This window comes from Amaranthus tricolor, chromosome 3 (assembly GCF_026212465.1).
Source record: "Amaranthus tricolor cultivar Red isolate AtriRed21 chromosome 3, ASM2621246v1, whole genome shotgun sequence".
NCBI classification, from domain to species: Eukaryota; Viridiplantae; Streptophyta; class Magnoliopsida; order Caryophyllales; family Amaranthaceae; genus Amaranthus; species Amaranthus tricolor.
In genome coordinates, this window is record NC_080049.1 from 2,410,311 (window position 1) to 2,463,980 (window position 53,670).

Consider the following 53,670-nt stretch of genomic DNA (forward strand, 5'->3'; position numbering starts at 1 on the left):
TTAACTAATTTCCAAAAAATAGCACTACTATAATTTTATTTGAATTTCAAACGACAGTTCAAAATCTTACTCAATATTTCTAAACAAGTCTAAATTTGTTGAAAACTTAAATTGCATAAATAATTATATGGATTTGTCTACAAATAAATATATAAGGTCTTCAAGATTTAGATGAGAACAAGACATATAGCTACCAAAAGCTTTCAAGTACTATTCAATTGTTTGGAAGCTCTTCTTTTAAATATCTTATTACTTTATCAAAATTTTATATTTTAAGTTAGAGATCGAGTTTTCTAATAAACCCTCAAGGGCAATGCTTATTAAAATGTTGTTTTTAAATATAGTGTTGATGTTTTATTTTTTATCAAAAGGATATTGTTAGATTGTTCTTTAGAAGAAGACCAGACGTGTATAGAAGATAAAGTGATCTTCTAGTAGTGATCTAAGAATTCAAGAATTAATAAAAGGGGTTTGAATTTGACAAATCAAGAGAACCATATGAGCTCCTAGCATTCCAAGAAAAACGTCATGAACAGGATTCACTGCTCACTGACTATGCCCCTCGTTCAAGCCACACTTCTGCTCGTTTGAGCACCTAAAAAACTGAGCTATTATTTTGCTTGTTCAAGCACCAACTATACTCGTTCAAGCACTTCTCTTTTGAGCGTTGTGTCGGCTTCTAATGTCATCAATCGTTCAAGAAAAGATGCTTCTTTGTATGCCTTGTAAGAGCACATTGTTTAGTGCTCGTAAGAGCATATTTGTTTAATACCAAATCATTGTTTATAATATATTTGCGCCATTAAGTGAGCAAAAGCTTGAAGTCTGGTTGAGGAAAGATGGTAGTTAATATGTGTTAGAAGGCTTCTTGAAGCCATTAGGATTTCTTGAAATTATTGGAGTCAGTTGAAATCTTTGGTGAGAGAAAATAGTGGAATATCACTCGACGAAAATTTAAAAAGTTCAAATTGTTATATTCTGTATATATATTATCTTATTGAATAAAAAGTTAATGAAGTAAAAAATGCAGATTATAAGCCATAAAAATATATAAAATAATAAAGTTAATGGAAAACTTATAGGGACTAGAAACATTAAAAATGTTATATATATTTAGTGGGAAACATGTGCAAACCACATATAGAGATTATAAAAATGTTAAAATAAATTTAGTTGCTAAAAGATAAATAAGGACCATAAGCACAATAAAATATTAACATTAAGGTAGTAATTAAAATTAATTATTTACAAAATTATAATATAATTTTTGAAAAAACATTAATAAATAAGACTGAGAATATCAAATAAGTACCAAATTGATATCACGCAGGTAAACACCTATTGTCTCATTAACATGCCAAATTCTGTATAGACAAGACAAAAGTAACAAATGGGGAGTACCAAATCCACATGTTATTGATCATTATCTAAACATACAAACATTTTTTAGGATTTTTTTTAATTCCACGTGGTAGTATTAAACTTTCATAAAATGCTAGCGGTAGCACTTTTATAAGATTTTTTCACATTGTGGCATTCAATTTATGTCTTATTTAACTATCGAAGTATTTTCTGTTAAATTCTTGTTAATTTCCGTTTAATACACCATGTTGATATTTCTACTCTTATCAAGATTTGAGAGCGTTGATAAATTAAATGGTGAATTAAATGTCAAAATGGTGAATTAAACATTTGAGAGCATAAAAAAGGTAAAAAACAAATTATAAAAACAACAACCAACACTTATAAGGGTAAAATTGTAGAAACGTCAAAATGATGAATTGAACGGAAATTGACATAAATTTAATAGAAAATGCTACAGCAGTTAGATAAGGCATAAACTAAATGTTACCACGTAAAAAAATCTTACAAAAATACTACTACTCGCATTTCATGAAAGTGGATGCTACCCCATAGAAATTTTTTTTATAAAAAAAAAACAGAGATCATTACCATCAAAACATAATATCCATACATGATAACACCAAAAATTTCATCATAGAATGTGATTCGTTTCTTTCTTATCTCAAGGAAAGATGAGAAAAAAGTTGTTATATACCATCGGGAATTCGGTATCATTTGACCAATTGGAGGAATCCACTTAAATAATTTTTTCAATGTATGAAAGAAAAACTTCTAATTTGAATAGTTTCATTTATATAGCCCTTATTGTATTTCTATGAACCCTTAAAAAATTTTTATGTTATTCTTGCGAAATTAAATTTTTATAAATTATAAGTAATATAAGTACAATAACAAATTGATTTTACGTATAAAAAAGCGCAACTAGTGTGGATAATAGGAATTTATATTATAATAGTTCACCCTTTGAGAAAGAGAACAAACAAATAAGAAAATTACATTTGGTAGGCGACGAATATCCATGTATTAGAATTTTGATAGTTTTATTTGTCTTTTTTCTATATGGCTTTTAATTAATTTATTTATTTATTTTTATTTGCTACTCATCTTTTTGCCTATTTTTGTGCTATTAATTTATTTATTTGATTATTTATTTATTTACCGTTTCTATTTATGTTTACTGTTTTTATTCATTGTACTTCTTTATGCTAATGGTTGAACGCTACAATTTTGCTTGTGTTTTGAGTCATAGGTTTTATTTATGAGGGATCTTTGTTACTCATATTTTTCTCCTTGTAGGGCTCTCTTTATTTAGAGGTATAATTGACCGCACCTTCTCTTTGGAGGAATTACGGATATGAATTGTCGTTAACTTCTTCAACACAAACCCTATTATATTTTCAAATGAAATACTGTGTTGATGACATAACTATATATGACTATTACACTTAAGAGGCACATGTCCACTACAAAGAAAACGCACTAATACTGACTAGCCAAAATAGTCGGAGATTAGTCGGCATAGCTCTATACCGACTAATCTCGGACTGTTTTGAACTGTATGCACAAAATGGTAGGTAAATTATTCTAAACTTATGTATTATTGATTGAATCTATTAAAACCCTTATTATTTATCATTCTCATCCCTAAATTTTTGATGTCTAATATAATTGTGCGGTTGTAGTGTTTTTTGTTCTAAAGTCTGATGCATTTATCAAATGTTGGTCTTACTGTTACATACCCAATTCAAGATAAAACAAATGAAATATGAAGATAAAAATAATATATTACAAAATGGATAAAAACACGATTATATAAAATAGTATCTATTTATATATAATGGTTTACCTCATAGATAAGGCAAACATATACAAGATACAATCACTCAAGTTTAAGATTACAATAAATCACACTTGAGAGGCCATACGGCTTATTTAAAACATGCTAACATACATTAAGCTCTCCACGCGAGTCTTCAGCTTATAATTAGTTTGGGAATTCCTGCAAAATAAACCCGTGTCAATTTTATAAACTTAGGAATTTCCATTTTATTTTATTGACTATACTTTATACCTTTTTAAATGAATTTCTATATTATTATTTTTTGCAAAAAAAAAAAATTTTAATTAAATGTCTAATTTTTTCGTACATTTTATTTCATACTCGTACCTCATAGCTTTTACACAAATATCTCTCCAATGGTTATTGTACCTTCCTGATGAGAACTCCAAGGGACTCGAGATAGTAGTTGTACCTTCCAAAGACACCAACTCAAATTTAAAAAATTTTAATTTACTAAACAATAAATTTAAACCAATTTCAAATTTTCAAATAAAATCATCATTCTCAAATATTACATTAAATAGTTATATTGACTCATACAGGAATTTGTGTTAAATCCATGTTTGAAATGAGCCTAGTAGCTAACTGGTCAGCCCTTCAACCAAAATATAATGTTGAAAATTTAGAGAACAAATTAAAACTAGTTCATCCTTTCACATGGTATATGTGGATATGTCCTTGATATTACAAACATTCATATATTTACACTGACGCATACCATTAATGATAGACTAAGTTGTTGAGTCGTGGAATTATCATTTATTATATTTAATGTCACTCTTAACATCAAAGGGGAGATTGGATAATTTAAATAAAATTGTGGATATTTGATAATATAGGAAAACATATATTGAATTGTGTAGATAAAATTAAAACATAGTTAAAATAAATAGGGGAGATTAAAAGAAAATGATGAGTATACTTTTAGAAATACAAATAATGCAAAATAAGAGAGACAACAAAAAAAAATGATACTAGATGAGAAGACTAAAATATGGGTTGAAATTATCAGTGTTTCATTTACTTTTGGATTACTATTCATCATTAATCACTCTTAATATATATTTTATTCGTAATTTATGTTTTTAAACATAGTCAAATGAAATCTTCTTTGATTTGTCTCAACATAAAATTCATTAATATTTAATATTTTATAATTTTTAATTATATATTATCATTGCTATAAAGATATTTGAAATAAAACATAAGGAGTAAGACAATTCAAATGGATATAGCAATGAGGCGTAATAACTTTAAAACTGGTACGACTAATAAACGTTTTTTTATTCAAAAGTCAACACTTCCTTAAGAAAAGATTATGAATAACATAAATAACGATTAAGAACATGATGCTTAATTAAGTAATTATTTTAGTCACAATTAATAGGCAAATATCAATATATAGTTATTTTATTACGATTTTTTAAGAAGACTTCGATCTACATCTAGAAATGGCATCGTTTCACATGTATTCTTCAGCGTGTTCTTTATAAAATTATCACCTGCAATTCGCATGACTGTATAGGAGCTGTTTCACAAAGAGACATGTTAATAGCTGATAGTTAATTTGACCAATTATCAATGATGACCATGGAAACACAAAATCCACTCAAGGAAGCAGCCATTAGAGGAGATGTAGCCTTCCTAAGAAACTGTATTGCCTCCAATCAACCACACAAGTATTACTTAACTTTGTTTCCAATCAGCGATTCCGAAGCTCGACTTCATGGCAACATCTTCCATTTAGCCACTTTAGAAAAAAAAGAACATTTCATAAGTGAGGCAATCGAGCTTTTACCATTTCAAACCAAAAAAGAGCTTATTCTCCAACAGCGCGACGAAGAAAAATCAAATCCTTTACACTTAGCAGCTTCAATCGGTAATCAAAACATAGTAAAGTTGTTTTTAAATGTGTTTCGATCATCTCCATCTTCAGAATGTGATGTGAAACCATGGTTACAGAAGAATAATTTGGGACAAACCCCTTGCCATATCGCTCTAACAAGTGGTCATGAAGATTGTGGGTTGGAAATACTTAGAATGGATATGGAGTTGCTTTGTAATATGGTTGATAAGGAGGATAATAGTTTGCTTTTTGCAGCGGTTGCTGAAGGATTTAGTATGTTTGCAATGGAGATTTTGAAATTCGCTAATAGGTTTAGTTGTAGTGGATCTGATGGATATACTCCTTTGCACTATGTGACAAGGTGCTCAGGTATGTTCAACCATGTTTTTACTGTTTTTGGGTTCCAGATCTGTTTATAATAGTCCTGTTTTGCAATTGATTTGGGATAATTGAAGTTTTGTAGTTCTATATGTTAAATGAATTATCCTGTTTTGATTTAATTGAAGTTTTGTAGTTTTATATGCTAAATGAATTTGTGTGTCTTTGAACAAGTACTTGTATGCTTTGACTCGGACTTAGGAGTAGCACTGATGCTTCACAGATGTGTATTGTTGCTGATGGTGACAGTGGCCTTGGCCATGGTGGTGGTGGTGAACCTTTTGGTTCAATTATATCTGGTAGTGAGTTTAGTGACAGTAGTGTCTAGTGTCTAGTGTCTTCAATTATATATATATATATATATATATATATATATATATATATATATATATATATATATATATATATAAACTATTTTGGTTTTTTGTTTTCTTTTTACCAACAAGTTAAGGTAAAAAAACCTTTAGTCAAAATTGGCCAAAAAGTATTTTTTATAGCTTTTTTTATGGGCTTTTACTTTAGCATTTATAGCTTACTTTTAAATCAAAAATATATATAAACATAAAAAACATTTAATAAATCTTTTTGATTGTTGTGAATATAAATTTAAGAGTAAGCAATCAAATCTTAAATTTCCCTTAAATGTGCCCTTGATTGGGCTTAAACATAAAACTAGAAAATTAGAAATTGAAGGTAAGAAATGCAAAATTAATGCAATCAACACCAAGAGTCAATAAGGTTAACCCATTATGGGCCAGTTTTCTCTAGTCATAGTATTTGTTATTAATTGATGAAAAAATAAGACGTTTAAATGAAGTCAATTGATGTAAAAATGCTTACGTTGTGATTTCACTTATGATATACTCAAACTGCTTTTAGATTTATAATATATTTTTCTTATTTCCAAAATAAAAAATTTTTAAATGTCTTGGGGGTATTTATAGAACATACATAGCCTCAAGTACGTGTACGTTAGGCATGGCCTTATCAGGAATAGGACGAGAGGAATGTGTGCCCAAAGCCACAACGTAAATTTAGGAATTCATTTTATATACGAAGTAGAACAAGTTTTGAATTTTGATAGATACAAGTAAATTATTTTTCATCTAGAATTGCTAGTAAATTGTTTTGTGTGATTGAATAGTATGGCATTTCATAATATTTTTTTATATCAATCAATGATATGAATATTTAAAAAATTATTAATAAACTTTTGCATAATTAAAAGATGATGAAAGGCCCCACATAAGTAAGGTGAAAGTGACTTAATAATATAATGATGATGAAATAATTTAGTAAGTTCATCCTTAAGCCTCTAAAATCTCATAAAGAGGTTTGACATTAGACTCAGGATAAAAATAAAGAAAAGCCACCAAAAAAATCAGTACACTAACGTTGAATTGGCATTCAAATATTATCATTGCTCTCTCACATTAATATAGACTCCCATATTAAATAACTAATCAAAAAAAAAATTTTAAAAGTTCCCTTGTAAATATTTGTAATTCTTGATTTTAATAATCAAAAATGATAAATTTAATATTTTAAAATATACAAATAAATAATTTTAAAATCGCAAATGACAACTAAGAAAATTTAAATTTTGACATAAGTAAGAAACATTTATAAGTGTCAATAATTTTAAACATCATATTCAAGAGTAATGAATATATGTTGGACAACTTTAGAGTGGTTTTATTTAGTAATAAATTAAATTAAATAATTTTTTAAATTGATATTAAGTTTGAGATTATTAACGATAACTTCAAATATTTTTTTATTTTGTATCAATAAAATATTTTTTAAATATCATTTTCGCTTTAAAAATATATAATTTTTATTTGAAAAAAAAAAACAATAGACTCATATTATATACTCCCTAGCTCTTATTCACATAAAGTATCCCATTTGATTTTTCACTATTTTTTTAGGTGGTCAAATAATGAAATCACATGTGAAAGAGAAGAATGTGGTATTTTTAAATTTTGATAGAGGTAAAGTGGAGTTAGAAAGTGTAAATGTGTGAAAAGTTTAAATTTAATAAGAATAAATCGGTAAAGTTAACATACCCAAAATAAAAAATGAGATATTTAAGATGATTTGACTCAATAAAAACGGGACAATCAGGATGATTAAGAGGGAGTACTAGTTTAATGTAGAATCTTGTTAGATTGGTCTCAATATAAACATTCTAAATATCAATTTTTATAGAATTTTTAAAAAATCGAAATAAAAATTATTCAATTTTAAATTTTGCATTAGGATCAGTGAAAAAAGTAAATGAGAAAAGAATTTGAAAACAAAAAAATCAATATCAAATTGCGTACATCCAACCCTCAAAATCCCTCTCACGAAAAATATGTTTGAATTGCAGATGGGGAAGACATTTGTAGGCTGCTTTTGGAAAGAAAACAGATGCTAGTTTTAGAGAAGATTGACATTATCCCTGATGTCAGGAAGGTTATCTTAGACTTAATCTCTGCAACTAATACTATTAATAAATCAAACCCTCTACATATACTGGCCACATGTACTGATAAACAAAATGTAGTCGAAATTGCACAAATATTAATATATACGTACAAACTGATGAGCTTAAGTGATGATGATGCTCCATGGTTGGCATCTGATAAGGAAGGATGTACACCTTTGTCCTTGGCCATTAACAATAAGAATGAAGATTTGGCATTGTATATCCTATTGATGGATCACAATGCTCTTGAAAAATGTAGCGAAAATGCTTTAATTTTGGCTATCAAGAAGGGTTGTTATGATGTTGTGGACTTGATTTTGGAGATAATAGATAAGCATGGATGGACAAAACAACTTATTGATAATAATAACTTCAATGCTATGCATTATGCACCATTATGCAACGGTGAGTATAATGAAACCTTTAATTTCTTTTATATTGTATTTGGATTGAGAAGATTCGAGAGAACATCATAGTCTTAAACAAATAGCCGATGGAATGCACTAAACATCACATTAGAATGTATTAGACGAATACCATTTTCGCGGTGCTTGTTTAAGACTATATAGAGCTTTGTTAAACTTGTAAACTTTGTGTTCATTTCCACCAACAATAAAGGCATTAGGTTGAGATACATACACTTCCTCCTCTAACTCCATTAAAATCAACGATTTTACATATGACTGATAAATTGACAAGTTAAAGTTTGTAGCAAAAGACAAGAGAGTTCCTATAGTTTCAAAGCGTGCTATAGGCGAAAACGTCTCATCATAGCCAATCCCCTTATGTTGTGCATAGCCTTTGGAAATTACAATACGGGCTTTGAACCTTTGAATAACACCTATTTGAGCTCATTAGGTTTCTTGCCTTCTGCTAAAACCATAAGCCTCATGTGTGATTGTGCTTAACGACCCTCATTTCTTCCATCAATTAAACTTTCTTGGAGGTATCTCCATGAACTAACTTGAACTTATTCCAAAGCTTACCGAAATACATCACATTCGATTTGGGTAATGCTTGCAATAAGTGATGTTGAATAATTCTATTTGAATTTAGAAAATGGGTCTAAGAAACCCAAATGAGGAGGAGAAAACGTAACCCACATACATACCCAAATGAGATTCATTATCAAAACCAAATGGTAGTAGTATTTAAGGCATTCGTAGAATTAAATGCCAATCATAAAGGCCCAACGATAAATGGGGCTCTGATACCATATTAAAATTTAGAAAATAAACCTTAGCAACCCAAACGAGGAGGAGAAGAAGTAAACCAAATACAAACCCTTGCTCCTTAAGTTTATAAAGCGATTTAAAATCTTCCTTTCTTTGATGTGGGACAATTCACATGTAGGTGATAATAGACACTTTAACAAGTTATTAAAGGAGAAGTTATTAAATACCAACATTAGTGATACATTTGGCTAAAACAATCACATGTTTCCCCGATACAATTAGGTTTATACTCATTCCAATCCCAGATCTAGAAACAATTAATTACAAACAAAAACAGTCAAACAGAATATTACAAACAAAACCCCCTCCCCCAGAAAACTGTAAAGAGAGAGCTAAAGATTTAGCTGATATTATCACAACTGTATTTGACAATTGAACTTTGTTTAAATGTAGAAGGATTATTCAAACGACTGCTGAAGAGGCATCCAGAGTTGCTCATAAGAACTTCAAACGACAGAATCACTGTATTACACAGTTGGGTAAAACAAGGTAAATTATGGGCAATTAATCATGTACTGCAAAGCAAAGAAATTGATCATCAAGTTAAATGTGAGTTCATCAAACTCATTTCCACTTGTGATTCCAATGCTCGAAATACACCTCTTCATATTGCTGCAAAAACCACCAATGAATCGATCCAACAACATGTAAAACTCCTTATAGAAGCTTACAAAGACGAAACACCCAATTGGGGGTTTCGTCAATCAAATTCTTTACCATGGTTACAAACGAATGGAGATGGTGACGGACCTTTGCATCTAGCTTTGAAAAACAAAAATGAAAAACTTGCATTGTACTTTTTGTCACTTCATCATGATGATAATATCATGGGACTATTAGATTGTTATTTGCCTTTGCACAAAACTGTTTTTGATGCCATAAAGAATAATTGTTTTCCAGTAGCCCAAGAAATATTAAACAGGTTATCTCAGAAAGGAGAGTGGACAAAATATGTTACGGATCGATGTGATGGACGGACAATCTTGCATCTTGCTCCTATGTGCACCGGTGAGCTTAGCTTAACTAATTTGTGTTTAGTTTGTAGCATCATATTTTTTTGAATTTGGGGTAAGGCGGGAGAATTCCCTATAATCATAATCATAAATCATATTATTATAATCATAAATATTAATAAATGAATTGAAAAATAACAAATGACGATGTTTTAGAGTCTTGTCAAATATATTGATTCAATAGGAGTATAATTATTTACCTCATTAAATTCAAAGCTAATTCAAGTAGGTATTTAAAAGATTTAATTAGTACATCAATTTTTAACAAGAATAATTGATTAAAAAATAGATTTTTAATAGGAATAATTATCAAAAATAATCCATGTTATTACCCACCTCTTCAAAATAAACTCAATTATTGATTATCTCAAAATAATCCCAGTTATAAAATGAGTCTTCTCAAATATACCCAGGTCAATTTTTTACCAACTATTATATGCTTCACTAAAAAAGTAAAATTGTATTTGGGTACATTTTAAGAATACCCTTATAATAATTGGGATTATTTTAGATAATTAACAATTAAGTTTATTTTGAGTAGGTATGGAATAAGATCGATTATTTTTCTGAACTTTTCCTTTTTTTATAGATACGTAAGAAATTATTTTCAAAAATATATTGATTTGAATTATTAAATACTGTTTTAATTAAGTTAAATTTAAAACCAAATATAATTAGTTTGAATTGACTAATTGTAAACTCAATTCATTTATACTAAATAGTTTATTTTATTTAATTTTATTCTAGAATTTCATTGATCAACAATATATTTTAGTACTCCCTTCATTTTCATATATTCTCGTCAAATAGAATTTACGAATTTTAGTGTCAAACTTGGACTGTGATTTCTCATTGAGCTATATAAAAAACATTTATGTTGATAGATTCGTCTCAATATATATTTTCTATACATCAACTTTTTTGAATTTTAAAAGGCACATTTAAAATTATTTGACTTTTAAGTTTGCATTTTGGATCACAAAAGATAAATGAATGAGAAGAAAAAATAAAAACAAAGGGAATATAATTTTAGGTGTGATACCTCAAATTGAGCTTTAAAGAGAATTGATAAACTACTCATATCAACAAGGTGCATCTTCTTTTCAAGGGCTCATTTGCTAAGAACTCTACAGTTAAGTGTGCTTGGTGTGAAGCAATTTTAGGATGGATGACATCTAGGGAAGTTTTCTTAGGCACGTACGAGTGGGGTTAAAGTGCGTTGGAAAGACTTGTGTTGGTTTGTAGAGCCAGTCTACAATCTCTATGAGTAGTCACCAGCGGTCCTAGGGGCCAGGGTTTTGATGAGGGCTAAATTAGATTAAAATTTTTAGCTAGTAAATAAGTTGTATTGTAATTCAAAGTAATTAATTTAATATTATTTATATACTATTTGCAAGCAAAAGAGTATTTTTTTTTTCTTTATTTATCTATATAAGTCCATAATAAACCAGAGGTGTTTAACGGGTCGGGTCAAAATTCAAATGGGCCTGTTAGTTTTAAACGGCTTGCGGCGGGTCAAAGCCCGTTTAAATCCAACCCGTTTATGACCCAACCCATTATTGACCCGACCTGCTAATGACCCGTTAAATGTGACCCCACCCTTAATCCGTTGGGTTGACTTGCCCCGTTGAGCACCTCCATACTAAACTCTATTTATGCATTACACGGACTTCTAAACTTGTTCATACCGTTTTGATTGTGAAATTAGAGGAAAAGCTTGGTAGATGGCTGGTTAGAAAAGCATCAGTTTTAATGAACCAAGCAGACAACCATGGAACAATACCCTTAGAAGTTGCATCAGAAGTTGGTGCAGCATGGTTTATCAAAGAATTCCTAGAAATTGATGGTGAAAAAGCATTTGAAAGTGCACCATCTGCTTGGAAAAAAGCATGTACCAATGGCCATATCTCAGTTATAAGTGTGTTCATAAACAATTATCCAGGAAAGTTTAAGGATCATTGTCATAAATATAATGATTCCCCTTTGCATCACATTAATCTTCGAAACATAACAGAATATGAACAATTTCTTAAGCTTCCAGGCATGTCTGATCTTATCAATTTTCAAGATTCTGGAAGGGCAACACCTTTGCATCAAGCAATAAAAAGACGAGACATTTTACTTTCGGAAACATTACTGATGATGGATAAGATAAGGTGTGATATTAAGGATCAGGAAAATAAAACTGCTAGAGATTTGCTGGTGGAAGCTTGTGATTCTACTCAACAACAACAACCTAATGAATGGGTATGCCTTTTTTTTTAAAAAAATATCTAGAATAATCCTACATTTTCATAATGATTTTCTTATAATATCACACTTATTGATTAACCATGAATAATCTCAACTTTGGGGATATTTTCTTAGAGTAAACCCGGTAAACGAATGACTTGCTATATCAAGTTTTATTTTTAAAAAAGAAATAAATTCAAATAAAATGTCAAAAAAATATTTAAAAAATTTATGATTTTATTATTATTCGGAATTTTTTATGTAAATTTTTAATTTTTTCTCTAATTTTACATTAATTTTCAGTTTACTTTTTTTGTGAATTATCTACTATAACAGATCATCTGCTTACCTAAGTGTACTCTAAGCAAATACCTCTAAAGTTGGGATTATCCATCGTTAATCAATAAGTGGGATTATTGTAGAAAAATCGTGAAAAAGTTGGATTATTCTAGGTAATTTTTCCTTTTTTTTCTTAAAATTAAATATTGAAACACGATATATTGAAATTGATACATTGTTTCATGCAGGCGAATCCAATATTTTGAAATTAAGGCTCTGACATAAACATTGTTGTTGTTGTTTAATGTTAAAATTAGTGCTTTAAAATTAACAATTAATTAGTATCAATTTGACATTTTTATTAATGTGTTAAATTTTAGTCTTAACCGTTAGTTTGCAAGTTGTTTCTTAGTGGGTAATTTAGTTGTTAGAAATATGAGAGTTAGTGAGATCATGTTGACTCATTATTTAGAGTTAGTTTTATTTAGTAAGTTATTAGTAGTAGTGTGTTAGTAGTCGGGTTATTTAACTCAATTCCCACGTTCAGCACTAAGTTAGTGGCTTTATATTAGAAAATTTAGCTATTTGATCGAATCTCTATTTAAAATTCCTATATAGTTTTTCATTAATATAAAAAAAATACAATATAGCACTTTTAGGTTTATCACTCTATCATACTTACTTTCATTAATTTACCAACATACAACTACATCAAAATCTATGGAAATTCTTTCTATTCACCACAATCAAGTATTAATCTTAATTTTGATTTTTCTATTGTAAAATCTAACCATTATTTGATTTTTATAAATTTTTAAATGATTGAGGTTCTAATAAATTATTTTAAAATAGTAATTTTAATATCGAATTCTCCTTGTAAATATATTTGAATCTATTGATCGTATAAGTGTATCCTCAATCTTAACAGATTAAGAGTCTAACATTATTGTTATTAATGGCATAAATATATTTGAATTCTGTTTCTATTATTATTATTATTAGTATTATGGTTTTCATTTTTATTTTTTAATTGTTTTTACTTATTTATATATCTATATGCATTTTATTTATCTTTCCCGTTGTAGAAACTTCTCTTAATCTTTCTCGAGTTGGGGACTTTTTTGGCCGCGCTCTCCTTTATGTACATGAGTTGTCGCCGTCTTTCCCTTCTTAGACCCTGACCATAGTTTTCTCAAGAGGGATACACTGGGTATGAATATGATGATGATGCATAATTCTCTAATCGTTTTTTTTTTCATTATTTTAGGAAGCTATGTGTAAAAGTGTTGGATTGGATCCAAGGATAAAAACATCATACTTTCAACATAAGACGAATTTGTTAGAAGTGAGAAATACACTATCAGTAGTTGCAGCACTACTCGCAACCATAACATTCACAGCTGGATTTACTCTCCCAGGTGGATTAAATTCAGACAATGGAGAAGCAGTATTAGCTAAGAAACCAGCTTTCTTAATATTTCTGATATCTGATACAATGGCAATGTGTTGTTCCATGTTGGTATTGATATGCCTGATATGGTCTATGGTTTACGATTCAAATAAGTCTTTGTTCTTAATTGATCGAAGCATGACATTATTGGTTGTAGCGCTTTACTGCACTTTACTGGCGTTCATGACTGGAGTTTACACAGTTATTTCCCCCAAGTCATTTTGGGCTGCCATATTTGTTTTAGTCATGTGCTCTCTCATTGGAATTTCAGCAAATAAGACTCTTTTGTGCAAATTCCTTGACAACTTTGTTACTTCTACAAACAAAGACTCTGATCAAGATCAACTTCGTCTACTTGAAATGGTAACTTTCTATATATATTCTTTACTTTATATAAATTCTTTACTTTGTATGATTTAGCATTAAAGAGAAAGTGCAGTGTTTGAAGAAAAAGTGAATATAAATATTCACAAACTTAATATTTAGTTTTATTAAAATATATTTGATAAATCTATTAGTCGAGGCCGACTTTAAATACTGTTAAATAATATAATCTAAAAAAATTTAGGGAGTAATATATCTAGAAATAAGTAAACAAAAATCTATGATATCCTAGAAATCTCTAGACTAACACTCTAAAGCTAATAGGCTAGAACTATCTACAAGTTGTAGAAAAGACTAGAAACATAATGATGGTGAAAGCACCAACATAGAAGCAATATATATATATATATATATATATATATATATATATATATATATATATATATATATATATATATATATATATATATATATATATATATATATGTTACATATATATATATATATATGTTACATGCTCTTATTTGTAACTAAGCCACATAATACAAAAAACCTTTTTTTCACAAAAGCTATCAACTCTCCACTTTATTTTTCATACTAGCATCTTCAATATTTATTAACCAAAATCAATAATCCACTACAACTTCCGCATATTAATTCTAACATTTGGTATCAAGAGCCACTAATCCAAAGCCTTATTTTTTTCAATCATATATCATCCAAATTTCATATCAATACCAACTCCACATATATATAAATGGCCTCCCCTAACCCAAATTCAAACACAAACACAAACATATTTAATCCCCAAGTTAATTGGGTACCTATATTTAAAGGGGAGAAATTTGATCAATGGAGTATGCAAATGAAATCAATTTTCATTACCCAAGATATATGAGAAATCATTCAAGATGGTTATGAACAACCCAAAGATGCCAATGAAGAGGCTTCTTGGGATGATACTAAAAAGTGTCAATACAAGCAAAACAAAAGAAGGGATCATTATGCCCTCTCTATAATATATCGTGGAGTAGATGAGACGATTCTACCAACAATCATGACCGCCACAACGGCAAAAGAGGCATGGAGCACTTTGGAGACAAAATATCGAGGCTCGAAAAAGGTAATACTCTTCAAACTACAATCTTTATGGGGTCAATTTGATAGTATGCAAATGACCAATAATGAGTCAATTCAATCATATACCGACCGAGTCTCAAATATTGTTAACCAAATTCGATTCAATGGAGACACCATTGAAGATGTTAAAATAATTCGGAAAATATTAAGAACTTTAACCAAAATATTTGATCATATTGTGGCTGCTATAGAAGAATCTAATAAAGATTTAAGTTCACTCACCATGACTGAATTAATGGGGTCTTTATTAGTGCATGAAGAAAGAATGCGTAAATTTGAAGAGCAACCAATTGAACAAGCTTTTCAGGCTAAATTAAAATTTTCTAATAATGGAGAAAATATAAATGGCCACGGTAAAATTTTCAACCAAAAAAGGGCAATTTTAACAACCGTGGTACGGGGAGAGAAAATCATAAAAATCAAGGGAGTCGAGATAACAACTCTTATTGCATATTATGCAAGAAAAAAAAATCATAACACGAGAGATTGTCGGTACAAATGCAAAAGATGTACACGACACTCTCATTTTGAAAAAGATTGTTATTTCCGGCAAAAGGAAGAGGCTAATTTCACAGAAAATAATGATCAATTATTTTACACATGTCTGAATGCTCAAGAAGAGCAAACTAACACATGGTACATCGATAGTGGTTGCTCCAACCACATGACCGAAAATAAAAGTTCATTTGCTAATCTTGATGAAAATATAAAATCACAAATAACACTTGGTGATGGGAGTAACCAAGTAGTTGCCGGAAAAGGAACAATTGTTGTTAAAACAAAAAATGGCTCCTCTAAATTCATCCCCGATATATTTTATGTCCCTAGGCTAGCACAAAATTTGTTAAGTGTGGGACAATTAGTCCAAAAGGCCTACATGGTAAAATTTGATAATAATCAATGCCACATATATGACAAGAAAAAGGGGCAATTAAGTACCACTACTAAAATGGCTCCTAATAAAATATTCCCACTTAAAATGCAATCGGAGTCTAATATTGCCCTAAGTTCAATAATGGATGAATCCACCTTATGGCATTTAAGATTCGGACATTTAAATTTCGAAAGTCTAAAACTGTTGAAAAATAGAGAAATGGTGATTGGGCTACCACCAATCACAAATGAAAAGAAAATTTGTGAGGGTTGTATATATGGCAAAATGCATTGATCGCCATTTCCAACCTCGTCTTGGAGGGCCAGAGCTCCATTACAAGTTGTCCATGCAGATGTATGGGGCCCTACCAATAATCCGTCTCTTGGCGGAAAAAGATATTTTCTCTTGTTCGTTGATGACTTTTCATGCATGATGTGGGTATATTTCTTGGAGAAAAAATCAGAAGCATTATCCCATTTCATGCAATTCAAAGCCCTCACAGAAAAACAAAGTGGACATTCAATAAAGGTTCTACAAACCGATCGTGGGTGAGAATTCACAAGTAATGAATTCAACAAATTTTGTAAAGAGCATGGCATCAAAAAGGAGCTCACAGTCAGATGCACACCACAACAAAATGGCGTTGCAGAAAGAAGAAATCGTACAATTGCTGAAATGGCTCGCAGCATGATGCAAGGAAAAAATTTGCCCAAATATTTTTGGGCAGAAGCTGTCCACACAACTATTTACATCCTCAACAGATCTCCCACGAAAGCATTGAAGAGTATGACACCCTACGAAGCTTGGCAAAAAAGGAACCAAAGGTCGAGCATGTCAAAGTTTTTGGATGCATTGCATATGCCCACGTTCCGAAGGAGAATCGGGACAAGCTAGATGGAAAAGGAGAAAAATGTATCTTCATTGGATACAGTGACGAGTCAAAAGGATATCGTCTCTATCAGCCCGAATCTAAGAAGTTGATCATCTCAAGAGATGTCATACTCGACGAAAAGGCCCAATGGCAATGGAACGAGAACGATGTTGAAGTTCCAGTAGAAGTCATTCCACCACCAAGCCCAGATGAAGGAGAAGATCCAAATCAGTCACCAACTCAATCATCTGCAAGTCCATCATCATCAACCAATCAAGGAACACCATCAAGGAGCCCAAGAAGTCCATCTACATCACAAAGCTCAAGGTTGGAGTCAAGTCACTCAAGCCTAGCTCAACAAGTTTGAAGATCACAACGAGATCGATGTCCACCAAGCTACTTGGAAGATTATCAATGCAATCACACCATCATGGCGTACTCTTTGCAGAAGAACCACAAAACTTTCAAGAAGCAGCTCAAGAAGAAAGATGTATCGAAGCCATGAACGAGGAGATCAAGATGATAGAAAAGAACGACACATGGGAGCTTGTTGACAAACCTCAAGACAAGGACGTGATCGGTCTCAGATGGGTCTACAAGATCAAGCACAATGAAGATGGCTCCATTCAAAAGTACAAAGCTCGTCTAGTTGCAAAAGGATACTCACAGCAACCAGGAATTAACTTCAACGAGACATATGCTCCGGTTGTCTGTATGGAGACAATCAGGTCGGTCCTAGCTCAAGCAGCTCAATTTAAATTGCAAGTTTATCAATTAGATGTCAAATCAGCATTTCTCAATGGGGAGCTAGAAGAAGAGGTATATGTCGAACAACCTCAAGGATATATAATCAAAGGAAAAGAAGATAAGGTGTATCGCCTTCGAAAAGCCCTCTATGGGCTCAAGCAAGCCCCTCGGGCCTGGAACAGCAAAATCGATGGATATCTTCTCCAAAATGGCTTTGCAAAAAGCCCAAATGAGTCATCACTCTATATCAAGACCCAAGGGCCAAAGTTTCTCATCTTATGCCTATACGTAGATGATCTAATCTACACAGGCACCGATCCGAGGATGATAGAAGACTTCAAAAAGACAATGATGTCAGAATATGAAATGACAAACCTCGGAGCTATGAAGTACTTCCTTGGCATGCAAGTCAAGCAAAGTCCAGGTAAAATATTTCTCTCACAAAATTCAACATCAGCGATTGTAAGCCAATGGCTACACCAATGGCTACAAATGAGAAGCTCTTAAAGAATGATGGAAAACAAAAGGTGGATGCATCAATCTACCGAAGTTTAGTCGGATCTCTCATATATCTTACAAATATAAGACCAGACATCGTTCATGCAGTCAGCATCATCTCAAGGTTTATGAGTGAGCCAAGCAAAGCTCACTTAGCAGCAGCCAAGAGGATACTCAGGTATATCAAAGGAACAAAAAGCTATGGGATAATGTACGAGTCCGAAGTAGACTACAAGCTCATAGGCTACACGGATAGTGACTGGACAGGAAGCATCGACGATCGAAGAAGTACGAGTGGATACGTGTTCCAGCTAGGGTCCAAGTCTATCTCATGGTCATCAAAGAAACAAGCTACGGTAGCATTATCATCATCAGAAGCAGAATAAGTATCAGCTACAAGCGCGGCATGTGAAGCAGTATGGCTAAGAAGAATCCTAAAAGATCTACAACAAAAGACAGAAGATGCAACTACCATCTATTGTGACAATATGTCAGCAATAGCCATGACAAAGAATCCAGTCTTCCATAGTCGCACAAAGCATATTGAGATACGACACCACTTCATTCGAGAATTGGTCGAGAAATAAGAGATCGAGCTACAATTCTGCAAGACAGGGGAGCAACTCGCAGACATATTTACCAAGGCACTTCCAACGGAAAAGTTCATCAAATTCAGAAGACAGCTAGGAGTCCAAGATTTTTCAGATTAAGGGGGAGTGTTAAATAATATAATCTAGAAAAATCTAGGGAGTAATGTATCTAGAAAAAAGTACACAAAAATCTATGATATCCTAGAAATATCTAGACTAACATCCTAAAGCTAATAGCCTAGAACTATCTACAAGTTGTAGAAAAGACTAGAAACATAATGATGGTGAAAGCACCAACATAGAAGCACCATATATATATATATATATATATATATATATATATATATATATGTGTGTGTGTGTGTGTGTGTGTGTGTGTGTGTGTGTGTTGCATGCTCTCATTTGTAACTAAGCCACATAATACAAAAAACCTTTTTTCACAAAAGCCATCAACTCTCCTCTTTATTTTTCATACTAGCATCTTTAATATTTATTAACCAAAATCAATAATCCACTACAACTTCTGCATATTAATTCTAACAAATACAACCACTATAAAATTATTCAATATAGAGCTTAGTCCATTATCTTGTGAAACGAGCTTTTGCTACAGGGATTACTGATTCTCGACCATGGTATTTATATAGGAGACATTGGCCAAACACTATATATCATGTCTTAATTATATGAAGATGTATATGATGTTTGTTATGATCATGTGTTAATTATAAACATTTGGTGTATAAATGTATTTAAAATCATGGGTAAGTGGAAACCTAAATGGGAGATGATTAATTTTATCTGCAATAATGGAATATTGTATATATAAGAGTATTTAATGTTAAGATATCAACTAAATCAAAGCTTATGTTTTGATGGTGGAAGCACTAAAACATGTTATATAACACACTATTTCTCACGAGAGCCCTCTTGGTTAAATATGTGGATACAACACATGCACTCTCTTACCTGAATTCAAATATTCAACATGAAATGAGGGGTAAATGAGATTTAAACTCATGATCTTTTGTCATGCTAACTTCTGATACCACGTTGAAGTTCTAGCTTAACTAAAAATTTAAGTTGATGGTTGTGCCCTAACATATGTTATATACACTTAATATGGCATCAGAGCCTATGTAATAGACTTGAAGCACATCTACCCCTCCTTTCAAGTGGAGTTATTAACGTCAAGTATGAGGGTGACTTCGGTTGCATTCATACTTCTTACCTCAAATGGCTCTCTATGAAAACCATGATGTATATAGCATATTGGAGCCTCAACTTTCAACTTAAGATGATGGTAGGATGCTAAAGATATGTAATATATACTATATCAATTACCACAAAATTTTTTACTTAGATGTCCAGAGTTGTTTTAGGTGTAAAGATATGTAGGGTTTTTACATTTGGTTTTATTGTAAATGTTGTTTTACTCCTATATCTTTGGAGGGTTTAAAAATTTAAATATTCTTGATTCGTACCCTGCTAATATGATATGTATTTCCTTTGGTAAATTTATTCTAAATTGTTGTATGAATTAGAATTGTAGTAGTTACTAATGAATAAGCTGATTTAGTTGATTCGTAATTTCAGGGAAAATTTTGTTCAAGCAGAGGATGCAATAACTGTTTCAAATGCAACTGAGACAACCCTTATATATAATCTCGTATGCTACAAAGTTAAGGGATTTTAGAACTTATGTGGATTGTAATGACACTTACCACCGACCATAGATTTTGCTATTAATTTTGTTGTATTTTTGTAAGTAAACTCCTTCATAAAACATAAGAATCTGAAGTACCTCATTCCATGTTAAAGACTCAACTCCTTTAAATGATCAAATTCAAATTATATATTAAATAAAGGTTTTAATAATATATTTCTAAATTTAGTGTTTAAATTGTAAGATATACTTCTCTTATCATATTTTATGTATTGATTATTGACAAATTTATTTTCGTGACTTGAATCATAAAGTATAAAATATTTTGTCAAAGTGTTGCCCATGAAATGTGTGATGATAAGATTTATTTGTCATCTCTTATGAAATGAAGTGTTTATGACATTACAAAAGTTAGAGAAAGAAGAAAATACAAGAGAAAAATTATAGCATAATCAATAGAGCAATGAAAAACAAACCCAAGCAAGAGTATAATGATCTTAGACACCTCTCTCTCTCTCAAAATAGATTATATTTCATAAAGCATTTAACAATACAACATTGAAATAACTCTCACAAGGTTTGAAAACACACTTTAAAGGTCAATGTTTCCACTTTAATTGAAACCACACATGCTAATACAAGAAGACACAATAGAGGTCTCAAATCCTATTTATCCCTATTGTATTAGCCTCTATTAACTTCTAAAGCCAATATAGGCCCCTTAGATGGACTCCTTTTTCTTGCTTCATCCAATGACCTAAACCTCAATTGTTCATACCCTAATTCACACTCATTACTACCCTTTAATGCGTATTCCATTGTGTAAACAATAAGGTGATCAAAAATAATGTTCTCTACTAGGTGATTTGGTATATAGTTCTTTGTGTAACGACTCTTTCCCCCAAGATCAAATCTCCCATCATCAACGAATATCACCGTTTTGGCTAACTAATAAACATTATCATCAAACTTGTGGCTTAGGCAACCACCACTAACTTATAGCATATACAAGTTGCCCTCACTCTATCTTTCTCTCATGAGCACCACACTCGCCTTAATGACTTTTATACACCCATCATTGGCATTTAAAGTGTAGCAGGCGCAGCGGTCCCGGTATATAATTCACACTAATAATTATGTTTATAATAAATAATGCGAAATTCTTAAATTTCAAACTGCTAAAATCTATCAAAATTAAAATCGTTTAAAACCATAAATTTAAAATATTACAATTGAGAGAATAACACAATTTTCTTTTCTCAAAGCATAATAAAAGCATAAAAACACCATGATTATCAAAGTCACCAATAAGTAAAATAAATTGCAACTCAATCCTTGATAAAGAAAATAAATATTGCGACCTGAATCGAAACTTGAAGCTAAACCTTCCTGCAAAATATTGTCATCCATGATACGGATGACAGCTGTTTGAATCGGAATCAGCGCTTAACGCCAATTACAAACTCCACAACAATGTAATACTATGACAATTATAATATATTCACAAGATATGCAAATACATTTCAAAACTTGATTTTAAGTTCTTCGGTTCTCGTTTCTCATTTTCAGTTCTAATGGTTTGATATCTTCCATAACATGCATGTGGATGATATGGTAAAAGATGGGGTCAAAATATACTTATTTACTTAAAATAATTTTAGAAGTCACCTAATAGGTTCAAACAAAATTCTGAAATCCTTGTTTTTAGGAAATGATATATTTTCTTTAAAACTAATACAAAACCATAACCAAAACTTATTCTTAAATACAAAAAAGACTTTAATATCATTATAAAAACTTTTTTTTCATAATATATTCTAATTAGATAAATATATTTTCTTTATATTCAAATATAACTACTTTTATTAAATCACTTAAAATAAGCTTTTGTTAACATAATTTATGAAATTATTTGCAAATACTATAAAGTTTTATAATAAGAAACCAAAGTAATATGTTTATCAAATCAACCAAGTTTAGAAGGAAATTTATGTTATTTTAGTAAATCAAATAAACTTTAATAAAACTAAGTACATTGGAAATCTTTACTTTATTATAATAATAACATTTAGCAAAACAAGACTTAGTTTATTCTAACTTAAAAGTCTTTTAGAAAAAATTAAACTCTCATTATATTTGACACTTAAGGATAAATAAATAGATTGATTACAAGCACTATACTCAAATTTGTTTAAGCTAAGATCAAAAGGGACTTAAAAATAAGGCTATTACATAAAGATAATCTCTTTGCTTTCAATCTACCCAATAAAATAAGATTCCTCTTAAAATTTAGGCATATATCTAACCTCATCAAGTCTCCTCTTGACACTATCATTTGTCACAACATCAATCTCACCAATACCTTTCACTTTTCCCTCTCATTATTTGGTGAAGTACGATAAGGTCTCTATCACACATAGAAAGTTTTTATAAATTTTTCGTTTTTACATCAAATGTGTAATGAGCAATCAGAGGCCATTAATCATTCCTTACCATAATCCATTACTCCATCTACAAAGTACTCGTCACAAAAACCTACAGCAACCTCCCTCTTAATCTCAACATCCCTTTTTCCATTATTCTTAATATATTTCTCTTTCTCTTGAGGTAATTACACATGATTTTAATATTCCCCTTTTTTTTTATAATAGTAAAACTCTTTGTTACTATAGTCATTTCTCCCCTGAGACTTACCTTTCTCTTGATAATATTTCTCCTTCGTTTTCCCTCCAGTAGGACCCTTACTCAAAAAGTTTTCTCCAAAACTCTTCTTCTCTCTCCCGTCACTTCTCACAATGAATTTATCATTCTCTCTCCACGTCGAGAATTAACACTCTTCTTCTCTTTGAATTATATTTTTATAGCTCTCATGGACAGAAGCTAAAGGAACTAAATATTGTTCCACATCAAAAAGTTCCACATCTGCATTTAACAATTGTCAAATAAGTTGGCGGAATGTGTTAATTTTGTACATGTTGTATGATAAATAAAAACATCGATTATTATTATGTGCTCAAGCTACAGTCCTACATGTCAAGGAGCCAGCGTGAGATGAGGTCACGAGTTTGAATCTTAACCATTCCTAGTTTAAAGTGGAATGTTTAGTGCTAAATATGAAGAGGTCCTGTGTTGCATCTACCCTTTTAGCCCAAAGGAATTTCATATATGGGGTGTGTTAGAGTATATAACATATACTGAGACCTCAACCATCACGTTGAACTTTTGGTAGAGTTGGTTCCTTAACAAGAAGTTAAAGATTTAATTATTTATTTATTTTTAAAATTTATTATTTTATATGTCATAATATTGATATTGTAAGAATTTTATACTGACGAAATACATGGAAATTTGAGGAAACAAACCAAAAACAGCACTAAGCCAATAAGTCTTGAAAACGAAAGCCTCAAAGAGGTTCAACAATGAAAAACAAATGAAAAAAATAATGTAAAAGATGAATACAAGTGTTTATGAGGTATCTTGAATACCTCCCCCTCAAATATAGTTTATTATAATGAATTAAACAATTACAAGTATAATAAACCTCCCTTATCTTGAGAACAATCTCTCAAGACCAAAAATACTAAAGCAAAGTAAGAACACTCTCAAGCTTCTAACAATGCAATAGCCCTCTCAACAATATGTGTGTTTTGTGGTGAATGTTACTATGAGTGATGAATCCTATTTATAGGCAAGATATTCATCACTCTTAGTATTCCCTCATAAAGCACCATAAACTCACAATAACATCCTAATTAACCATGACAATAAACATTACAATAAACAATAGAGTAATGCACCACATAATTGCATAGTCAATTCACATTCTGACCGAAAACAGGATCCAATGTAGTTTGCTGAACTTCCGCTCGACCGAGCCACTACCTCGCTTGGTCGAACAAGCTTCCAGTAAAGCTACTGACCTGTTCTGCACACCTTGCTCGACCGAGCCAACACCGCTCGACTGGTCGAGCCATACTTTACTCGATCGAGCGGTTGGTCGAGCCACTCACAGTCTGCTTCTTTATTTGTTGCTTTGATCAAGCAACTCTTATCAATCGTTCCAAACTTTAAATCACCCATATTCGACACATCTTTATCGACCCTCTCTAAAGTACAAGACAAAGCATGTTCGACTATATGTTCAAAGTTAACGTCATCATTAAGATTATTGGTACTTGCTTTAACAAGTCTTATGCGATTCTTGGATGGGTGGCTCAATAATAAATAAGACAACCTTTTAATTTAGTCGAGGTTATAGAAAAATAAAAATGAAAGAAGATGGCGTTGTTGGGTCAGGAATTGATAAGTACAATTATTTGAAGTTATGGTACTTATTTATATGCTCCTTTTCGGTTCTTTAGTGGTGATTTAGGGTTGTTTTTAGTTTATTTGCTTCAATTGGTATTTTATAGTCAATTCGTTAGAAAGTGAGTTAATTATGACACATTTGAGTTGCTTTTGTGAAATACATGGTTAGTTGTGCTTACAGGACATCAAGAAAGGATCAAACCGTTAAAAATACCAAGCCATGTTAATATAGTCAAGCAAGAGAGCTAAAGATCAAGTTTACTAATTGAAATTAAGTCCAACCTGATAAGTTGAGTCGGTTGAGGTATGTTCTTAAGCTTCGACAACTTGGCGAAATTCGGAAGAAAAGAGGAATTTTTCTAGAAGAAAAAACGAGTCGGCTGAAGGGGGAGAATTATGGCCGCAAACTTGGTATATTCAGTGCTGACACAAAGATGATATTTCCAAAAGTTAAAGCCGAGTCGGCGTTTGGTGGCCTTCTGTGGAAGTCGACTCGAAGGCAGGTCAACCAGGATGCACGTGCTCTTTTTACGGCGATTTTTCTTTAAATTTCTAGGTTAATTCTAATTTATTATTAATAGCTTTAAAAAGCTGATATTAGGGTTCAACCTCCTTTTCATTACTTTTGCTATTTTCTTTAGTTCATCTCTTTAATTTTGCTTTTCATTAAGTATTTCGTTTAAGCACTAGATTAATCTTCCTTTGAGAATTGTAAGTTTTCTTTAATATTTAATTTTCTTGTATTAATTTAACCTTTAATTAACAAGCTTTAATCTACCCTCATTAAGTGTTCGTTGTTGTATTTATAATTTGCTCTAAACCATTTTTATACTTTCAAATGTTTAATTCACCATTTTGACGTTTAATTCACTGTTTAATTTATCAACGTTCTCAAATATTTAGGGCAAATTGTAAAAATAAGAATCAACACTTAATAAAGGTAAAAACGTCAAAATGGGAAATTACACGAAAATTGACAAGAATTTCACGAAAACTGCTACCTGATTAGATAAGACATAAACTGAATGCGATCATGTAGAAAAATATTACAAATATACTACCATTATTATTTTATTAAAATTCGATACTACCACGTAAAATTTCTGTAGATATTAAGAAGTGGTGCGAGGCATCAACTCACATGTAACAAATATATTTTATATGTGTATTAATGGTGGCGGGATACACCAGTATCATGACACATGGTATATTAGCAATTTCTCTGTTAGTCTATTAAATGCTACTCACATGGAACTCACTTAAATACAGCAAAAACAGAATCTTAAAAAACAGAGAATTCTCAGTGGCCTAGCTTGATAGTTGAGAGTTTCAGCTGCAGATCTGCATCCGTGTTTATGGTAATGTTGCTTTTGCTCTTTTCTCTTTACTTCATTGACTTAAGTGAATGTATCTCTAAAGTAATAATAATAAGGCATGATTATTTTCTAAACATTATATTTATATATTTTCATGCTAACTTTCGTGCAATGTATGGTTTTATAGAAGCAAACAATTCAGTCCCACGGGGCTTATGGATCTACATTGAAGGAAACCTATGATTGGTCTCTTGGAGATGGTGAACGTATCACTAAAGTAATAATTAGACATGGTGACATTGTTGATGCAATTGGGTTCGTGATAGCTAAGCCAGACGAGAGTGATAACTCTCCAAGGTTGTTTGGTGGTGAGGGTGGAGAACTAGACGAGGTTAATATATAATCTAAACTCCAAACTATGTTTTGGTGTTCGTGCCCTCTTAGTTTACCTTTTGATGTTTTAAACTACTAATGTCCTCTTAGTTTACCGTTTCGTGTTTTTACCCTCTTGTTTATCTCGTTTCTATTATTATTAGTTTTTGGTTTTTTTTTGTAGTTGGTTCTACTTTTATTTATTTACTGGCATTCAAGTTATCTTTCTCGTGTAGTTACGTCTCTTTATCGTCTCAAGTCGGGGGACTTTTTTGGTCGCACTCTTCTTTATGGGTATGAGTTGCCGCCGTATTTCCCTTCCCAGACCCTATCCATAGTTTTTCTATGAGCGGATTACACTGGGTAGGATGATGATGACGACTTTAAACTACGTGTTTCCGAACATTACTTTGTTGATTTTATTTGCCTTTGATAACTCAGATTGTGCTACAAGAAGGTGAGTATATGACAAGAATTAGTGGAAAATATGCCTATGATAGAAGCCGCAACCAAGATGAAATCGCCGCACTAAAGATACACACTAATTTATGTTTGAAGGGATACGGACCATATGGAAAAGGGTTTGAAGTTGAAACTGCTTCGGACTTTTCATCACCAATATTATTTGATAGCCAAATTGTAGGATTTTTTGGAAGGCACAATAATGTTCTCCAATCCATAGGGATTCTCTTGAAAAAGGTTAGATTATAATTCTCGTTTTGTGTACATAAAATTTTTATACTTTTTGTTTTTTTATGCACTTACGTTTTGCACACATTTCAAAATAAATTTAGAGTCTCTATATGATCCATAAGTACGCATCAATCATAGTGTATATTAAAATTGTATATTAAAAAACTTTAAAATTGTGTATTAGAAAACTTTACATATCAATAGGAATTTAACAAAATATCACATAAATATATTTTATTGTCATTATATACTTTAAAAATCTAATTTATATTTTTTTTTTCAAAGTGGAAAAATTTTAAGAAGAAAAAATAAATGAAAATCTGCGCGCATAAGGAAATATATGCATTTGATCATTCTAAATTAACATGTAAGCACTAAGGTTGAATCTAATTATTTGACGTTCAATAGAAACTAATACTAAGCAAAATTTTATAAGAGCTTTAGAGCTTTTTTAATGTCCTGGTCAGTTTGATTGTTGAAACTAAAAGATGGTAATTTCAAAATGACTTATACGTTATTTTTAGTTGTTGCTATTAAATAATGGTAATGAGAATAATTTGTAGAGTTAATTTTTATGAAAGGTATCATATTATTTCTATGGCAATGAAACTTTGATCATAAAAAATAATTTTGTTCACAATTTTCTATTACCAATTAATACTACATTTTCATATGGTAATGTATTCAAATAAATTTTGTAATAAAAATGAGATGATTGGAGTAGAACAAGCATGTCTATTTAACTTGTCAAGAGATTTTTCTAGGCCCATATCTAGCCAGAGCAGGTGGGGCAATGACCCATGGCCCAAATTTTAAAAATTCGATAGGTTGTAATTTAATTATTAAAAAAATAAAAAGTTAAAGAATTAAGAGTAGTGGTGAGATATTATTGGCAAAGGTATTAATTGTCAGACATGTAAATTCAATGAGAAAAATTTATACGCTTTTTTCTCAAAAACAAATGGAAACTCTTTCATCTCTTACATATTTGACATTGAAATTTTACTTTGCTTAATAACATTTGAAAGGGCCATAAGGGCCCCTATTTCAGAAATGGGCCAAAATTTTCCTACTAAAATTATACTAGTTTTCTATTACCATTCTCATTATTTAATAGCTACGACCAAACAGTGTCAAATGTACCACAAAAGTATAATTAGTGTTAAATGTATTTTCTCTCTACCATCAAATCTTTAACGCATAGTGAAAGAATTACTAGCTATATAAAATGTCCTCATAATCACGCAAAATATATTATTTATGGTGTATACCTTGATGCAAATAATTTTTATCTATAATTGTATGTTGTTTTAATATAAATTGTTATCTATAATTGTTGTTTACAATTAGGTTAATTTTCATAGGTACACGCAATTGAACCCTACGGACCTTATGGTTCAACATTGCCCAAAAATGATGATCGTTTGCTACTTGACGAAGGTCAGCGTATTCTCGAGTTAATAATAAGGCATGGAAACATTGTTGACGCAATTGGGTTTAAAATAGTTAAGCGAGACGGGAACATAACCACTAAAGAGTTTGGCGGAAGAGGCGGAAAAGAATCTAAGGTCGATATAAAGTCTGAATTACATGTTTTAATTTATACTCCCTCCGAACCATTATAATAGTCTCATTTTCTTATTTGGCAAAGTCTTTTTAGTTGTCTCATTTCTATTTTTGTCAATCTTTTTTTACCTAAATATCCTTAGTTCACACAATTAATTACGAATATACCCCCATATACCTTACTTACCCAACTACCCTTCACTACTTATCCTTCACTACTTACCCTTTACTATTTACCCTTTTTAATAGACCACACATCATCCTTAATAACTGTGCCCAAGCAAATGGGACTATTATAATGGTTCGGAGGGAGTATATTTTTTTTGGCTCACTTGGCCTTTAATATGTTACATTTTTGCGTTTTCACTTTTTATGCGTGTGTCTATTAGATTTTGCTACAAGATGGTGAGTACGTAACAAGGATAAGTGGTAAATATGGCTGTGATGAAGGTCGAAACCAAGAAGGGATCTTCTCATTGATAATACATACTAATTTATGTTTAATGGGATATGGACCATTTGGAGAAGGATCTAACATGAAAAATACTTCTAATTTTTCATCACCAACATTAATTGACCATCATATTGTAGGATTCTTTGCAAGACATCATAATTTCCTCGAATCCATAGGGGTTTTCTTACAAAAGGTTAGTTTTTTTTTTATGAAAAGCTATTATTTATGTGTAGCAGCTAGGCCATTGTCTCTCTTGTTTTAACCCATATATAACCCTAATTACTTAGAAATATATTCTTCATATTGATTTAAATTAATTCGTAGTTAAAATTTAACATAAAATTCAAAGATTTTATTTGAGATGTACAAAATGAAACGGAGGACGTAATAATTATCTTAGTTGTCGATCATTAATGATAGCAATTAGTATAATTTGTTATTATTATCTATATTGATTCATTCATATTTCAAAGGACCAATCGATTGAATCGCACGGTCCTTATGGTTCTAATTTAATAGAAAACTACATCTTTCTGCTTGGAGAAGATGAACGTATTACTAAAGTACTAATAAGATGTGGGTACATTGTTGATGCAATAAGTTTCGAGATTGCTAAGCGAGATGGTGAACGTTTTACAACTGAAGTGTTCGGTGGCGATGGCGGAAATTTTACACAGGTGAATATGACATCAAAATTATTACCATACCTTCATCTAAAATATATATTTCGCCTTTTCATACATACATATATATATATATATATATATATATATATATATATATATTATTGCGATATTATTGTGTAAATATTGCGATATTATTGTGTAAATATTGCATATGATGGGGCTAAGCTAATTTAGGAATATTCACTTATTTGGTTACGATATTTTAGGAACATTTCCTAAATTATCTTTTGCCTAAATTAACTTTCATTGTATTATATATAGAGACGGAGTACTCAATACAACACACAATTTTCCGAGTGTGTACCATTAATTTCTACATATATATATATATATATATATATATGTGTGTGTGTGTGTGTGAATATATCTGTCGGATGGAGAGTTTATATATTTGCTAAATTTTATTTTATGATTTTGCCTTTTACAATTTTTGAAATTTTGTTATTTTAACTTTATTATTAGATTGAGCTACAAGATGGAGAGTATATAACAAGAATTAGTGGGAAATATGGGTACAATGCAAGTCGGAACCAAGAAAACATTGCCTTTTTGAAAGTATACACCAATTTATGTTCAAAGGGATATGGAGAATATGGAGAAGGGCGAGACATTGTAAATGCTAATGAATTTTCATCGCCAGTGTCAATTGACAATCGTATAGTAGGGTTTTATGGAAGGAGCAGTAAATTTTTAGAATCCATTGGAATTCTCACACAAAAGGTTAGATTTTATTACTAATATTTCATTTGTCTCATTGAATTTACTAAACCATATAAAAAAACTTCATTTCTATCGATTTGCTTAATATAACAAAATTAAAAGAACGGAATATAACTTTTATATATATATATATATATATATATATATATATATATATATATATATATATGATCAAATAAGAACTATTTTAAAATACAAAAGATGAGAAAGATTTTTGTTTGATTTTGTTTTGTTACTATATATACAAAAAAAGATACTATGTTATAAAGTAAGAACATTCTAAAAATTTATGTCATAGTTACTTTTCTGTGTAATATAGTTACTTTTACAATTATATGTTTTTGGCTCAATCATGACCATAGTTTTTTTTTTTATTTTAGTGAAATTAAGAATGTGAAGTCCTTTTTATCATTCTCATTTTCAATAACCTTCTTATTAGATTCCTTCCCTATATATATTTAATATGAAGAATTACATATGACATATTAATGTGATTGCTATAATTAGTGGTTTGTTAATTTTCTTTGACAGAAAAAAGAAACGGAGCGGTATGGGCCTTATGGTTCACAATTACCACCAAATTATAGATTAGTGGTTGAAGATAGTGAAGTCATCAGAGAGGTAATAATAACTTATGTAGAAGATGTTAATCCAATCGGGTTTGTGATTGATAAAAGAAGCATGAATAAGACCCTAAAGATCAATTTTAGTGGAAACGGTGGAAAAGAATCTGAGGTAAATACAATTACACCCAAGTATCCATGATACAATCACTTGATTTTGTGTTGTTTAATTTATTCTTGACCAATGGATTATTTGGTCGTATTATTTTTTATGGGTATGATATTTCGTCTTTTATCCTTTTACATACCATGATTATAATTTCTATGAACGAGTTACATTAGGTATAGTGATGATGATATGTTATTTGATTTCCTTTTAACATTTTCTCCATTGTGAATAGATAATTGTACTAAAGAATGGTGAGTACTTGATAAAAATCAGTGGAAAATATGACGAGAAGAATCGCAATGTTGCCACTCTTATGCTACATACTAATATTTGTCCGAAGGGATACGGACCATTTGGACGACAACGAGATGTTGATAGTTTAAATTCATTTTCATCACCACTCATACCTAACAGCTTTATTTTTGGAGTTTTTGGAAGATACAATAATTGTCAGCTTGAATCTATTGGAGTTATCATAAAAAAGGTAAGCTTTATTATGTGTGATTTCATTTGTTTTTAAAGATGCATACTATGAGAGAATTACGTATTATCTCATTTGAAGTAAGTTCATTCTACTATCAAATATTGTGAAGTAAAACGTCTTACCTTCACTTGTCTTCCCTTCCACCAAATATACAATTTTACGAAAATCGAGGATCCTTACCATGCTCTGATACCAGTTGTTGTTAATACGAACAAGTAAATATAGAAAACAAGAAAAAGTCTAAAAACAAATCCAACAAAGCCACACAGCACAAACAATGCAAAGAAATGATAAACACAAGTGTTTAATAGATACCCTCTCTCGTATCAAAGTATTTATATTCCTTAATGATAGCGATAGGTGATAGGTCGTTTATGTACTACCAAACAAATCCTAATATACAACTAGTATAGCAGCAGTTAGGGTCGAATCCACATGGAACAATGTTGTAAATGATTATTTTCTGGCTACCAATTGATCCTAAGTAACACACAATTTTAGAGAATATATATCTAAACTAACTAAATGACTAGAGTACAAACAATTAAATTAGCAAGGTAAATCAATGATACTAAAACATCTAAGGATAAATTTCCCCACTAGCATTATATGATGACAATGAGATCCTACTACCCCTACAACAATCATAACCAAGTTCAATAGGACGAATACACTATTAAAGATACTAATAACTCCTTTCGAAGACTATTAACTTCACTACCATACTATCAATTATATTTTTATGGAATCAAGTATAGTAATGACATTGAGCATAGTATTCTATAAGATCCAACAATCAAATCTATCTATTTTCATGAAGATTATCAAGCCCTTGATCTAAAAGGCAACTCATTCAACTCTAACTTTCGTTAGCGATTGAATGAATTGTTAACCACAATTTCCAAAACTTTTATTGAAAAAATATGAGTTAACTAGCATAAGAAACCAAGCATGAACAAGAATTATGCATAACAAAAGGGATTGGGATTCAATATTTCATCATCAACATCATGGCTAGGGTTCCATCTAACCCTAGATTAAGAGACTACTCACACATATCAAATGCAACAAAACAAGAATTAATTAAAGAAAATATTATTCAAAGTAATAACAAAGAAAGGATAAACAAATAATACTTGAAGTTGAATACCAAAGGATGAACGAAAGTAATTGAAAGTTACAAAGTTTTTCTCCCAAAAGTGAAGAATTAAAAGTATCTAAAAACAGATAAAATGTTGCCTGGTTTTTTTGGTTACATTCCTCATCATTTAATAAAAACCGTGCGGAAAACAGTTATTAAAGCAGGACCGGACCGGGTTTCTGGAAGACCGAACCGGGTCCGTGTGCTGATAGTTTTCCAGAGAGAAAAAATCGCAGGACCCGACTGGGTTTAATCAAGACCGGACCGAGTCCATGTGCTGAGAGTTTTACAAATGATTAATGACAGACCCGACTGGGTTTAGAGTATACCCGACCGGGTCCTGGGCTTGGATGCTTACATTCCTGTCTCTTACTTGAAATCGCCCGGGTATGAAAATACCCGCCCGGGCCCATCATCTTGTGCTTACTTTTCTTCATTAGAACGCGGCAAAAGTGCAAACGAGACCCAACAGGACTAAAAGCATATTCGAATGGACTCGTGAGCTCACAAAAGTGCCGTAGTACGGTCTCGAACTCTACCAAATCTCGAAGCATGCATCCTAATGCTCAGAAGTGATCCGTTTCCAATACAAGAGTGGAGTAAAATGACCTGAAATAATCAAAGACACACAAAAACTCCAACCAAGCGTAAAACCACATGGAAAATGCGAAATCACACATCAGAATGCTATAAAATGCAAGGGAAAGGAGCATAAAAATATAGTATAAAGTGCATACATCAAACTCCCCAAGCCAAACCCTTGCTAGTCTCCAAGCAAATGGACCATCAAAGAAAAGCGGAGATCATATAGGTCAACAAAGTTCTTCCCCAAAAGTTTTCGAAATTCATTTAAAAGCAATTTCAAACGACTCGGCATTTAGGCGCACTCAACATCAATCCGGAATATCATAGCGCAATCAGGCTTTCACGATTCATCCAAAAGGTAACCAGTTAAGGCCATCGTAAACACATCATAAATCAAATGAGGAGGTACTCACGGGGCAACTCACCACTCCATCGTTGATGAGTTTAAGACTCATTGCACACACCAAAGTAGTAAAATTGACTACTTCCATTCCCCAGCAGTGTTTCCCTCCTAACTCTCACACTCGTGTGTTTAGAAGGACAAAAAGATCTCTTCAATGCAAACAACATTCTATAGACTTTCACTTTAACTTTGTTATCCTTCTCCTTCGAACTAGACTTCAACTACCAAGAGAATCAAATCAGGCTAATAATGGGAGTAACGTTGGCTAAGGTTATTGGTCGTGCTAAAAATATGAGACCTAGTAGGGACAATAGGGAGTGAAAACTCTTTTCTCGCAACTACGCACACTTCGAGCATGAACATCATACAGTCAATCGTAAATGAACTTAACCAATGAAATTTCGAGCTTCTAGAAGAATAAGATATAACCCCTTTTAATTGAATTTATAACTACAAACAAAAATCACATTCTTTTTCTTCTTTTTTTTTAAAAGAAATAATACTTGGGGGTATCTATATACAGAGGAAATCAAAAGAAACTCGAGATTTTACAGTTATGGACAGGTAACCACACCAACAACCAACATCAAACTCAAATAACCAATTCACTCCCTAAGGTGTAGAGGGGGAAATTTTGGGATCGTGGAGCTTTAGAAATGCGGGTTGAAAGAAAATAGGCTCAAGCTCAAGAGGGCAAAAACCTAAAGTCAAGTAGTGCAAGGTGGCTTTTTAGTCCATGTGGTTTCAAGTAACATCTAAGCTTGAAAATCATTTTCAACAAGGTACATCTAGTCAAATTCTAGAAGGAGTAAAACAAATTCAAGATTAGTCTAGTCCCTAATGGGCATCCTAGCAGATAATGCACATACATTTGATTAGGTTTACTCACCAGCTAACCTACTCATGCTCATGAGGTAATTAAATGCCACTTAACTGGTTCTCAAATTAGGAGTGGCTGCGGTTTGCCTCTGACATCCAAATAACAGTATCACATGCCAAAATACCAGTTAAAACATTTTGCAAAATTCATTTTAGGGAAAAGGACACTGTTACTCATATACAAGAGATTCCAACAGTTCTCATCAAGCCATAACACATTTTTTTTTCAAGAAATAAAACCTAACTCTATATGCTGAAAATGATAGAACTATACAGATGCATGAGTGAGTGAGTGAATGAGAAGTGATTATCCCCCCCCCCCCCCCCCCCCCAAGCCAGTCCAAGCACGGTCTTCAGTGTTTGGCACAAGATCAAATAAATGATCACTGCCCGAACCACCACCTCCAGAACCAGAAGGACCGTCCCATCTAGTAGGGTCAAACCAAGAAACGTGTTCAGGAAACCCTTGAGGAAATACACCGGTTTGATTGAATTGGCCGTAAATAGGCTCAAGAGCTCGACGTTGGTCAAGCTCTAACTGAGCCATATGCTGAGAAACGTCATCTAGCCGGGTGTTCATGTGAGAAAATTGGGTCATGACAGCGCGTTGGAAGTGGTTGTAAGAATTGGGGATAGGAGGAATACTCGGATGGAGTGGAGGGTCGTGAGGTGGATGGAAGTCATGAATGTCTTCCTCTTCCTCATGATCTTCTTGTGCTAAATGATCATATTCCTCCTCAACCACAAACCCAGCAGGAGGGAATAACAAGTAGTGAGGCAAATCAGGGGAAAGGCGGGGAAGGTTCCTTGATGGTAAAACAATTGTTCTCCTCCCAACATGCCAAAGAAAAGGATCGATTTGGTCCGGAATATAGTTGGCATGCTTGAGGAAGCCGGTTGTGAGCAAGGCATTAGGGTGCCTCTCATCAGAGTCTACAAACCAAAATAGGCAGCAATGTAAGTGACAATACCACAAATTAAAAGTTTCGACTTAATAGGCCGTGAGTTCAATACGGTCAAATGTTTCACCATTCGCATAGGAAGTGCATGGTGAGGATCGGTGTTGCTCCTAAGAGCGTGAGCCAAAAATGCAATATGATTTAACCTAGATGCACTATGATCATGCCGGGCAAACAAAGTGGTAGATAGAAATTTCAGGAAAATTCTTAATACCGGATGTTGCACATTCGCAATTGTTAGATGCTTTGGGTCAAAGTCCTGCTTTCCGGTTATTTTTCTCCAAATTACATAAGCAGATTGACCCGAAGCACCCTTCAAAAGTCCCCAATCAGGATCTAGCCCAAAGAGTGCTCTAAGTTCAGCCCAAGATAAAAATCGATCAACATTGAACAAACGAAAGGACATGTCATGCACACCATTGAATACTGCTTCCTCACAAGAACTTAAGAATTCATAAACTAATGTAGGGTGAGAATTATAATACATGTTGAACATAGTAGTGAAATTCAGTGCAGCACACAAATTTGACATAGCATTATAGATTCCAAGTTCTCTTAAAGATGCATGACAGAAAAAACGTGAGGGAAGAATAACACGTACCTTAACCTGAAGAAACTTTTTATGTTTATGTGCATCTTGAAAGATGATGTCGGGGTACTTCGGGTCGGAAGGAATTGGTGGTCGACGGCTTCCTCTGCGAGAAGATGATGCTCCACGAGTTGTAGACCTTTGCCTCTTTGACATCCTTGAATTTGAAAGAAAATGGAGTTTTTATGGAGGAGAGAAAAAGTTAGGGTTTTGAGTGAAAATTGAAGGATGGATGTTGAAGAAGAGAGGAAGGGGAAGAGAATGGTGTGATTTTGATGGAGATTTTGTAGAGAGGGAAAATGGTGAAATTTAGAGAGAGAAAGCTTTGAGAATGGTTATGGAGGAAAGTGGAGGAGAAGAGAAGGGAAGAAGGGATTTAAAAACGGTCGTTCGAAGACCCGTTTGGGTATCCCTCTAAACCCGACCGGGTTTTCTGAAATTCAGAATCTTTGTTTTTTGTTTCCTCACGGACCCAACCTGGTTTGCTCTAAACCCGACCGGGTTTTTAGTTGACCTAGCTGTATGAAAATGCATCGTACGAGGGCCCGACCGGGTCTTCAAGGAAACCCGACCGGGTTTTTCTAACTTCCAGAATTTTATTTTATTTTAAATATTTTTTTTTTTTTATAAATCATAAACTTGGGTTGCCTCCCAAGAAGCGCTTTATTTATAGTCTATAGCTAGACTTCTTCAACAACTCAGTAGGAAGAAGGAAGGAAAAGGTTATAAACCTGATTCCCTTGAACGGGTATTCCAGCTCGGTAATGTTTCAACCTTTGCCCATTCACCTTGAATGTACCGCTCCCCTCGCTCCAAACTTCTACAGAACCATAGGGGAAGACCTTGGTGACGTGGAATGGTCCAAACCACCTGGATTTGAGTTTTTCCGGAAATAGCTTGAGACGGGAGTTGAACAATAGGACTAGTTCTCCTTCCTTGAATTCACGCCTTTGGATGTGCTTGTCATGCCACCTCTTGGTTCTCTCCTTGTATAACTTAGAATTTTCGTATGCATCAAGGCGAAGCTCATCTAACTCTGCAAGTTGTAACATTCTATTTTCTCCCGAAGCATGCGAATCAAAGTTGAGGGCCTTGATAGCCCAATAAGCGCGATGCTCAAGTTCAACGGGGAGATGGCAAGCTTTTCCGTACACCAATCTATAGGGAGTGGTACCAATGGGAGTCTTGAAAGCAGTCTGGTACGCCCATAAAGCATCATCCAACTTGTTAGACCAATCTTCCCTTAATCTTGCAACCGTTTTCTCTAGGATGGACTTGATTTCACGGTTAGAGATCTCTACTTGCCCACTAGTTTGGGGGTGATATGACAAACCTACACGATGATGCACACCATACTTTTTCAACATAGACTCGAACTTCTCTTCTATAAAATGTGACCCTCAATCGCTAATCAATACACGGGGTGTCCCAAAACGAGGGAAAATAACTCTCTTGAAGAACCGAGCTACTACTCTAGCATCATTAGTGGGGGTGGCAATGGCTTCCACCCACTTGGAGACATAGTCTACGGCGACCAAGATGTACTTGTTCCCCTAAGAAGAAGGAAACGGTCCCATAAAATCGACACCCCAAACATCAAACAACTCCACCTCAAGAATGTTATTCAAAGGCATTTCAGACCGCCTAGTGAGGTTTCCAGTATGCTGACAACGATCACACGATTTCACATACTCATGAACATCCTTGAACAATGTAGGCCAATAGAAACCACAGTGAAGGATTTTTGCAGCAGTCTTAGTGGCACCGGTATGGCCTCCTGTAGGCAAATCATGACAATGAGCAATCACCGATGCTACCTCATCTTCTGTAATGCACCTCCTAATGACCGTATCAGCACAAAGTTTATACAGATTAGGGTCATCCCAATATTGCTTCCTTGCTTCATGGAGAAATTTCTTCTTTTGCTGGTAAGTGAGATCATGAGGTAGAATTTGATTAGCCAAAAAGTTGGCTATGTCGGCGTACCACGGTGCTTTGCCAAGTGAGATGGCAAAGAGATGATCATCAGGAAATGAATCATCTATAGCAGGACCGTCATCAACATCCTCAAGAAGAAGGCGAGACAAATGATCAACTACTACATTTTCGGCCCTCTTTTTATCCTCATCTTCCAAGTCGAACTCTTGAAGTAGTAATACCCAACGAATCAGTCGAGGTTTGGCATCTTTCTTAATCATCAAATACCTAAATGCTGCATGATCCGTATGCACAATCACTTTCGACCCAAGAAGGTAGGATCGAAATTTCTCCACCGCTAACACTACCACCAACAACTCTTTTTCAGTGGTAGCATAATTGAGTTGGGCGGCATCAAGTGTTTTACTGGCATAATAAATGGCATGGAGTTTGCCGTCTCTCCTTTAGCCCAACACTGCCCTAACTGCAAAATCACTTGCATCACACATTATCTCGAACGGCAGGTTCCAATCCGGTGGTTGGATAATTGTTGCAGAAATCAAAACTTGTTTTAACTTGTTAAAAGCTTCAACACAAGCATCAGAAAACACAAAGGGGGTATCTTTGGCCAAGAGCTCTGTTAATGGACGAGCGATTTGAGAAAAATTCTTTATGAAGCGGCGGTAAAAACCCGTATGCCCAAGGAAGCTACGAACCCCTTTAACAGAAGTGGGAGGTGGTAATCGCTCAATCACATCAATTTTTGCTTTATCGACCTCAATACCCCTATTGGAAATAACATGACCCAAAACAATTCCTTGTTGGACCATAAAATGACATTTTTCCCAGTTCAATATCAGATGGACTTCTTCACATCTACTTAACACCTTTTCCAAATTTCCCAAACATAAATCAAAAGATGTTTCGTAAACTGAGAAATCATCCATAAACACTTCCATGATATTTTCAATAAAATCTGAGAAAATTGCCATCATACATCGTTGGAATGTGGCGGGTGCATTACAAAGACCAAATGGCATTCTGCGATACGCAAAGGTGCCATAAGGACAAGTGAATGTCGTCTTTTCCTGATCACTTGGAAGAAACCAGAATATCCATCTAAGTAACAGAAAAAGGAATGCTTAGCCATTCTTTCCAACATTTGGTCAATGAAAGGGAGAGGGAAGTGGTCTTTTCGGGTGGCTTTATTCAGCTTGCGATAGTCAATACACATTCGCTACCCTGTGACAGTTCTAGTGGAAATCAAATCTCCTTTGTCATTCTTGACAACGGTCATACCTCCTTTTTTGGGAACTACTTGAACAGGACTCACCCACTTGCTATCTGAAATGGGGAATATTATTCCTGCTTTAAGTAGTTTAAAAGCCTCTTTCTTGACTACCTCCTTCATATTAGGATGAAGTCTTCGTTGTGGTTCTATAGAAGAGGTATGATCATCTTCAAGAAAAATCTTATGAGTGCAGAATGAGGGATTAATACCCTTGATGTTATCAATAGTATACCTAATAACACTCTTATACTTTTTCAGAACTGTGAGAAACCGCTCAATTTGAGTGCCATTGAGTTCAGCATTGACAATAACAGGGTAAGTGTCATTATCCTCTAGAAAAACATACTTCAAAGAAGGGGGAAGGGGTTTTAATTCTACCTGAGGAGGCGTAGTACACTCCTTTCGTTCCTCAATGGTGAACACCTTCCAAGGTAGGATGTCCTCAAACTTAGCTTTTGCAGGAACAAATGTAGGTGTAGCATCTAAAACTTGGACCATCTCAATCACATCGGCCCTATCCTTCTCATAGTCGCCCTCAATAGCTGCATAAAGTGGATCTACAATGGAGGGTGTAGACTCCCTCTCTATAGTAGCATCAACTATCACATCCACCCGATAAACAGTCTTCCCAATGGCAGGATGTGCCATGCATGAGGGGAGATGGAAATGCAGCTGTTCTCCCAAAATCTCAAGTGATAACTTCTCATTCTTCACATTAAAAATGGCTGTTGTAGTCTTTAGAAAATCACGACCCAAAATCACCGGAATGCGGGCATCCTCTTCCATATCCATGATGACGAAATCACAGGGTACGAAGTAATTACCAACTTGGACAGGGAAATCCTCAAGAATAGCAATTGGGTATCTCACAGATCGATCGGCTAATTGTATGGACATTCGAGTGGCTTTAATCTCGCCATTGATCTTTTTGCATAATGTCAAGAGCATCACACTCACACTAGCCCCTAAATCAGCAAGGGCTACGGCAGACACATCTTTCCCCAACTTCAGTGGGATAGTAAAACTGCCAGGATCAGCTTGTTTCTTAGGAACTCTACACCCCAAAATAGCGCTACATTGCCCATTCAAAGTTTCCACCACACTCTCCTCTAGCTTGCGTTTGTTAGAAATGATGTCTTTGAGGAATTTAGCATAAGAGGGCATTTCCTTAATGCCAAGAAAGGGATGTTGATCTGTAGCTTGCTCAAAACTTGAAGAAATTTTCCATATTTATGCTCAAGCTTCGCCTGTGCCAATCTAGAAGGAAATGGCATTGGTGGTGTGTAAGTTCGACCGGCAATTGTGGGCTTGTCTGAATTGACTGGTTCATCCTTCTTTTCTTCATAAACATCATCATTAGTTCCTGAATCTGGAACAACAATAGGTGAAGTCTTTACCTTAGGGGCTGGATCATTAGGTGTCCTACCACTTCTCGTAGTCACACATTGAGTTGCTGATGGGGAGATGTGGTTGGGTTCTTTTCTGTGTTTTCCGAAAGTTGCCCTTTTTGCATGGACAAGTTACTCAATTGCTGTGCCATTTGAGCCATCTGAGTATCGATCATTTTGTTAATGGAGGTGCTGAAGTGTTCATTTTGCTTGCTTTGGGTAGCAATGAAGTTCTCCATCAAGCTCTCAAGGTTGGACTTCGGTGGATGTTGTTGTTGAGGTGGGAAGGAAGGTCTTTGTTGGAAACCCGATGGTATGTTGTACGAGGATGAGGGATTCTGGGCATTGTTGTTTCTGTAGGAAAAATTTGGATGATCCCTCCATCCTAGGTTGAAGGTGTTGGAATAGGGGTTTTATTGTTGTCTGGCATTCTGATTTTGGATGGCATTGACTTGTTCCACAGCAGCAACCCCTTCAGCTTGAAGTTGGCAATCAACACTAGAATGCTCATTTAAGCCACAAGCACCACAGACTTTATTTACTGCAGCTACATCCAATTGCTCAACTTTCCTTGTCAAAGCCTGTACATTATTAGTCAAAGCAGCAATAGCATCCACTTCATACCTACCACCTCGCCTTAGAGTTGATTGTTCTCGCCAGTGGTAATTTGAGGCCATATCATCAAGAATTTTCTTGGCCTGGGTCAGTGTTTTCATCATGAAGTTACCCCCAATAGCAACATCCAAAGAAGTCTGGATTTCATGCCTCAAAGCATTGTAGACTGTCTCAATAACCATCCAGTCTGGTAATCTGTGATGTGGACATTTTCTGATTAGACTTTTAAATCTCTCCCATGCATCATAGAGTGATTCCCCGTCTTTTTGCTTGAAAGTAGAGATTTCATTTCGGTACTTTGAAGTTTTTCCCGGTGGGTAGTATCGATACAAGAACGCCTTTTTCAGAGCCTCCCAAGTAGCAATGGAGTTGGGTTCTTCCTCGCGAAGCCACTGCTTAGCCGCCCCCGCAAGAGAAAAAGGGAAAGCTATCAACATTAATTGATCGGAAGTGATGTTGTTGTACTTGTGTGTCATGCACTTGTCGATGAACAGATTAATGTGGTCGGTTGGGCTCTCGTTCTCAATACCATGAAATTGATCCTGAGCGATCCAGTTAAAGAATGCTAACCGAATCTCATAATGGTTCCCGGAAATCTCTAGCCTCACAATACTAGTAGTGACAATGCTAGCATTAGGAGTGATGTAATCCAGGAGGGGTTTCTCTGGTGTTTCAGCCATGGTTAAATCTTCCCTTCTCTTGTTTCTTCGCCTTCTTTGCCTAGAGTTGAGTCTTCTTGCTGTTGCTTCGATTTCAGGGTCCAAAGGTACTAGTTCGTATCCATGTCTTCTGGTTTACATGCAACAAAAGAAACTAAAAGCAAAGGGTTAAATAGATAGGGGAGGGGGACCTAACCGAAGTGAAATCAGAGAAAAAGAATCAATTTAAACTCAGAAAATAAACACTAAACTAATCCTGATAGGTCGTTTATGTACTACCAAACAAATCCTAATATGCAACTAGTATAGCAGCAGTTAGGGTCGAATCCACAAGGAACAATGTAATAAATGATTATTTTCTGGCTCCCAATTGATCCTAAGTAACACACAATTTTAGAGAATATATGTCTAAACTAAGTAAATGACTAGAGTACAAACAATTATATTAGCAAGGTAAATAAATGATACTAAAACATCTAAGGATAAATTTCCCCACTAGCATTATATGATGACAATGAGATCCTACTACCCCTACAACAATCATAACCAAGTTCAATAGGACAAATACACCATTAAAGATACTAATAACTCCTTTCGAAGACTATTAGCTTCACTACCATACTATCAAACCTATTTTCATGGAATCAAGTATAGTAATGACATTGAGCATAGTATTCTACAAGATCCAACAATCAAATCTATCTATTTTCATGAAGATTATCAAGCCCTTGATCTAAAAGGCAATTCATTCAACTCTAACTTTCGTTAGCGATTGAATGAATTGTTAACCACAATTTCCAAAACTTTTATTGAAAAATATGAGTTAACTAGCATAAGAAACCAAGCATGAACAAGAATTATGCATAACAAAAAGGGATTGGGATTCAATACTTCATCATCAACATCATGGCTAGGGTTCCATCTAACCCTAGATTAAGAGACTACTCACACATATCAAATGCGACAAAACAAGAATTAATTAAAGAAAACATGATTCAAAGTAATAACAAAGAAAGGATAAAAAAATAATACTTGAAGTTGAATACCAAAGGATGAACGAAAGTAATTGAAAGTTACAAAGTTTTTCTCCCAAAAGTGAAGAATTAAAAGTATCTAAAAACAGAGAAAATGTTGACTGGTTTTTTGGTTACATTCCTCATCATTTAATAAAAACCGTGCAGAAAAATGGTTATTAAAGCAGGACCGGACCGGGTTTCTGGAAGACCGGACCGGGTCCGTGTGCTGAGAGTTTTCCAGAGAGCAGAAATTGCAGGACCCGACCGGGTTTAATCAAGACCGGACCGGGTCCGTGCGTTGAGAGTTTTCCAGAGAGCAGAAATCGCAAGACCCGACCGGGTTTAATCAAGACCGGACCGGGTCCGTGTGCTGAGAGTTTTGCAAATGATTAATGACAAACCCGACCGGGTTTAGAGTATACCCGACCGGGTCCTGGGCTTGGATACTTACATTCCTGTCTCTTACTTGAAATCGCCCGGGTATGAAAATACCCGCCCGGGCACATCATCTTGTGCTTACTTTTCTTCATTAGAACGCGGCAAAAGTACAAACGAGACCCAACGGGACTAAAAGCATATCCGAATAGACCCGTGAGCTCACAAAAGTGTCGTAGTACGGTCTCGAACTCTGCCAAATCTCGAAGCATGCATCCTAATGCTCAGAAGTGATCCGTTTCCAATACAAGAGTGGAATAAAATGGCCTGAAATAATCAAAGACACACAAAAACTCCAACCAAGCGTAAAACCACATGAAAAATGCGAAATCACACATCAGAATGCTATAAAATGCAAGGGAAAGGAGTATAAAAATATAGTATAAAGTGCATACTTCAATAGGAAATTTTATTTTATATCGTACTGCAAGTGCTTAATATACATGTAGTAACCAGATTGAACACAAAAAAGCTTAGGCTAATTATGTTTACATAAATCAAATTGTCACCACAATTACATAAGGATGTCAGTTATTTCTCATTGTTCATATATTATGGATTAAGAACATAATTAAACTTACTTGTTTATCACATACTCACGGCTTATTGACTAATTATCAGATTTGGACACTATAAATTAAATTTTCATACTCCTATCTTTTTGACTAAATTAATTGATATTTAACCTAAATTTATCTTAAAACTAAATTACTCCTAATCTCACACTCTTATTTTATTGACTTGGTTAAAAAAATTAATATTTAAGATTATTAAACATACATTTAACCATAGATTCACAATCATATGAATAATTTCACAACTACTTCAATCTATAATTAAATTTAGATCATTTCCTCTATCTTAGATGGGTGTGAAAACATAATAATAACAAGAAAGAAGAAATGCTAAATCTAAACATAAAACTAGACATCAGTATAATTTCTGAACATTAATTAAAATAAAGAACAATAAAGAGACATAAACTTACGGAAAACATAATTTATAAAAATCAAGATTAATTATGAATGCAGAAAGAAATAGAATCAAATTTGGGTATGAAACATGATCACGATTGTATATTAGAGGTTTTTAAAATATTTAAGGTTTAACAATGAAAAGTACTTAAAATAAGCGGTGACTCGTCGCTTGTCACTATACTTAAAAACTTCAAATAACTACTATTTCTTGCTCGGATGTTGATATTGGATACGGTATCTAATATATTGTGGGAAAGCTCTTAAGTAATTATCAACGCCACTAATCTTGTATCAATAGAATCTTCCTAACTAAAGTTATGATCAAAGAGTGAACATATGTCATATTTGATAAGAACTATGTTAAAATGATCAAAAACCATCCAAAACCAACATAAACAAACAAAATGAGTAAAATAGCAAAAATCTTCCAAAAAATACAAAATAACTAACAACGACCATCATAAAGGAAAATAAATCATCAGAAGAAGTTCAAAATTTTCATTTATCAAATAATTTAATAATTTCAATTAGAATCACACTCAAACTCACTTTCAGATAGGGCTGAACAAAGTTCAGTCCAGTTCGCAAACCAAACCAGACCAAATCGTAATTTTAGTATTTTGTCCACTCTACGATCTAAGCAGTCTGATCTAGATTTTTTTTCAAAAAAATTATGGTTTTCGATTTTTTATTTTTCAGACTAGATCAGACTGCAAACAGTACTATGATCGAAAACCATAATTTAAAAAAACAATAGGTTGCTACCTAGATTTTTCGAGATGTAGTTATTTTAGAGTGATATATACTTGAATGATGTTGATGCAATCAATTAATTACAAATTATTATATTTGGTGACTATAGGTGTGAACTTGCATAAACACGTGTATTAATTTAGAAAAGTGTAAAAGAAACTATACTAGACCGATATAGAACAGTTTAATTTAATCCAATCTGATAATTTAAACGTTCCGATTTGAATGACCGAAATTTCAATTGGTCTAATTTTAATGTCACACTAAACCAAACCAGAAAGAGTGCACCTCTATTCCCAAGAGTTTATTTGCATTCCTATGTAGCTCACTCAAAAAATACACGCACTTGCATCTCATGGTTCAACAATCAATAAAATATTGCTTGCATTCTTCTAACCCTTAAGACACTTTATATAAGCCAATAGGTCATAGAAGTCCAACCTTAAAATCGTCCGCTCAAACACCTCATTACCAATGGATGATTTGGTTCTTAACTCAAAAAAATTCTTTTTTAACTAATAAAAACTAAATTGGATAATATACATTATTAAAAATCGAGTTTCGTAAAACTCACCAATAAAGGGCATATAATTTGTGTTTGAAGTATCTATTTGTTACTCACATGTGAATTATTAATACTATGATACTTTAAATTTAGCTTTAAATGAAGATTAATAAATAGACTACTCATAACAACAAAGTGCATCTTTTTTTCTAGAGAACCCATTCACTAAGAACTCTGATCCACAGTTAAGCATGCTTGGTGGGAACCATGCATTCTTAGGATAGGTGACCATGGAAGTTTTCATGGGTGCGCACGAGTGAAGTCAAAATGCGCTGAAAAGACTTGTGTGGGTCTGTGGAGCCAGTCTACAGTCTCCATGAGTAGTCACTTGTGATTCGTTGGGTCGGGGTGTTACAAATACCAATTGTTTTAGTAGTGAACCTGCTTTGAGTTTGTATGTGTGCTACCTCTTCACCTTCTTGATTGAATTGTCCAGAACCATTTTCTAAATTATGACAATTTTTGCTCCTCTATGCTCTATTATTTTGTAAATTATGAAAAAACGTTTTGAATTGTATTTATAGACCATAAAGCATGGCACAAGATCAATCTCTAAATCATAAATATATTTTGTATATTTTGTAGTGATGTTTTGTTTTATTTTCTTTGATAGTGGAAATTGATTGAATCATATGGATCATATGGTTCTAAGCTACCAAATAACTTTTGCTTGCAACTTGAAGATGGTGAACGTATCTCTAAAATCAAATTAACACACAGTTTGACTGTGAACTCTATTGGGTTCGAGATAGCAAAGCCAGGGAAGAGAGCCACCTATGCAAATTTTGGTGGTTGTGGTGAGGCACAAAATGAGGTTCTCAGTTCTAGGGCTGATCCTGACTTTTTTGGGGATCTGCGCGAGACCGTAAGTTTTAATCGTTTTAAAAATAATTATATTTCTACAATCTGAGTGAACTACATGCTTTTTCTCTTTCGTATTTAAGTGCTAAATATTCAAATTAAAATCGAAACAGAAAATCACAGATGACAATTTCGAAATTCGAGCAATTAATTAAGATTTCTTCATTAAAGGATTCAACTATCCCTTTCTTTTTTTATGCCATTTCAACTAAAACATCACCCGTAAAATACTCAATTCAACCAAATTACACAATAATAATACCCAATTTAAAGATAATTACCTAAAAGAATATAACTTTTTGTTGCATTGAGAAGCTAAATTTTACTAATATACAGAAAAAATTATACTTTTTTCTCAAAGATCTTATAATATTTTGCATTTTCATAAATTCCTTTTTTCAGTTTTCTTTCACGCGTATTTTTTATTTTTATTAATTTTCATGTGTCTTTGCCTTGATTCTCATGGAGCCCATATTCTTACCATTATGGAACTTCTAATTTTTTGGCCCTTGGTGATGACTCTTCTCAGCCACCCCAGGGTTGGCCCTAATTAGTTTAAACTTCGTTGTTCATGCATATTATTGTCGTTCATTAAAACATGCTTGTATTAAGGATAATTATTTCAAGGAAAATAAAAGTTAAATTATAAAAAAATATAATAGTATGAGGAAGATTAGTGGTGAACTCGAAAAAAGTCTGTAAAAGCATGCGTATATATAAAAAAAAAAATTATTTTCTTATGATGTACCCTAATTTTATTATGTTGCTATAATATATTGCTTTTCTTTCAAAAAAAATAAAATAACTTCATCCAACAAAGGATAATATCTAACCCCAAAATTGAGAACTAATTCCTCTGTTCCTCCTAATTTACTTTACCACCATTTCTCCTCTTTTATAAAAATTATATATTTTAAAATATTTTAATATACTGTAAGTTTTGTATGAAACCGTCTCATCGTAAGACGGAAAGCCCAAAATTAAACTTATATATTAGTTACCTAAATAAAAATAGTTTTGTTCATTAAATTTTAAGAAATTCAAAATTGAGTCATCTCATATTAAGTCGTCTCACAGTGAGATGGTTTTAATAAAGAATTTGTCTTTAATATATAGTCTTATTTTGTTAATTTAACTTCCAATATGATTATAAATATTCACTAATTCTTAATTGAGATGGTCTTACGGTGAGACCATCTCTATTGGACTGGCCCAATATATATGTTTTGTCTTAAAATGATTACTTATAACGTTAAAATGATCATTTATAATTTTAATATAATTACTTTTTATAGTTTTAAAATAATTACTTATAACCTTATAATGATTACTTATGATTTTAAAGTAATCAATTGAAGAAATGAGCTATTATAAGGACCCGTCTCATGATGAGACGTCTCATAAAAGACGAGCTATAATATTTACTCTCAAACTAAATATAGACTAATAGTTTCAAGCTAAGAGTTTCTATTTTTTTTAACATCAAATGCATATATTTGTAGATAACACTTAAGAATGAAGAGTACCTAATCAGAATTAGTGGTACTTATGGATATGATAGAAGTAGAAAGCACGATGTAATTGCCTGCCTTAAGATACACACCAATTTACGTCCAACAGGGTACGGCCCATTTGGAGAAGGCTTGCATGATAAAACTGCATATGAATTTACTTCACCACACCTAACTAATGGCCCCATTGTTGGAGTTTTTGGGAGGATCACTAACCGTCTCGAATCCATTGGAGTTCTCTCGAAAAAGGTAAGAAATGTTTACTACTCTATACGTGTTATATATATATATATATATGTACAATAAGAGATATTAAGGATCAGTTCTAATATATAGTTTTAATACGTTATAAATTTCATTAATTAAAATATTTATAATTATAATTAGTCCTAACTTTGTTAAATAAATCCGAGTTAAATAAGATATTTAATAACACGAATCATATTTTGAAATATCAGAGAGAATATTCTTTTATATAAAATTTATCAAATACAAATAACGTTTTTATTTTATTTTTGAAGGGACGAGTGATCGACTCATATGGACCCTACGGATCTAATTTAGAACAAAACTATTGCGTGAAAGCTAATGATGGTGAACGTATCACTGAAGTAAGAATAAGACGTGGAAATGCTATAAATGCAATAGTGTTCGTTATCGAGAACTCTCGCGAGTATTCTACCAGTAATGAAAAGATCGATGGCGATGAGCAAAAGGTTATTATAACAATATACATAGTTCAAATTTGTGTTATTTCATTAATTAGCGTAAGCTCACTTATCTTGTGTTAGTATTGCTCTTAAAATTATTCTATCATGTTTTCCTTTGATGCATATATATAGATTATACTACGTGATGATGAATATTTGACAAGAATTAGTGGAACGTACAAAAATCACGGCATTGAATGCGTTATTGCGACATTGAGGATACACACCAATTTATGTTGTAAAGCATTTGGAGACGTAGGAAGATGTGTTGATAATGTTCATGAATTTTCGTCTCCAATCCTAAATCACGGCCCTATAATTGGAATTTTTGGAAGGAGCAACGACACACATGTTGAATCCATTGGAGTGCTATTGAAAAGGGTAATATGTTGCATTCAAAACCCTATTTGATATAATATATACTACTTCCGTTTCAATGACTTTGTCATATTTAGTTTTTGGACACTATTCACCGTTCACTCTTAATTTGTATTTTATTTTTAATATATAAGTTAAAACATAGTCAAGTGGGATTTTGTTGGTTGGTCTCAATACAATGATTATTAATATCAACTTTTTATAATTTTTAGTTGTGCAGAAATATTAAAACTTAAATATATGTCTTCGCAAACGTGCCCAAATGAAATGGGACAAAGTCATTGATCAAATATAAATCTTTTTATGACTGTATTATTGTTCATAATTTATGACTAACAATAAAATCATCTTTCTTGTTTCTTATTATATTAGGAGATCAAATTTACTAGTCACACTTATGAGGAAGAGCATGAATCGTCAAGCTAGAACCAGTGATCAAAAAGAAGATTTGGATCTTATTTAGTTGCAGAGCAAATTGTACTATTCACGAAAGATCACCAAAAAAAAAGGAAAACAAAAGAAAAATAAGGAGATTGTAGCTATAAAATAAATGATCATGGACATAAATTCTCAATTATGTCATTAAAATAATTTTTTTATTTTCTGTTTTTTTAATATTATGTTTTGTTTAATTTATTAAGTTGTAATAAAAAGTCATTTATATTGGACCATTAAACATATATTGTATTGTATTATTAATCGTGCTTTTGCTTCTGGATTTTCGTGCACCTATTCTCCATTACTTTAATTTTATATTATTTTATTTTATCTTTATTTTAATTAAGTTTTTAAGATTAATTGAGTGAATATGAAGAGGAAATTAAGTTAAGCCTCCTTTAAGCATAAGGAGGGAGATTAAAAACCTCTTCTTCTTCCTCCTTGCTCCTTCTTCTTCTTGGTCTTTCATCTTCCTTTCCATTGAACATCATTTTAACTATTCTAAGCATTATTAGTCATTTAATTTCTTGTCATTAATTTGCTTTCTTAGTATTAGTTTAATCTTTCTTTTATCAAATTTGTATTCGTTTAATCTTTCATTGTCAAACTTTGATTATTTTATTTAGTAATTATCTTTTAATAAAAGTAGTATTGTTCATTATTTTTTTGTCTCTTGGATCCTTAATTGTGTCTCCTAGATATTCATTATTGTTTTTCAATGCAAGTTTCTTTATTATCTTCTTTTATCATGCTTAGTATCATTCTTGGATTTTCATTTATTATTTTTTTATGAGTAATGAGTATATCTTTTTTCTAGGGTTAGGTTTTGAACCTATAATTCAAGTATGATTTAACCTTTAAAAGTGTTTGTAGAGTTAGAATTAAAGTGATTATATTGTGCTAATAACCCTAAATTAAATATGCTTTGTTGGACTAATCAATAGAACTAGCGTGTGAGGTTAGAATTAATTGTGCTTTACAGAAAATTTTGGTTAATTTCTTATTATTTCGTTCAACAAAACTAGCGTGTGAGAATCGAATTAATAGAGTCTAAATCTAATAGTGTAATATCCGAGATATTTTAAAAATAATAAATAAAAATAAAATAAAATAAAATAAAAATAGGAAAATAAATAAATAATAATCTAAAATTTAGAAAATTTAAACAAAATAATAAATTTGTTAAGAAAATTATAAATTTAAAACTAAAAAAAAAGAAACAAATTAGGTTTAAGTAAAATAAATAAATAAAATAAAATAAGATTAAAAAAACCCAAAAATTTAGGAGTAGTTTTAATATAAAAAACTAATTGAGTTTAGAAAAACTCATTTACACGATCACTTAAAAAAAAAATTCAAAATTAAACTTTTTTGCCCCACTACCTAAAATAACTACTCATTTACCTCCATTATTCTTTCCATCCTTCCCTCTAATTCTAACCAACATTATTCCTCTATTATAAATTAAGCAATTTACTCTTTAAATTATTTCACGGTATTAATTTTCTTTCTTCTCCTTTTATTCTTTTTCTCTCATCAACCATTTGTCTGTCTTTCTTTACATCTACAAATTACAAACAATTATACTTCGAACGTTAAGTTCATAAAGTAAGTTTGATAGGAGCGTATATTTATATTCTAGGCTCGTTTCACAACAATTATCCCATTAGTATTATGTGCTAAGTGATAATTGATATGTTTAAATGGGAACATGATTTTGTATGATATTATACTTTTTATATTTTATTTTGAAAATGATATTTACTACTATTTTGTTACATTTTTAATTCATAATATTATTATATTTTGATGAAAGTTATATTATTATTTTAATAATAATTTTAAATGTGATTGAATTTGAAAGAGAAATATTTTTGATATTAATTCCTGTTGCCACCAATTGATATTGAGCTGGTGATTTGAAAAATGAGATTACAGTTGGATATTATTGAGATATATTTTTCTTTGAAAATTTATGATCCTAAAATAAAGTAATAATAATGTATGTTTAATTATATATTTATATGCTCGCGACTAATTATAAAATATATTAAATCACGTAAAGTGAAACACGAGGGAATTGAAGCTCTTATATTTGTTGTTATCCAAGTATAAGGGTGATGAATTGGTTGCCCTGTTTGGTAAGTATAGCTGCCGATAGGTATTATTATTTCTAATATTTGATAGAATGTTTGGTCTTCCTTCTATTTGTTGTGATCCAAGTAGAAGGGGTGTGCACACTAGGGGTACCTGAGACTACTCTGCTGGCCTTGATGAATTATTTGGGGTGACGACCTCTTGATGAAGTAGGTATAGGGGTAAAGCCTCGGCCTACTAGCGTTCTCGTTCCTTCAAATTAATAATTGGATATATGTGTTGTCATTATTAAATATCAAATAAATTAATTGGTTTATGTGATATTATATTGTTTTCATAAATTGATTTTTTTTAACTAAGCTTTATATTATTTTCCAAAATTATTTTTCAACTCAATTATATTTTGTTTTCTTAAATTATTTTCAAACTTAACTGTTTTACGGGATGGAGTTGGAATTACTCAATTTCCTGATTTTGGAAGTTTTTTTCCTTGTGTTTTCTTGCATTCTTATTTTTGCAGGTTATTGATCGCGTGGGGATCGTAGAGTGAGATTCACTTAGAAAATTAGTTTTAATTAGTAGTCATGTCTTAGTTAAAATTTCACTTTCAGTTGTAAGAACTATTTAGTAATTAAATTGTATAATTTATTTTATAGTTGTTTAGTCTAACATTTATTCCTTATCAGGAATAGATGTGGCGGTAGCGCTCCCATGATTAGCTTTGGTTTATGTTTTTCCATATATTTTTTTTAAATTTGACCTAATTATGGGGGTGTTACAAATAGTTAATCAACAGAGTGAGAGTTTGAGATTAACAAGATCATTTAATCGCATAATTAATCCGACATTTTATAGACACTGACAGAAGTTTGATCATACAAGAATTTAGGAAATTCCCGACACCCTATATTTCTTCATCATATAGTTAACTTTCTTGTTCTAACTTCTTTGTGTTCGACTCGAATCTACACGTACACCGTGAACTTGCAGTTAAATAAAATTTCACATCACATATTTGTTATTTTGCCCAGATCCTATAAAATATCAAGAATAACACTGCCTTGTAATAATGTTTTAGGTTATATGAGATCACATTTTATCCTATTTTACATTAAAGGTTAATGGTTATTAAAAAACAAACTTTGTCCATTTATATGGAAAAATTTGAATTACTAACGTACACCATAAGTAATTTTATGAAATGCTAAATTCAACTTTAAAAATTGCTCAAAATTATGGCCCTATTTGTATATTTTTCCTAAACTTACCACACCCAAACAAACAATCTAATTGACATAGTATCTTCCCTCTTGTTATCAACCCACCCTCCCCAACCTCTCTAAAACAACCA

The 53,670-nt window shown here is 32.4% G+C and overlaps 2 protein-coding genes, 1 long non-coding RNA gene and 1 other non-coding gene across 5 annotated transcripts; 3 read left to right on the forward strand and 1 right to left on the reverse strand.

The window, feature by feature from the left end:
- Nucleotides 1-3,173: 3,173 nt before the first annotated feature.
- LOC130808090 (uncharacterized) lies at nucleotides 3,174-4,075 on the reverse strand. Its single transcript, XR_009040698.1, has 2 exons — nucleotides 3,575-4,075; nucleotides 3,174-3,364 (listed from the first exon to the last, which is right to left on the reverse strand). It is a non-coding gene; the product is annotated as an uncharacterized LOC130808090 (long non-coding RNA).
- An 82-nt stretch (nucleotides 4,076-4,157) lies between these two features.
- On the forward strand, nucleotides 4,158-21,007 carry LOC130808089 (uncharacterized). Of its 2 annotated transcripts, XM_057673535.1 has the most exons (6): nucleotides 4,158-5,420; nucleotides 7,804-8,307; nucleotides 9,531-10,145; nucleotides 11,859-12,397; nucleotides 13,929-14,474; nucleotides 20,752-21,007. In XM_057673535.1, exons 1-6 carry the CDS (start codon nucleotides 4,787-4,789, stop codon nucleotides 20,800-20,802), a joined length of 2,889 nt encoding a protein of 962 aa, XP_057529518.1. In that variant the 5' UTR covers nucleotides 4,158-4,786; the 3' UTR covers nucleotides 20,803-21,007. The 2 variants fall into 2 exon arrangements, with proteins under 2 accessions (XP_057529518.1, XP_057529519.1); XM_057673536.1 differs by lacking the exons at nucleotides 13,929-14,474; nucleotides 20,752-21,007 and adding an exon at nucleotides 12,719-12,949 and having other exon boundaries at nucleotides 4,160-5,420.
- Nucleotides 21,008-26,397: 5,390 nt separating this feature from the next.
- Nucleotides 26,398-50,447, forward strand: LOC130808091 (uncharacterized). The gene is made up of 14 exons (XM_057673537.1): nucleotides 26,398-26,487; nucleotides 26,633-26,836; nucleotides 27,259-27,516; nucleotides 28,875-29,078; nucleotides 29,466-29,723; nucleotides 30,004-30,207; nucleotides 30,679-30,936; nucleotides 31,468-31,671; nucleotides 31,901-32,152; nucleotides 46,938-47,189; nucleotides 48,688-48,945; nucleotides 49,218-49,412; nucleotides 49,539-49,787; nucleotides 50,157-50,447. Exons 1-14 carry the CDS (start codon nucleotides 26,485-26,487, stop codon nucleotides 50,208-50,210), a joined length of 2,853 nt encoding a protein of 950 aa, XP_057529520.1. The 5' UTR covers nucleotides 26,398-26,484; the 3' UTR covers nucleotides 50,211-50,447.
- Nucleotides 42,112-42,217, forward strand: LOC130809555 (small nucleolar RNA R71). The gene has a single exon (XR_009040858.1). It is a non-coding gene; the product is annotated as a small nucleolar RNA R71 (small nucleolar RNA).
- Nucleotides 50,448-53,670: the final 3,223 nt, after the last annotated feature.

Bases quoted from the DNA above. Each gene is read 5' to 3' on its own strand.
- LOC130808089 (XM_057673535.1), top strand. From the start codon at position 4,787: ATGATGACCATGGAAACACAAAATCCACTCAAGGAAGCAGCCATTAGA. The intron at 8,308-9,530 runs GTGAGTATAATG...GTTTAAATGTAG, and splicing joins TTATGCACCATTATGCAACG to AAGGATTATTCAAACGACTG. The intron at 14,475-20,751 runs GTAACTTTCTAT...TCGTAATTTCAG, and splicing joins AACTTCGTCTACTTGAAATG to GGAAAATTTTGTTCAAGCAG.
- LOC130808091 (XM_057673537.1), top strand. The intron at 29,079-29,465 runs GTCGATATAAAG...TGTGTCTATTAG, and splicing joins GAGGCGGAAAAGAATCTAAG to ATTTTGCTACAAGATGGTGA. The intron at 47,190-48,687 runs GTAAGTTTTAAT...ATATATTTGTAG, and splicing joins TTGGGGATCTGCGCGAGACC to ATAACACTTAAGAATGAAGA.